General features: G+C 35.2%; 1 pseudogene across 1 annotated transcript; it reads right to left on the bottom strand.

The window, feature by feature from the left end:
• Positions 1-64,995: 64,995 nt before the first annotated feature.
• LOC308355906 (ceramide synthase 5-like) lies at positions 64,996-65,548 on the bottom strand (annotated as a pseudogene). The gene has a single exon. The product of its transcript is annotated as a ceramide synthase 5-like (transcript).
• Positions 65,549-72,089: the final 6,541 nt, after the last annotated feature.

The raw sequence follows: 72,089 nt of genomic DNA, 5'->3' as shown, positions 1-72,089 counted from the left end.
TATCATAAAAGAATATCCACAGAAATCTGATAGGGCAACTAAAAATTCTTCTTTTTTCAAATCATATAATCTATGGGAGACAAGTTTTTTTTTTTATATAGTTAAACCCAAAAGCATATTGCAATAGATTTAATGCAGAAGCTAATATAAGAATATATCTTGTATATGCCTTGTATTCAGACAAATTTTTAAAGTGATTCCCAACAATGTAATGCCAATATTTTCATTCTTTTTATGTTTTGTAAAATTTAGTTGCTTTCAATAAAAAATCTTTTAGTTTTGTTATCTGTAATAAATTTATTACTTTTAAGTTAGTAAATAACATCACATTTCTTGGTTTTAACATCTACCCCTAGATATGCACTATGCAAACAAAAGCTCTTTGAAGGACTCTAAAGTTTTAACAATTCAACAAAACACTGAGACACTAGCTAGACTGATATTTTAAGATATCAACCCCTCCACTGGATTCCCATTGCACTTAATAATATGTAAATACTTTTCCCCAATTTACGGTCTCATATAATCTGACTGCTGAAAAATTTCAATGAAAGTTTCCCCTTACTGATCACAGTTCAGCCCCTCTGGTCTTCCTTTCTGCCTGGAATGTTCTCCATTATCTCTATATGGTTAGTTCCTCCTTAAGATAAAAAAAATTTTTTTTTAAAGATTTATTTATTTATTTTTGACAGAGACAGAGAGAGAGAAGCAACAGAGGGAGAGGAAGGAGCAGACTCCCTGCTGAGTAAGGAGCACAATGCTGTGCTTAATCCCAGGACCCTGGGATCATGACCTGAGCCAAAGGCAGCCGCTTAACTGACTGAGCCACCAGGTGCTCCTCCTTAAGATTAAAATACTAATTCACCATTATAGGAAATCTTCCCTGACTCCTCAATATAATGTAATTGTTCTACATGTATCCATCACTCAGTTACTCTGTACCTACTTACCCCAGTTTAAATATGTGCATAGCCCTTAATAATCTGTGATATTTTTATTTGTTTTATTTTAAAATTGTCTATTATCTGTCTCTATAGAATATAAGCTATATAAGAGCAGGGATTTTGCCTATCTCACTTATCACTTAGTCCTTAGGTTCTAGAATAGCTCTTAGTGATGGTAGATATTCAATGTATTTTTGATAAAAGAGTAAATGACAACTTGCAAAATTAGCTGCTACAATTAGAGAACATTTCAGAAAAAATTTCCTTTTTCAAGGGAAAGTTTAGAGAAACTCATAGGATAAAGAAAACTTGGTGTTGTGTTGAGGTGTGTTTAAGAGAGATCATAAAGATGAGAACATGAGAATAAGGGCAAGACAGACAGCAACAAGAAGAAGGAGAATCAAAAAGAGAACTTTTGAGACATAGTTCTCTCATTCCCATCTTGGAATCTAAACCCGAGGTACTAGGTGTCTGGAAGGATTTAAATTGGTTTGAGGGAATCTAAAAATAATACTTTGTGAGTAATCTTTTCTTTTACCTTCCTCCTTCCTTTCTTCTTTCTTTCTTTCTTTTTTTTTTTTTAAGATTTTTTTTTTTTATTTGTTTGACAGACAGAATTCACAAGTAGGCAGAGAGGCAGGCAGAGAGAGAGGAAGGGAAGCAGGCTCCCTGCTGAGCAGAGAGCCCGATGCGGGGCTTGATCCCAGGACCCTGAGAGCATGACCTGAGCCGAAGGCAGAGGCTTTAACCCACTGAGCCACCCAGGCGCCCCTCTTTCTTTCTTTCTTTCATTTTTTTGCAGCTTCTCAGAAAATTCTCATGTTTGGCATAGTACTGAGTTCAGATGGCAAGGGATTAGTAGGGCAGCAATTGCTAAGGAAGATGATTGGTCCCAAGGACAACTTCACAGAATCCTGTACCCCATTAGATGGTACAGAGAAATCAGCTGAGAATTCCTCATATGATACTCAGAAGTACCAAGATAATGGAATGGAAATATCTGAAGTTGGGACAAGGGAGCTGTAGATGTGAGATTTCAGGACCAGGGACAGTGAGAAGACCTGTGGCTAACACTGGAATGTGTCAAGATTACAAAAAAAAAATCCACCACTGACAAAGAGTAACTGAGTAGATAGTAGCAGAGGTTACTCAATAAGCAGGTGGATCCTTTCATACTAAAATTCCTTAAGGTGAAAGCTACTTTAGCATATTGGTCAACTATCTGTGTTCCTGTCTTTACACAGTTTTTGTCTCCAGTAATCTGTTTTTTGTGTTTTTTTTTTCTTTTAGACTGCAAATTTGATAAGAATTTAAAATTTTATTCTGCTTTTTAGTATTTCTCCTGTTTTCATTTTGGGATGATGGGTCCAGTACACAGTCACCATAGTGATAGGAATGGAAGAGAACAACCTTCTCATGATATTTGATTCTGAAGGAAGGCCATGTCATAGTTGCTGAAGGGGATATTTTATGGGTGAATGTCAGGCATCAAGGAATGAAGAGACACATATATAGTAATAAGAGAAGAACTGAACACACTCAAGAGTAAAAATGCTTCATCTAGTGGCACTGTTTATGAATGAAGACTTTTAGAGCTTTTGGGGGAAAAAAATTCCTGCTGATCTTTGTGATGTCTGAGAAGGAGATGAAATGATTAGAACAGTGATACAAAGTGTGATAATGGTGGCATATACAGTAGGAGAGGGAGATCATCCAAACTGCAGCTTCTGAAATTATTCAAAATTGGTTTAGAGAATTTTTACAAAACTTCTGCCATGCAGGTTGTCAAGGATGTCAGAGATCAAGATTTACTAAGCACAATGGTCTATCACAAGGGGACAGAAAATCAGACTATTTGTTGAACTTTCAGGAAATAAAAAGAACTATGAAGGAAGTTTAGAATAATTGTTCTCATTTTTATAAAAAGAACCTGTTATTGGTCAAGGAAGTCATTTGTTTTTCATACTATTATGCAAAAATAGGCCTTTCCAAAACCAAACTGCTGAAAAAAAAAAAGAAAAATATATTATCCTTAAAATTCTATTCACAGGTTTAGAGAGGGGAATGAAGAAAGAGCTTAAAATAATGAGAAGGATGACATGGCTGCCAACATAATCCCTTACAGCATTGAGGGCCAAAAGTTCCTCCTCACAAAGACATATCTTTTTGTATATATGGTATTAGTGTAAGATAAGAACAGGTCAGCAGTAAATTTCAGACACATTTGAGTAGTTCAGACATATATGTATGTGTCAGAGAACCTGGACAGAGAGCTAAAGAGAAGAATGCTTAAATAGGAGAAACATTAAAATTCAAGAACATTGAGGGAGTAAGCATAGTGTTTTGAGTCACAAAAACTTTACACACATTTTGGCAAAGAAGAATTTATTTTTAAAAGTGGGAAACAAATGCTGAAAGATGAATATGCAAAGGTTGGGTTGGGAAGTTTTCACCAGAAACCTAGATAAGATATCATATATTTACTGTTACTAATTTTATTTTGCAACAGTTGAAGAGCAGTTTCCAGAGAAAGCATTGATAATTTAGCAACAAATCCCACTTAATTAGCCTACAGATTAAAAAAAAAAAAGACAAAAAACAGTGAATGTGAGGTAACTCATATTGCTTATAAAAAGAAGTAACTATAGATTACTGACAAAGAGTCTCTCCTGACCCAAACTTTAGTTAAGCTATTCTGAACGCTTTTTGACTAGGCCTCATCCTTGGGCCTTGTCTTTAGTCTGCTATTCCAGTTCTAGCAAGAATCCTGTTAAGTCAGTTTAATGAGAATCATCCCTACCCTTGAGATCTGATCACCCTTGATATCTGATCAAATTCTTCATCCTCTACCTTTGATATGTGGGTTCTCTGGCTGGCCTTTAGCAGGAATTCTGTTAAACTGGTTTAGCAAGAACCCTCCTACTCTTCATGTCCCTTTGTAATTTTCCATCCATTGATTCCCCTCATTCTGATCATTAGGTATAAATCCCCACTTTCAGAGTTTAGCCCTATCTTTCTTCTCAATAGCAACAGGATTGAGGTTCATGACAATAGTCCTAATAAGGTCTTCCTTGTCATCTTAACAAGTGTCAGAAGAATTTTTTCTTTAACATTATATACAACTCTATTATCACATAATACTTATTCCTCAAAATGAAGAAGACAAATGATGAGCTAAGTTGGTAAGTTGATGGAAAGGGAACTTTCAAGTTTCAATGCTCCAATGAAGAAACAATAGGGAAGGGAGTATTCTGCTGAAGAGAGATTTTCTATAATATACAGGGACGACCTATGAAAAAGACATTTCAGATTGGAGGATAAAGTTCAAAAGCCTGGGAAGGATAACCTAGAAATAATATTAGACAAATGTCAGCATTCCATTGAAATAAATGAAGTGAGGATGAACCAATGGATGAGATTACAAAAAAGGAAGAACGACGACATTTCAGGCCTGTAGCAGAATGCTTTCTCTGGAAAATACCTAAATCTCATTTATACATGAAGATCTAAACTAATGACATTTCAAGAAATGAACAAATGAATGAATACATAAATACATAAATAAATAAAAACAAACTAGCAGCATTTCACCCATGAGGAATAGAGTAAGGCCATACATATTTCAAAACGCATAGATACAACCTCCATAGTTTGATTCAGTATCTGAATTTGAGTTTATCATTTATAACATGGTATGACAGTAGCTTCCAAAAGAATTCAAAGACCACTTTCACTTAGAAGAAATTTACTAAATTGTTTGAGAATTTTTCTCTATTAATTATATCTCAACTTGACCTTTGAAACTGAAAATTACGTATTTTAAGTATCATCTCTGTTTCCAGTATTCTCTTCTTGCTTATGAAAATTCAATACTTTAACTCCAATTCATGTGAACATGTTACATTGATGGGTAACTTTATGATATGCATTGTGATCCACCCTATATTTTGAACTCCTACATAATATATTTTCATGAACTTTAAACTTTTAAAATATTACGATGACAGTGTGAATTTGTGATCTCTGTTTTTCCATATAACTCCAAGGAAGCACATATTCTGAGTAATGGATCATTTATGAAAGAACAAAAATAAATTTACATTTAAAAAGAAAACAATAACAACAATAGGGGAAAAGCCTCAAAATAAACTTGAAATTCCTTAGCTTTATGTCCCAAGTCCTTTGTGACTTACTTTCCCTACTTTCCATCTCACTTTCTCCCTTCAGAAATAACTTCCTTACACTGCTCTCATATCAAATGCTATAGTTCTTCATAAGCCATCCCCTCTTTATGCTTGTGCTCTTAAAGCTGCTGTCCTCTGCCTAGAGCATACTTACCACTGTCTTCAACTACATACTAAATGTGCACATACAAAAGGCCGGCCCCAACGAAGACTAAATATATGATTTTCTTCTCTTTAATGAGAGGAGCTGTCAACTAAATCACAGAATAAACAGTTACAGAAAATCACCTTACAATTATGGAAGGTCACTTTTTAGGAGAATTGTGCCCCTTGTTATTATAGAAGACAGATTCTCTGACTACAGGGGAAGGGGTGCCCATTGTTTTAGGAGACTGATCAGTTTAATTTAAGACAGAGTTATTAGTTTTGTAAAGAGCCGACAACATAACTAACCATGACTTAGCACTAGTGAGGCACTCTTCTCTTTCACATAGTGGTTTCATACATGAATAATTAACTGAAATAGAAATTGTGCTCAAGACAAAGAGATGTTGTCTTTATATTGAGTTAGATGCCTCTAAATTATTGTTTCTTTAGGAATCCTGCACAATGTTCTTATTAAGCAAGTGTGGTTTCAGCGGAGGATCCAGTCACCACCCCTTATTATGGGCAGAATTGCATCCCTCTAAATTCATATGTAGAAGTCCTAATTCCCAGCACCTGAGAATGTGTTATTTGGAGACAGGGTTTTAAAATGGGTATTTAAGGTTAAATGAAGTCATGTGGGTGGGCCCCAATCCAGCAGACTGGTCTCTTTATAAGAAAAGATCAGATATAGACATGCACAGAGGAAAGATCAAGTAAAGACAGAATAGAGAAGAAAGTCATCCACAAGTCAAAGAGAGAAGTCTCACAAGAACCTGATCTCACTAACACCTTGATCTTGGACTTCTAGTCTCCAAACTGTGAGACAATGAATTTCCCTTTTGTAAGCCCACCCAGTGTGCAGTACCTTGTCGTTGTAGCCCTAGCAAACTAATATACTCCTGTATCACAAACCTAACATTTTTGTAAGGTTTCATTGGAGTAGGCAGCGGTTGCCTGCCCTAGGGAGATGCCATTCCCCCATTCCTGAAGTACCTCATTTAAGAAATAGGTGTTTTGGCACTCAATGCCCCTGATAACATACAACCTGAATCATTTCAACCACATGCCCATGAAGCAACAGAGATCTGAAAGATCTTTAACTCAAACAGCCTAATTAGATGTGAATCCTTCCATAAGGGTTACTCTGAGGAATTGAACACTTTCTCCTGTGATTCCCTAACATAGAGGGGTAATCTGCTTTAGCACATGTGGACTTTGTAGGACCCAGAAACATTGCCAGGTTCTTTTCATGCAGATCATCCCTCAGCATATAGTTTCCTTTTTCTTGTAGTGAACTCACCTATATAGACATGATCTGGACAAGACTTCCTTCCTTCCAGAGACTTGAAAACCTAAGAAGACATAAAAAACACAAAATGGAGCAAATTATTGCTACTGGTCTACTGGACTTCTTACAATAACTAGCATATGTAAGCCTAACACACTCCCAGAATGTATTGTCCCTGAACTATTTCATCCACAAACTATTTAGAAAGACGGTCTAGTAACAGAGTGTAGTCCTAGCTGTCTCGTTAGCACAAGCTCCATGAGGCAAGGAACTGTGTCTTTCATCCCAAGACTTGTTCCCAAAGTCTGGCATAATATAGCCTGACACATAGTATATATTAAATACATATTTTTTAAAGGTAATAATCTAAATGTAGAACAAAATATTATAGTTTTTTGTTTTAGGTAGAATGCAATGCTTTATACTCACAATTTTGAAAAAAAAATAGTATGAACTCAGGGTTATAATAGTTAATACTTACAGAAATGCTGAGAACATTTTAAAGAAGATAAAAGAAATTATAGCTTTGAACTGATAAGAAATCAATTTGTGTTTGTTGGAAAACAACTGTACCTATGAGATTGAAGAAAGAAATGGGGACAGGCTTTGGAAAGCAAAATGGAATTCACCTTTCAGTAGAGGTCACTGACTTTTGGTGGGTGCTGCAGACCTTTACTGGGACCCTTTAAGACCTTTCCACTGCTAAGCCTCAGGCTTGCTTCTCAGTTCCCACTTAACTTCTGTTCTACATTTTTGTCTTACGTTAGCATATACAGTCCAGAGTCTCATGCTAGTCTATGTCCTATTAAAATGATCTCCAAAGATGAGATGAAATCCTCCCTTTTCCCTATTGTTATATAAATAAGCCAAAGATGGCCTCTGTGTATTAGCACCTATGTTGTTTATTTCTGGAAGATTCAGGCTGCCATTGCCAAATTCAAATTTTTACATATACAGTTATTTAAAAATAGCCAAAACAAACAGATTTGTAGTCATTTAGAGCCTGCCTGCTTTGCATACCCTGCAAAACCTCATCTCCCTCACCGGCTAGCAATAGATAAGACATTCCCAGGCCACAGAGACCCCAAGTTGCTCCTACTACCCTCCTGGGGCTGTCTGATCCAGAGTCTTCCCACCATGCTGCTGAGTGACATCACTTAGATTTACGGACCTCTTCTCTGATCTCTCTTTCCCATGGGAGTCCCCTTATCCTCCTGTACCTCTAGATGGTCCCTCACTTTGTGTCTAGACAGTTTCACACCATGAGAAACTCCGCCTCTCATGCAACCTTGTCCAAGCACCACCCAGTAAAACTTGCTGTCTCTTGTGTTCATGTTTTTCCTTATCTGCCCTCAAATCCTTCAAAACCCCACCTATTCCATTTTAACTTTTTTTTTTTGCAATCCTTATTAAGTTTCAAAAGCAAAATAGATGAAATTTTTTGCCTTTCTAATAAGACATGCATTGCTGTTAGATTGGTGTAGCACATGTGATTTTGGGAAGCTATGAACCTTGGCATAAAATTAAATGGTGTTTAACAAACTTTTATTAAATAGGCTAGCCAAGTTTCCAGGGCTCTAGTCTTCATCTCTCTACATACATGACCAGTTTGAGATTCATCAGATGCAGTCCAGGCCAATGGCTGCTGGCAAACTGTTCCACATGGGCTCATCTGAGACTTGCATATTCTGCAAGAAGGTGGCCCAAGTAACCAACCCATTGAGTGAGGTTCTGAGATATTCATCAGGGCTAAGACCAGGGTGGAATTTTCCATTGATCAAATTAAATAAAAATTCTTCACCAATAGAACATTTTTTGATGGGCAGTAGTGGGAGCATAAGGGAAGGGTGACAGGAGAGTGGGAGCTGAATATCACAGATGGCTCTTGCTATCATGTACACCTTGTTTAATTCTTTTTTAAAAAGACTTTTCTATTTTAAAACACATTTTTAAAAAGATATACATGCAAAAGATACAACATTCTAGTGTTTTTGTAACTCTTCCAATCTTGATTCCTGACCTAAAATTCCTGATCTATTTCTATGGTATTAATCAGAGATTAGACATCTATGGATACTATCATTCTAAAGTATGTCTCCCACAGTTCTCCAATAAAACCTCATCTTTTGTGAAACATATTCTGATCTTTTTCTTCATGACTAACTTTTTAAAGCAAGAGGTCTGTAGATCTCAGAGCTTCTTTTAGGAGGAAATTTATTTAATTATTTTATTTTATGATTTCATTTATTTATTTGACAGAGAGAGATACAGTGAGAGAGCGAACACAAGCAGGGGAGTGGGAGAAGGAGAAGCAGGCTCCTCTGCTGAGCAGGGAGTCTGATGCAGGGGTCAATCCCAGGACCCTGGGATCATGACCTGAGACAAAGGCAGATGCTTAAGGACTGAGCCACCCAAGTTTCCCTAGGAAGACATTTGGATTGAGAAGCACTCATTTCTTCAACCATAGCCCATATCCAACCAATGCATGTGTTTCTCCCTAAAAACGCTGACTAAAAAATGGCATGGGGGGGGAAGCTATGATGTGATATGATATGGAAAAATTACATATATGTGTGTAAACTTACACAGACGTGTATGTTTATTAAAAAACAGAAATTGTTCTTAATAATGATGTACTTTACTATGAGACTTCTCTGACTACAGTCAGGGAAAAGCTTCATAGGGTTTACGTGAGTAGAATTTCAAAAGATCTTTCCAAGAGACAGAAGGAACTATTAAGAGAAAGGAATCAGACATAGACAAATAAAACCAAAATGATGTTTAGGAAAAGGATGAGTAGCTCAGGTCACCTGGAGCAAGTAGCAGGTGCATGAAAGTAGTTGGAAATGGGTATGGAAACATAGTTTTAGGCTGATAAGATTATTGAGCTCAATCTTACAACTTTAAAATACAAAGAAATATAAATGGCAGATACTGATTACAAAAACAAAGTAAAATTTGAATTTTATGCATTTCGGTTGTATATATGAATTCAGAAGTTATCTTTTTCACAAAATTTATTTTGATGATCTTTTCCAGTGCCCGGTGTAGTGCACAGCTTAATGAATATTTATTGCATAACTGAAATGTTTCCTGCAGCACTTCCAAACTTAGGATTCATATGTATTAATTTTCCACTCATTTTGGATCCTATATTTTACTAAATATTCCCTGTGTGGAATATATGTGAAGCTATCCACATATGGAGACATAACCTGCTTCGTCTTGTGACTCTAAAAGGCAGAAAGTTAACCAACAGTGAATTTGAAAAGTACGGATTTTGCATAGAACTTTCTGATGAATAAAGCTGATTGTAATACAATTACGAGCAGTGCTACAATAATAAGACTTTCACAATTAGTTTTCACATAAAGGCTAAAAGATCCTCTCGCTTAGAAATTTCGGGAAGTAGATTAGGTAGTTTCCTAGGCTTTTCCTAAACCAAAATGAAAATCCAAAAAGAAATATGAAATATGACTTCTTTTTAGTCTTTCGACTGTTCTAAATTCAGAATGCTTAGAAACAGGACTTAATTCCATTGGTTCCTGTTTTGCAGTCTCCCCATTATACCATGTTAAATTCAAAATCTGTTCTTTGAGGCTGAGGAGGAAATTGTTCCTTGCGATGAGTGTTAATTGCCAGAGACAAGAAGTAATCACCAAATTTCTCAACATATGCATTATTCTTCATTGTAATTTTGGAGATTAAAGAGCAAAAAAATCATATCCTAAACAAATTTATTTTCCATGCTGTGCACTTTCTTTTTCAAGAACGATCTTACTATATTTAGACTAAAGCACATCTATTTCTTTGGGTAAATTTATCAATTTGAAGAAAAAAGTCCTAAAAAGTCATGTCATTAAGTTTGGCTACCTGCTACGATGTTTGCAAAGGTGCTGTTAGATGATCTGGAAAGCAGGAAGGCACTTTAAGAAGTAAGGATTGTGACAGGGCAGGAGATACATTAGGCAGAAGGGGGAACTGAAACAGAGATGACAAAGTCACCACTGCTGCTTGAGTCTTGACTTGCAAGTGGCTCTACAAATTGTTGTTTATTTATTGGGCTTGCCAAGAAGCCTGGGCTCTAGTTTAGACCTCAGGGGTTACTTCTCTCCTCACATTCGCCCAGAGAAAAACAAGAAGGCAGAATCAGAAAGACTAACAGTAGAACTTTCTAGTTGTCTGGGAGGTCTGAACAGTTTGAGCAAAAAATACTGAAGTACTTGTACAAGCAGTAGCCATCCTTTTCACATTTGCAACTTTCGTAAGAGGAATTCAAGATAAGGACATGATTCTGCACTCCTTTTTATTGTGCTCATTTCCTGAATGCCAGTTATTTAAGTTGTTTTATGTTTGATTAGTTTGGAATTACATGCCTTTTATATGTTGGTCAATTTATCTTTAGGAAACTGATGTTTCCCCAAGGTCACAGCAAATATATGCTGTTTTGTTTGCAAGTATGTGTTGCTAAGAGGAAAATGTTAACATCAGCCAGAGATCACCCCATCAGGGTTTATTCCTAAAGGTCTGGATCTCCATGCTAGCTGCACTAATGGCAATAGCAATATGTTATTTTCTTATATAACAACAATAAAATGCTACTTAGACAACATTATACAAGCCTACTTAGTTTCTAGTCTTTTCTGTAATATCCCCCATAGCACTGTATATTTCCAAGCCTAAGTTCTGGTCTATTGCAAATATTAATGGAAAATAATTACACACAACTCTGCCAGATAGACCATTACTTTCAATTCCCTTTGAATCATTTAAACAGAATAGAATGGATTTTTCTTGATTGTTTAATTATTGAGCATAATTACTTAAAAGTTTGTAACTGGACTTCTTGTTTTCACTTAAGAACAGATCATAAATCAGAAAATTATATCTTTAACATTGGGTATTTTCTAAGATTAAAATAAAGACCAGAAGGAAAAAAACAAACAAACAGATCTTGTTATCAGCATATTGTTTGCAAAACCCTTTGCAAAAATTCACTAGACATAGAGGCAGGAACTCTGCTTTATTAACTGCTTCATCTATGGTACCTGAAAGACTGTATGACACTTAATAGGGACTCAATAAATATCTGTGGAATGAATAAATGAAATTGAATTTAACCAAAAGCTTAAACCTGCATTTAATACTGTTCAGGTTTTTTAATGTGAAACACAGAAATGGGAATAGTGTGGCATTTGTTTACTGCTTTTGTTTTTGATTTAGGAACAAAATGATAGAGTAAGTCATGTATCCAGCAGGACATTTTCTGAAATATTTTTATTATTTGTGTTATGTGTTCAAAGGGCTTAGAAGAGCCAAGCTAATGTGGTCTGCTCAGGATGCTTATTATATGATCCCACCAACAAGGAGGCACTGTATATGCCTACTGTGCATTCTTTCTGGAGAGAGAAAACAAAGAAGCATAAGCTGATCTCTACCCTCGAGGAGGCAGCAGTTGGAGAGAAGTGACCCACACACAAGGGACCACCAGACATTACAAAACAATGGAATGTGAAAAGCTAAGCTATTTAGTGAATTAAAATCCCTACTTAAAAATTACAACACAAAATGTTTCTCTTGTTATCAAGGAGAGTAGCAAGGACTTTTATAAACCAGAGGTGGCAAATTAGCTGCCTGCAGGCAGGACTGCAGACTTGTTTTGTTTTGCCTGCACAGTGTTATAAAAGAATACATCAATATTTAAATATTGAAGATTTTAGATTACAAATACTTTCACTGCTTCTTTCGGAAAATAATTTCAGAGAATATGGCATCATTGGATCAGCCACTTTATTTGGAGATCACCAATGCTGTTGCTTTTAGAGGTACTGATACTTTCACACCAAATGAAACTCCTTAATTCATTTTTGTTACTTTCCTTGAAAGCATCTGAGCTTGCTACACTAGTGCCTACTTACAAAAATGTCTCTGGACTCTTTAATGCTTCTTTTGATCTTTTTGAGACAAGGTACAAGGATCTCCTAGGGTTTCCTATTTCAGGACAACTGAAACGAGATTTTTAGGAAGGTAAATTCTTAAAAATAGAGTAGGCATTGCAGAATTGTGCTTTCTAATTATCCACAAGAAAAGAACCAGAACTAGAACCATTTTTAATCTAATGTTTTGCACCCTGTGACTTTTGTTGTTACTCTAGTTTTAGAAGTTTATCATTTCATTAACTGACAAAACATTTACCATCGAAGGGATAAGAATTATTCCTTTAGATTGGATTTTGAAGAATAATTCTTTATCTGGTCATATCAGCTATCTCTCCAAGGTCATGTGGACTTCACCAGCATTCTGAATTTCATCATCCATTATTTATATTTGTCTATTCTGGTAATTTTCTGTTTTAGTTGTAGAAAACCTTGTTGAAATAGAGTCATTCGTAAAAGCTAAATTTTTAAAATGAATGGTAGGAAAGGAATGTGATGGATTTCTGTTTGTCTTTTGCCAGCCCATCATCATTTTTCTACTACTGTTGGCCCTTGGACAAGGGTTTGAACTGTAGATTCACTTACATGTATATTTTTTATAGTACTGTACAATAAAGTATTTTCTTTTTTTCATGATTTTCTTTATAACATTTTCTTTTCTCACACTTACTCTACTGTAAAAATGCAGTACATGGGGCACCTGGGTAGCTCAGTGAGCTAAGCATCTGCCTTTGGCTCAGGTCCTGGAGTCCCGGGACAGAGTCCCATGTCAGGTTCCCTGGTCAACAGGGAGTCTGCTTCTTCCTTTGCTCCTCCTCCCCGCTCATGTTTTTTTTCTCGCTCTCTCAAATAAATAGATAAAAGAATACAGTATATTATATATTTTATATATATATATATATATATATTTGTGTGTATGTGTGTGTGTGTGTGTGTATGACATTCAAAATATGTGCTAGTCAACTGTTTATGTTACTGTATGACTTCCAGTCAAAGCAAGCTATTAGTAAAGTTTTGGAGGAGTCAAAAGTTATATGTCAATTTTTTGACTGCACAAGAGGTCTGTGCATTCTTTCTGAGAGAGAAAACAAAGAAGCATGAGCTTATCTCTACCCTCAAGGAAGCAGCAGTTGGAGAGAAGTGACCCATGAACAAGGAACCACCAGATATTACAAAATAATACAATGTGAAAAACTAAGCTAATTAGTGAATTAAAATCCCTACTTAAAAATTACAACACAAAATGTTTCTCTTGTTATTAAGGAGAAAAGCAAGGACATTCATAAACCAGAGATGGTAAATGTGCAACCCACACATTGATCAAGGGTCAACTGCATATACAACCAATAGATTTCCTTTTGGAGACTTAACTTGCCTTGTTTCCAGTCACGTAACAGATGGAGAAAGAGAAACCTGGAATATAGTTATTTATAGGAGGGAGATGTGCTACAATTCAGGTCATTGCTATTTCAGATCTCAAAGAAACCTCAAGGATAAATAGTATATTTTGACTTTGTCACTGATATTTTACTGTTTGGTGAATTCTGGCATACAGAGGAAGTCATTCAAGTTTAGTCAATTGATATAAAATTTCTCCTTCTCTCTCTCTCTAGTTGTGATGTCACTGAAAGTAGTGTGTTTCCAAACATTCTGGTGGCTGTCAGTTATTCAACAAACATAGTCTTACATTAACTTACAATTACTGTCCTAGTTTTGAGGCCATAGAATTAAGACTTTACTCCTGAGGAACTCACTATTCAGGGAATATACAGACAACTGAACAGGGAGTTTAACATTTAGTACTGTCAATAGAGGAATAGATATTAAGGGAATGCACAGGAAACACACATACTTGATCTTGAAGTAGATTAAAAAAAACCACTTGCTCAAATTGAATCTACTGAAGAATGTGTTCACTATAACTGGAGTATTTAGGAAATCATCAAATACTGCTACAGATGCATCATGCATTTGATAACAAGAGATTTTCAAGTGTGTTATGATATTTGAAATTTATTTGTAAGGAAAAATCCTCTATCAATCTTGATGGCTTGCTGAATTAAAATGAGATAGGGAAGAGTCTAGGATGACATGTTGGGGTTTTTTTTTGTTTTGTTTTTTGTTTTTTGTTTTTTGGATGACATGTTTTTTGAGTGGGTTTTGATAAAACTGCGGAGGATCTTCTGGAAAAACAGGTGATGAGAGCGACAAAGATGATAAATTTAGTCTGAAATGAGGTATGTGTGGATAATCAGGTGGAGAGGTCCACCAAAACTTTGAAAATACAATCTCAGCTCATGAGAGAGGTCACAGTTTAAGATATAGATTCTAATGTAATTACTATAGAGATAGGATGCATAGGGTCACTTAAAGATGGATTCACAGAAGAAGAAAGGAAAAATGAGAATGGTCTTGGCATCCCTAAGAGCTAAACAAAATAACTAAAGAATATGTCCTAATAGCTAACAAAGATTAAACAAACCAATAAGGCTGGAGAAGGGAACCATTTAAACAGTTCTGAACACGATGTAATAAATTTTAAACTAGGAGTCATTCATGACCTTCAAGGAGGCAATTTCAGTGGAGTGGTGAATAAGAGTAACAGGTTAGATTGCTCTCGTTTGAAGAGTTGGCATGAAACAAGAGAGTAGGAACAGCAAATGCATACTTCTTTGAAGGAAGTTGGGTCTGAAGAGTGGAAGAAATAGGGAAGTAGAAGGAAGGACAATTTAGACTAAACAGAAGCCTCAAAGGATCTGTAGGCAGTGTTTTTGGCGAATGGGAAACCTGACTATCTCGACTTGCGCTGATCTCCCTAGAGCTACGTAGGGATTTGCTAGGTCTGCCATAACAAATCACTACAGACTGAGTGGCTTAATAACAAATTTATTATCTCACGGTTCTGGAAGCTACACATCTGAGATCATGATATTGTCAGGATTGGTTCCTTTTGAGGGTTGTGAGGAAAAGTCTGTTCCAGGCCTCTCCCCTAGCTTCTGGCTGTTTGCTGGTAATCTTTGTGTTTTCTTGTTGTGGAGAAGGATCTCAGATTTCTGCCTTCATTTCCACATTGCACTCTCTCTGTGTGTGCTTTTGACACAATTTCCCCTTTTTATAAGGACATCTGTCATAACAGATTAAGGGCCCACTGTACTTTAATTTACCTCGTCTTAACTAACTGTATCTGCAATGACGTTATTTCCAAATAAAGCCACATTCTGAGGTATTGTGGGTTAGGATTTCATCATGTGAATTTTGGGGGAAAATAATTCAACCAATAGTGGAAAGGTTGTACCATGGTTAACCTTTAGGATTAATAGTGAAGTCTGGAGTTTAAGAAATGAAGTTTAAGAATAATAAATGGTAAACCCATTAAAAATTCCTCTTGATTCTATCAGATGTATTGGAACTTCTTGCCCTACTTCTTACGCCTCTCTACAGAAGTAAAGTGAGTTATTTGACTAATGACACAAACGTCCTTGATGTGAGGTATTTAGTTCTCTTTCTTCTTTCTCTTTTATCTGGACATAGATACTATAGGGAATTATTAGATCCACTTTGACTCCTGCTCCAAGCGGTGTCTCCTAACCTAGCTTTATCAGTAACCAACTACTGATTGCAGTTTTCATCTCTCAGGTTGGTCTAAAATTTCTGAAGCATATGGAATAGAGCAGAGCAGAGATACAATGTAGTTTTCTTAATGCCATAATCCTTGTCTCTCTTCCCTTTCCTTCTCCTTAGCATTCTACTAACAAATCTTGTTATTTCTTCTTCTTATTTTGTATTTTATTCACATATAATGAATTATTTGTCTCAGGGGCACAAGTCTAAGATTCATCAGTCTTATACAATTCACAGTGCTCACCTTAGCACATATCCTCCCCAATGTCCATCACCCAGCCACCCCATCCTTCCCCCACCCCTCATTCCAGCAACCCTCAGTTTGTTTCCTGAGATTAAGTCTCTTATGATCTGTCTCCCTCTCTGGTTTCAACCCGTTTCATTTTTTTCCTCTCTTTCCCCATGATCCTCTTGTTATTTTTTAAACTTCACAGTAAGATGTTCATTGTGAATATCTTCCTATTAAAAAATAAAGTTAACTATTCATGACAGAGTCCTTACATCTCTACATTGCAGTATAAATCTACGTCCATTTGAAGTGCATTTTTTATGCAAGGTGACAGTGTGCACTCATTTATTCCTCTGTTCATTTCAGCAGCTATTTTGGGACCCCTTTATAATAGATGTTTGCCATTCTTTTGGCTGTGTACTTCTGCCAAAGTCTTTGACTTATGTGTTTAAGAGGAAAGCCATGCTGAAGCATATGCACATGACCCAAAGGTGGCTGATTTGATGTGTCTCCTGAGATTTTGAAACCAAAGAAGTGGATTCAAAGGAATAGAGAGAATTTCTTTTGGAAATACCTGGAGAGACCGCCATGTCCATTTCCATGTATGACAGCACCCATAGTGACAGGGGAAGAATCCTGGGGCTGGTGTCAATAGTGCCAGTGACACCATCTTAAGGTGCCAGAGTGCACAATGATGGCAGCAGGAAATGGTGCCAATCCTGGACGGACACTTTTTGACATGATGTTGGCTCTTGTTCTGACTGCATTGCTTGCCTCTCTTGGTGCCCTAAATTTCCATTTCTCCTAGACAGTGTCCAAATGACTTAAAACATAATCAATACTTTTCATTTTTGTTTAAATCAGCTAGGGTTTGTAATTCAGTACTGTGACTACTACGTGGTAATATGGGACAATTACAGATCGCGTGTGCCAAACATTGTGTTAGCTGCTAGAGGAATACAAAAAATTAAGACTCATGATCATAAAGAATTAAGAATATTTAAAAGTCCTCCATGGAATGCCTGGGTGGATCAGCCAGTTAAACATCTGCCTTTGACTCAGTTCATGATCCTGGGGTCCTAGGATTGAGTCCCACATCGGACTCCCTCCAGTCATCTCTTTTGCTTTATCTGTCTCTCTCAAACAAATAAATAAAATCTTTTTTAAAAAATCTATTAAAAAGAAAAAAGCTCCCCTCAAAATAAGTTTGTCTGTCAGAGTTTCATTATTCTCAGTCAGGATAAAGAAATTCTAAAATTTGTTAAGTACATGTTTATAAGGTCTAGAGAGACAAAACATTTCTGCTTAACTAGATCAAGAGACTTTAACATTATCTTGGGGATAACAGTATTCTGAAGGGCCAGAGAGGAATTTCTACATATCATTAAACAACCTGCAGCACCACAGATGCTTAGAGTGGAAGTGAATCCCTCAAGGCCAACCGGTCCAGACTCCTACTTGATCATGGAACTTAAGAAAACGGTTGTTATACACTGCTAATTAGGAGGGTTGAGGCCTATCACTGTTTTGTTTTTGTTTTCGTTATTATTGTGGTGGTTGTTTTTTTTTTTTTTAAGATTTTATTTATTTATTTCACAGAGAGAAATCACAAGTAGGCAGAGAGAGAGAGAGGAGGAAGCAGGCTCCCTGTGGAGCAGAGAGCCCGATGCGGGACTCGATCCCAGGACCGTGAGATCATGACCTGAGCCGAAGGCAGAGGCTTAACCCACTGAGCCACCCAGGCGTCCCTATGTGGTTGTTGTTTTTAAATCAGCACAGACTTTCCTTAAAATACTACAATTATAGAAACATTACAGGCTAGTCTGTCAGCTACCTGAGCCTGGCAGTGAGGAAGACCTTCCCTGGACAAACCTCTGAGTATGGAACAGAGTGACTTCAACAGCTTACAAGCACCATTACGCTTCACTGCTGCTTGTCTGTGGTTTTGATCACTATAAGATTAATGCAGATTTATTGAAATCATAATAGAAGGGAGCTCAGCTTAACCACTTCCCTTCACCTCACAGCTGACACAATAAACTGGATCAAGATCCTCTTGAATAGTCACAGCATTTAGATTAGTCAAAGGTTGGAGGATGAAGACAGATTCAATTACATCGACAGGTGAGAATGAATCTCTTAATCTTCACATTTTCTACACTACCTTTGGGCCATTACAGCAAAAATACATCTGGTTTTGATCCATAAACTGGTTTTCTAACAGTTATGGGAAAATTCTAACTATATCAAGTCTTATACACACACTTTTGGAGCAAAGAGTGAATTCATCAGTGGTTATATTTTGTTTCATTTGCAAGAAGAAACTTGTTGAACAAGAAAGTTATCCTCAGGTGATAACTACACACCTGGGTAGTTCTTGTCTCCCTTGGAATGCTCAGTGCTTTAGCTCTTCTAGACCATTAGTTTCAGAATAGTCTTTCACAATTTAATGAACACTGTAGGAATAACCTCAGTGGCTGTGTTTTCAAACTAATAAAGCTACAATTGCTTGAGCGGGAGCTTATTATTGTGCCAGGTTCTCTTCTAGGCATTTTACACACACACACACACACACACACACACACACACACACACACACATCCCTGTTACCTTTAATGATTCTTAGCTGGTTCAAGTACTTATTTTTCAAAACAGTCATCTTCAGTCAAACTCAAATTCTATTCCTTCATCATTTCCCCTAGTTTTCTCATTCTATTCTGCCCATTGCTTTTATCATTGGAAATTTAAATATAAATTGTGAGCAAGAATGAAAGTTACTCTTTTGAAATTTCATGGAATAAAATCAACCTGTCACTCATGTATCTGGCACCCAAGCATGTGGTTTTTAATTTCTAGAACAGTATTACCCTACCATGGATAGAACAACAGAATAGTGCAGGACAGCACAATATTAATGTGCGTGGTGCAAACATGATACACCTGCATCTGAGTCCCAGTTTGCCTGAGATTACCAACTGAACAAATCACTTTAACTCTCTATTTGGAGAGGTTTCCCTGAAAAATAGTAGTAATCAAGTAAATGTCTAATGTCCCTTCTACCTCTAACATCTATAATACTATGAACTCTCAAAGATTTACATCTGGCTCTAATCTTTTTTTTCCTTTTCTTTCTTTTTTTCTTTTTTCTTTTTTCTTTTCTTTTCTTTCTTTCCTTTTTTTTTTTTTTTTTTTTGGTATCCCAGTTGAATTTATGCAAGTGCCCATTTGGTGTCTTCACTTGAGATACTTACAGGCATCTCAAGTTGTGGCATGATCTAAACTAAACGGAGCCTCTTTCCTTCAAGATTCGACCCACAATTCTTAAATTGATCCTTGATGTAACCACTTGCCCTATAAAACAAGTAAGAATTGGAAATATCCTGGGGCTTCTTCTCCTGTATTTGGAGCATCCCTTACCAAACCCACTCACATCACTTCCATAATCTCTCTCAAATCTACCACACTCACTTCTTCTATTCTCAACTTCTCTGCTTCACTTCAGGGAGTTTTTCCCTCTCTGCCCATCAGGTTTACCATCATATCCTCCTGGTCTATCTAGTTTTCCCTATGCCATTCTTTTCCACCTGCTTCCACAATGTCACAAAGAGCAGATCCCTCCTCTAGCATTTGTACAATCTTTATTAATCTCTCATCAATACCTCGGCATACCTGCTATGGTATGGAATACTGATCGTTTGATTTCACTGAAAATTTCACCAGCAACCTTACACCAGTTTTTTGTTGTTGTTGTTGTTGTTGTTGTTTTGTTTTGTTTTGTTTTGTAGGTTCTACGCCTAGGACTTCTTCCCTAACACTCACTTCTTCACCTGGGTAATTCTTATACATCCTTCAAGATTCAGTTCAGAAATATCCTCTTCTAGGAAGAGTTAGCAGGCTATGTTAAGGGCTCTTCCTCTCAATTCTCATAGAATCCTATACATGTCTCTATTGTTCTTCTTATCATACTTAATTTTTTTTTTATTAACTAAACTGTCTTTATTCTTGATTTTTGAAGTTCTTAAGATCTGGGATTGCATCTTTCATCCCTGTCTTCCTGGTGCTTATGGTAATTTCTCACATGGTAATTTCTCAATAAAAACACACTGCTTTAAAATGAAAAGTGCAGTGATTATCTCCAAGATCTTAAAAGAGGTGGGAATAAAAGCACTATATTGTTGAGTTATTTAGTATCCAGAAATCACAAACAAAAGCAAGTGGACTATGGAGGAGAGTAAAATATATATATATATATATATTTTTTTTTTTTTCTTTTTCTTAAGGTCATGCATGTTCCTTAAGTAGATACCAGTCAGAAAGCCACACCCTGCCAGAGGTAAAATGCTGACGGAAATCACATCATCTTTTGAGCAAAAGAAACCAGGAAAGGGAATCCCTGTAAGTTGGACAATGAAGAGAGTACATAGAAGGAGAGAACAAAAGAAGGAGACCCCTTAATTTTGTGTATGAACCCTGACAAGTTCCAGAGTAAGCTCTGGTCTACACATGCATGGGTCAGACTCAAACAAACCAATGTAGCAAAGGCTTGGAGAATGGCACTGAGATTACAACCAACTCACACAGAAAGTAGAGTGTAAGAATAGAAGGTTGAATGACTCCTGAAACAAAAACTGTAGTATTTTGCAGTTATTTTACAACATAACCCAGAGTATACGTAATATATTTATACAAAATGAAAATGAAAATTATCCAACATCAAAAGAATCAGAAAAATGTGTTTTATTCTAAAAAAAAAAGCAATAAAAAATGTCAGCTGCAAGATAACCCAGATGTTGAAATTATCAGATAAAGACTTTAAAGCAGATCTGAAAATTATACACCATGAGGTAAACGAAAAGTCATTTGAAGTAAATGAAAAGATAGAAAATATTAGACTATAAAGGGTTATTTGTTTTCTCTTAAGTCCCATAAGTTCCTAAATTTATTAGTGTATATTTGTTCACTATGTTCTTTTATTAAGCTATTAATCTTCTGTTGTATTTGCAATTATTTCTCTTTTACATTCAGAATTGTATTTGCATGTTCTCATTTATTTTATCCCTCTTCACAGAGATTTGGCTAAATTATTATTCTTTCTTAAAACACAGTTGTTGCTGTTTTTTAATTTTGTTAATCTTCCTTATTGATTTTTTTTCTGGTTGTTATTATTTATATTACTGACCTCTACTTTTACAGTAATTATTTTCCTTCTGTCTCCCTTGGTTTGCTCTCCTAATCTTTCACCAACTTTTATATTTGGTTATTTTGATAATTTTTTTAGAATTTGTCTTGTTTGCTTAAATATACATAAACTTATTTATTTCCTTTTTAGTTCTACTTTATCAGCTACACTCTATACTTTTGAAATGTAGTGTTTTCATTTTCCTTTAGTTCTAAGTATTTTTAACTAATCTTTATGATTTTATTATAAATACATATTTAATAATAGTATATGCACATACACAAATATATTTACATTTTATCTTTACATAATTTTGTATGATTTAAATGTACACTCATTAAATTAATAATCTAAATTTTTATTTCATTGTCATTAGCAAACATTAATTCTAAGTTGTTGATTCTGTCAAATTTGTTGAGATTTCCTTTTTGGATATTATGTGCACAACTCCATTTTCCAAATATGCTAAAAATGAATATGTATTTTTTTGAGATGTAGAGTATATGTCTGTACACCTGCATATTATTTCAAGGTTAATATTGGTATTCTTCAAATTTTCTATAACTTCCGTTATTTTGTCTGCTAGTTTAATACATTTTTCAATAAATATAAGAGTATCTTGAAGTACGTTGAGGTATTTTTCGTATAATTCTTCCAGTTGTTTATATATTACATTCCTTTGTATATTATATCTACTTTATCAATTGATGCCATCTCTTTTAGTTTGTTTTGCACATTGAATTCCCTTCTATCTGAAGCTTTCTTATATTTTTATTTCTTATTTTTAACTTTTTCAAAGTTTTTTAAAGATTTTATTTATTTGACAGAGAGAGAAAGAGAGAGCACAAGCAGGATGAGTGGCAGAAGCGGGTTCCCCACTGAGCAGGAGTGAGCCCCTTGTGCGACTTGACCCCAGGATCCTGGGATCATGACCTGAGCCCAAGGCAGATACTTAACAGACTGAGCCACCCGGGTGCCCCACAGTCTTTTAATTTATCTCTTCCAGGGCAAAACACTGCTGGTTTGCCTTTTATAATGTGATAAGAGTCTGTGTTTTAAATTTATGAGTTAAACTCAACTATTTTGAAAATACTGTTAAATTAGGACTTATTTTTGTAATTTCTATGTTGTATTTATCACAGTTCTTGCTTTTCTTGATCCCCCCTGGCTTCCTGGCTTTTTCTTGGCTTCCATTAGATGGATCAACATTTAATGCTATTTTAAAAGTTACACGTTACATTTATATACATACATTTTCATCCCTTTTCTGTTTTAATTTGTTAAACTCATACATACCAGTGTCTTTTCTCTGAATAAAGTGTACACATTTCCTTACATCTTATTTTCTTCTTTCTTTACCCAGCTATGTTGATATTATTTGCAATTTAGTTCTGATTATAATAGATGTATGTTTTGTTACTTTTTGTTTTACTTTTCTAAATGACAACAAACTACACTAAACTCTTAATATACCTACACTTGTGTTATATCTCATAGAATCCCCCTTGAGAGTAGTTCCTTGAAGAATAAATCTAAAGATGGTCTTTTTGTAGAATGCAAATACCTAGGACTGCTCTTTCGCATATAGTAATCAATATCCACATATGATTACTGAGCAAAAATTTCTATAGGCAGCGAAACCCTGGAGAACATCCCATTTCACCCTTCCATTTAAGTGATAATTTGGCCAAGTATAAAATGCTAGCTCTGGACCTTGCCATTAACACTTCCAAAACTTTCAAGTGTTGGAGTTCAGGGTCAATTTCATTCTAGTTTTCTTTGTAGAATATATAATCTTCCTTAGGAAGCGTTAGAATTGTCTTTTTATATTTAATTATTAAAAATTTTTGTTAAAAAAATTAAGTTGGTCTTGATGGGGCGCCTGGGTGGCTGAGTGGGTTAAAGCCTCTGCCTTCAGCTCAGGTCATGATCCCAGGGTCCTGGGATCGAGTCCCGCATCAGGCTCTCTGCTCAGCGGGGAGCCTGCTTCCTCCTCTCTCTCTGCCTACTTGTGATCTTTGTCAAATAAAAAAAAACAAAAATTAAAAAAAAATTAAGTTGGTCTTGAGATTATGTTATTGTTGGGCCATGTTCTTAGAATTATCTATTCAATCTTTTCTCCCGTCTACTTTTCTTTCAGAACTTCAGGTATGAGGATGTTGATATGCCTATCACTGGACTCCACATATCTTATTTTCATTTTGCATTGCCAAGTAATTTTATTCATTTATTTTCCTTTGAGGAGTTTCTTTTTTTTTTTTCCTTTGAGGAGTTTCTTAAGATAATTTTCTGCTGTATATATCCTTCTCTATGTCCAAGCTACTAATTTTTTTTTAATTTAAATATTGCTAAAAGTCTGGTTTTAGATTCTGTCCTTGGAATTTGAAGAAAGAGGTTAGAAAATACACTCCAGGGCAAAGAGACTGCTACCAATTGAACACGTTGCCTAACTTTGCAGGCGACTTTGCCCTTCAAGACATTCTCCAGGCTTCATGCTTGGGTATTGCTTTCTTCCAGAAGTTTCTAATTCCCAAATTATGATCTTCTAGACCAATTTATGAGACAATGGGGTGAGAAAAGTTTTTGTCTTGTCTTTCTAGGAATATTTTATTAGTTCTCATTCTAGACAACTTAGTCTCCAATCCCAGCCAGATCTGGGTTTCCTCTGTTGCTATTCTGACTCTAGGGGCCATTTTACAGGAAATAATCTAGATTTTGGAAGTGAAAGAAAAACATATTAAATTCTTCCTCAGCCTAAACTCAGCACAAAGAACCAGATTCTCCTCAACTCTTAACTGTCCATGGACCCACTTCCCTTCTACCAATCTTCACCTCAGATCACAACTCTTCTGTTTCCTTATGGGTCTCTGATTTTTACATTAGTTTCAGAGATCCACAATATTATCTGATTGTCATAATAGAGAGAAGTCATCCACACATTTAGTCTTTTAAAGAATCATCAGCAAGTCACAAAAACAGATCTTATATGGAAGATGTTTATACATTTTGAAAACAACATTTTCATGAAGGCCAAATGTTGCTTGATAAAAAGTTTTAGCAAAGGATTTATTAAGCATATAACTGAGAAGAATGAGATTGCTCAATATATACAATGAAATTTGTGGCTAAATAAATAAAATACTTAAGGTCTGCATTTATATGATTATTTAATTTATCTTTTTCTTATGTTTGCCTCCAAGGCAAATAGCATAATTTATGTAAAATCATGATTTTGGTACAAAGCAAACTGTGAGAGATTTTTTGTAAACTTTTCAACTCAGTGGCTCAATGACAATAGTGACAGCTTTTGCTATTAGTTTAGCTCTTTGTTTCTTGAGGCAACTATAAAATCTACAGCCACGTATTCACTGTCCAATGAAATTGGTACACATCATAAAAATTGTATTTGAGTTTATTGGTACATTGGCTGACAGATTCAGCAAAGAGGCCAAGCCCTGAGCCATCCAGTTATTGCTTAAACTGCTCTGTTGTAACTATGCTGGCTAGGATCATTGAGAAGGCTCTGCTTCCCCAAGGCTTATATGAAGCACAAATTGAGGACTCTGGTATCTAGGGATGTCAGTCTGACATTTTTCATGAGCATCAAACACTCACAAATTACAAAAAAATAAAAAGACATGCTTTACATGAAGATACTTTATAAATACCAAGTGACAACGTTATCTTGCCCAGAAATACATACCAAGGAAACTTTCTGGTAACTAGATAAATAAAAAGTAAAGGATGATATAAAATCTATCTATTTTTTAGTTAAAAAAATCTCTTTATGAAATTGATTATAATGTAATATTTTTAAGTCCAAAAAATTAGGCTTTTTCTCATTTGACCATAAAGAGTTTCCTGTCCACTCAGTGGAAATAAACTTTGAACTCATTATTAAAAGTTGCCGATTTTGAATACTCTCGTAAACAAGGATTCCTGGTATATATACTTAGAATGTGTTTTTTAAAGGACAATAAATGCCTTAGGATAATTATTTTTAAGTCTGGATACTCCCCTCTGTTTGGGGGAGCATGAATACAGTGAACAGGGACTCCTTTACTCATTTCAGTCATCTACAGAAAATGAAAAAGAATATTTCTCAAAGCGTACTTAGGACATTAAACATTAAAAATAATTTAGATTAAATAGATTATTCTAAGTAAACCTGAACGCTCAAACTTTTCAAACAGATAGTTCCAAGAAACAATATATTTTTCAATTTCAGGGCATTGACTACAGGATACCTATATGGTCATATGTATGTTAAATTTTTCAAAAACAAGATACTTTTACTGAATTCAATCAGGGCCAGTATGTATTTCTACTCTGATGTCTTCTCTGTCATGCTTCCCTTCATGTCGGGTGACACTGGAGTGTCTCCAGCATTTGTGAAATCTGGTTAAGGAGAAGTTGAGTTAGAAACACATTTAAATTCACTGTTATTTCCTTTCTGATCTAAATAAATACCTACACTTAGTCCTAATTTTATTATTTTTTTAAGATTTTATTATTTGTCAGAGAGAGTGAGCACAGGCAAACAGAGTGGCAGGCAGAGGCAGAGGGAGAAGCAGGCTCCCTGCTGAACAAAGAGCCCGATGTGGGACTCGATCCCACTGGGATCCCACTCGATCCCCACTGGGATCATGACCTGAGCCGAAGGCAGCCGCTTAACCAACTGAGCCACCCAGGCATCCCTAATTTTATTTTTATAATGTAATTTTCTATTAAAGACAACTCCCAAGTTGTCAGTGTTTTGGATCTTCAAATCCTGGATCCCCCAAATCTGTTCCTGGTAGAAGACCTAATGGTAACCTTGAGGACAATGTAATCCTGTAGGCTTCTTGTAGTTTTCATTGTGACCTGGTTTTATTTCCAGTTCCAATGAACCATATTAATCTTCTGCCACTAGTGAACTGTATTTCACCTGGGCCTCAAAAGTCTCCCTACACCGAATATTGACCCATTCAAATAAATTTTCTGCACTGACATAAGAGGCACACTTTCTAGAAAGGAAAATCCTGTCACATCAGTTATGAATATCTATTTTTCATACTTCTTGCATAAAGTCCAAAGACCTTATTATAAATTGTAAGGTAATGGATATTTTATCTTTTCCTCCTCCATCCCAACCACCATACTCTATGTCCCAGTCCAGAGAAGGGTAATCCTCGTTTAGCGATTATATCTTAAAGAAATAAGCTCTCAAGTCTGCCCACAATCTCCAAACTATATTGTCTTTCTAATCCATTTATAGTAAGGTTAGATATTGGGGATACACATCTGATCCCATGGGAATTTTCACTTGCCGTAACCTGGATTGGGGGGAGAGGTCCTTTTGTCAGGTTCTGGTGGGTCTCTGAAATGAGCAGTGGTATAGATGTGAGATTAGGAGAGCAATGTTTCCACTATATATAAAAAGAAGAAAAAAGAGGACATCTGAAACAGAGATACTGAATGAAGCAGACAAAAAACACCACATGGTCCCAAAGAAACAAAAATCACCAGCTAATGATGGCTTGCCTATGAGAGATTCCAGTTGCTGACAGGGCCTGTAGATGCCCCTGAATACTTATCAGATGTCCCTCTTATTTCCTGGCTAGACTTAAGCAGGTTTCTTTTGCTCGTAATAAAATAATCCCCTTAAAATCAAAATGCATGAAGTTTTCAATACACTTTATGTTCTCTTGCCTCCACATTTCTGCACATCTCTCTATTTGTAACCGCTGTGATCCTCTCCTCTTCAGTTGCCATCTCCACATCTTCTAACATCTTCCCAATCATATAACTGAACTCATCTTTGTGAATATCTATCCTAGGAAATCTTTCCTAAACACTCTAGACTGAATTAAATATCAGCACCACCATCCCCTTATTTCTCCTTGCTTATTATTCCAAATAGTAATAAATTTGAGGATATGAACTTATTTTGTACACAGTCCTACTTGTAAACACCCACACAGTGCTCAGTCCACAGAGCATGGACCATCATTAATATTTGTTAAGAAAGGAAAGAAAAGAGAAGATATGAAAGAAGAGAGGAAAGAAAGAATGAAGACCAAAAAAAAAAAAAAAAGATAAAAATAAGTGAAGCAGTTCATTAACTTGCAATGGTCATATCAATAAATGGACAAATTGAGGTTTGAACTCAGCTTAATCTGACCTTCCAAACAAGTTCTTTCTTACACACTAACATACTCCACTCTACATCATAAGGAAAACACACAGAAGGTAATGTATAAATGGTAGCTGACCTTAATTTATGCTATTTGCCTTTTCATGATAAATATGGTAACTCAGTGTAAGAATCATCTAATTTTATTTGTAATTCATTCACTTTTTATAAATGTACTTTGTGCTAGATACTAAAGAGGTGTAAGATGATTAGAAATACATGGTCTATTAATGTGAAGATAATAATAGTTGCACAGTAAGAATAGCATGTACCCCCTTAACTCATTTTTATAATCAGATTTTTACTTTATTATTAAAAGAAAAATGTGAATTACTTCTTGAGAAGAATTCTTGGCCCTACAATATACAAATTATGTTATATACACTTCCTACATTACTAAAAAGACTATCAATTAAGGCATTACCAATGGTGTCACCTACATAGATTATCAATGCAGAAAAATAAGTTCTAATGAATGTGAAGTTGTCTATACATTGCCTAATATAGTAGCAACATATATGCAAAAATACTTATTCATTTCCATAGATAATTCTTAATAAAGCAATCACACAGTATGTGAGATCTACAAGTGTTAATCAATAATAAGAAAATAAATAAATCCTCAAAACCTACTTTTTCAACCCTCTTCTTGCTTTGTTATATAGCTGATCTCTAGTTGTTCAAACACACCTTTAAGGTATTTAGCGGGATTCCCTGGAAACAGACTCTGAGATGAAGATTCAAGTGCAAGAGGTTTATTGGGGAGAGGTCTAAGAAAAATTCCCTATAGAGGCGTGATGGACCAAGATTCAGAAGAGGGAGAGGTTGAAGGGTGACTTATTTTAATAGAAGCATCAGTTAATCTCACAAAAAGCTTTGAACCCAGGACGATCCTGTAAATCAGTATTAGGTACCATAGGAGATATGTGGGATATTGATTGAGAGAATAACAAAAACCAGACTTCTGTATATCCTGCATCAGTGGATGCAAGTTGCCTCAATGAATGCGCATAGCATAGGGAGAGGCAACAGATGTCCACAGAGGTCAGTTCTTCTATCAGTTTGGAAGAGAATTCTCAGCCCAAAAGGCAAACCAAGCACCATCCACTATATGAGGTCATTTGGTAGTCAAGTTATATGATTATAGCAAATTGCAGAGTCAATCTAAAGAATCATGTGTTTGTGCTTTCACCGTTAGGAATGAACAGACTCTACAGAGACATGTTTTCTAACACAAAGGGAAATGAAGAACTGACAATTAGAGCAAAATCTTTATATTTTTCCTCTACTGGAGATATTTAAATAATTTGAAATGCAATTATCTGGATAATTGTATTAATTTTTTATCTCAGGATATGTGACTCATTGAAGTATTATCAAATGCCATTTTAAAATGTGCAGATATCTGTATGTATATTTTTGGAATACTGTAAAATGTTTTCCACATGTTAGAGTTTCAGAGAGAGGCAACTTTAACTTATTATAGCCACCTTCCCTCCCTCCTTTTTTTCTTTTTTGCTATCAGGGCTTGCTTCTCACCTCTAACCAATAACCCCCAATCTTATTGAAGGAATCAATACAAAACTTGTTATTCTAATTTTAAATATGGATTTTTGATCCATTCTAATTAGATAAATTTGCCTAATAATTTCATTTTTAACTTGCTAGTAATGATTGTGTAACAACAGTATTTAAGTCAATCCAAATGAAAGGGTATCTTTTTCTGCAAAAGTTCTTCTGACTGTGTTATTCTCAATTAGCTGTCTCTTTCTACAGAATTCAGGAGGCACCAGTAGTAATATAAGAAAGTAAATCTCAGTGTGAGAATAATTTATCAGATCACTTTCTTCTCAAATTGCTTTCAATAATTACATTTGCCTGTAAACCCTCAAAATATACATTTTAAGTTAAATTATAAAAAGAGAAGATGAAGGTTGTGAATTATAAATATATATACATAGTAATGAGTGAACACTACTTTTGGTAATTCAAAATTTTGATAACTGCATCATTCTTCCTAATTGCATGGTTTATGTCTTGCCCATAAAAACATAAAAGTTACTAATTTTCCATTATACACAAATATGTAAAGCATACTGCACAGATGGATTTTACATTCCTGTTTGCCAGAGGATCTTCATTAAGCATCAAACACAAAGGAAATTGCACAGTTAAACATGAATCCATTCTTCATTTTTGCATCTTGGCAAAAATTAAGAACTAATATTTTATTTTGGGGAAAAGTCACCTTAATTAACATTTGTTGGTCCTAAAATTTTTCTCAGGCTTTATAATGTAATGATTCTTAAGGTCAAGCTCATGTTTAGAAATATGTACTTGGGGAAAAATATGGCACTTTTGTCATCCTTATATTTGCAGAACCTAGTGGGGTGCCTGGCTTTCAGTAGATGTTTATTGAAGGTGAAAGAAATTAGCTAAGTGATAACAGAGGCCAACTAATTGAGTGTCTGTATACCAAGTTAATTATAGTGTTTGTAGCTATGAACACTATAATGTTATACTCACCCTTGAAAAATCATACATAGAAGTAACTTATTTTATTAAGTATGTGTATATAAAATAATACTTGTTTATATAATTTCTTATCAAGTGTGGACATTTAATTGCATAAATAACATTATATATAGGGGACATGCATATTATTAAAATGTCCTAGAGGAAATAAATTACCTTATAAACTCAAGTTTCTAGCTATACTACTTGGCATATGTTTCTGGCATCTTTAAACATACTGATAACTAGCATGGCTGCTTGAATCTTGGAACAAAGCTCTAAAAATAGTTGACATTTTGCTGTTTCTATGGTAACAAAGAAAATGGCTTCATACTCTAGCACTGCTCCCACAGAGCTTAATGTTCTCTCTAGATTGCCTATACACTATACTGCTATATTATTGTACTAAAAACCACCATTACTCTTTTCTTCCTGTCTTTGATGTGTCTGACAGCAATCTGATCACTAGTGTAACAATCAGAGTGTTGACCTGCTATGAGTTAAAACAAACATTCCGGTTATTTTTCAAGAAACTGAATTTTATCTCAAAAAGTGCTAAAATCAGTCCAGGATTTTACAGGATATGGTTTGAACTATATTAAAAGGCTCCAGATAACTTCTCCATTGCCTCAATGTTTAATATTTACCAATGGGAAATAGTTCTTTTAGGTGAAATAATTTCCCACCTCTTTTAATGAACTGACCACTGCTGACAATTTGGGGACCTCTAATAAATCCTATAATTTTAGGTGTATCTCTTTGTAATATTCACACCAATTGCAGTATACATGTTCCCCCAGTGAATTATAGATTTCATCAAAGTGGGTGGTTTGCCTGTATCCAAGGGGATCCTCAGTGTTATAGGTAGAGTAAGTACCTAATGAATGTTTTATTGAAGGTATGGTTGGATGAATAAAAATGTGTTTAATCTGAGAGTGGAAAAATTAATTTTCAACATGTCATTTATACTTTCTAATTTCTAAAATACATCTCTCCATCCCTGACAACTCATAGTATACCAGTTGGTGATGGTGGTAGGTATAACAATAACTCCTCCAAGATGTTCAAGTCTCTATCCCAGAAACCTGTGGATATGATAGGTTACATGACAATGAGGAATTAGGTTATAGATGGAATTAAGAGTGTTACTCAGCTGACCTTAACTTTGGGTAATTATCTTGGATTATTACTGTTAGGCCCTGCTGTGGACTGAATGTTTGTATTCCTCCCTCCTAATTTGTATATTGAATCCTAATGCTCAATGTGATAGTGTTCAAGATGGGGCCCTAGGGAGGTAATCAAGGCATGAGGGTAAAGTCCTCATGATTGGGATTGGTGCCTTTATATAAGAGGTCCAAGAGAGTTCCCTGTTCCTTCTGCCATATGAAGTTACAGTGAAAAGGTTGCAAATCTGCCAGTGCCTTGATACTGGACTTCCCAGTCTCCAGAACTATGAGAAGTAAATTACTTTTGTTTATAAGATACTCACTCTGTGATATTTTGTTGCAGCTGCCCAAACAGACTAAGATAGGCTCGATATAATCACAAGGGTCCTTAAAAATAAAAGAGGAAAACACAAAGAGAACTGGTAGGTGGCCACATGAGAAATTCTTGGCTGGACAATGCTGGCTTTGAAGATAGAAAAAGATGGCCCTGAGCCAAGGGAAGCAGGTGTCCTCTGAGCTGGAAAAGGCAAGGAAACAAACTTCTGTAGTTTCCAGAAGTAACACAGCCTTGCTGACACTTTGTTTTTAGCCCAGTAAGACCATTTCAAACTTCTGAGCTACAGAATGATAAGATTAAGGAGGGTACTTATTGTGATAAGCACTAGGTGTTGTATGAAAGTGATGAATCACTATACTCTACACCTGACACTAATGCTACAGTATGTTAACTGGAATTTAAATAAAAATTTGAAAAAAAAATTATGAGCTACTGTTACATTCAAAAAAAGAAAAAGAAAATTTCTGTTATTCTAAGCCATTAAGTTTGCAGTAAAATGCTACAGTAGCAAATGGACACTACTTCAGTGGGGAACAAAAATAATTTTCAATAATAGGGAGTTGGCCTAGTAATAGAGAGCTAAATAACTATTATTGAGATACTTTGATCAAGGTATAATGTGATAAGAGAAAATGCATTGCTTCTAGGGGGAGTCAATCTCTAAAACAAAATGTAACAAAATGAAAGTAAAATTTTCATTGTTGTGTATTTAAGATATTTTTATTTTTTGCCTCTTTTCATTGGAAAAAAATCCAAGTAGGGTGATTTTTAATACTAGATTTGAGTGAGAAATACATTAATGAGGAAACAAACAAGAAACCAAATCATCATTTATTTTAATATTATTCATTTATTCATTGTATTTATTTATTTATATTTATTAATTATACATATTTATGTATTTATTATAAATTATTCACTTGTTATTAGCATATAATTCAGGGTATTATTGCCCTGCTGATACACCTTTATTTGATGGATTGCATGTGTATGATAATGTACCACAATTCACCAACTTTACTCCACATATTTAAAAACATATGACTTTATCACTGACGTAGAAAAAATATTTTATATATAGATGAATGACACATAAAGGATTTTTTAAATTGAAGTATGGTTGACATACATCGTTATTAATTTCAGATGTACAACATAGTGATTCAACACTTACATATTTTACAAAATGCTCATCACTCTGTAGTTCTCATCTGCCACCATACAAAGTTATTCCAGTATTATTGACTATATTCTCTACATTTTACTTTATATCCCCATGACTTATTTATTTTACAATTGAAAGTTTATACCTCTTAATTCCTTTCATCAATTTTACCCATCTGATCCCCACTCTCCTCACCTCTGGGAACCATAGTTTGTTTTCTGTATTTATGTGTCTGTTTCTGCTTTTTTGTTTTTGTTTTTTAGATTCCACATATAAGGGAAATCATATACTATTTGTCTCTCACTGACCTATTTCACTTAGTATAATACATACTAGGTCCATCCACGTTTTCCAAATGGCAAGATTTCAATCTTTCTATGGTTAAGTATTATTCTATTCCACATCTTCTATAAGGGACTTTCAGTGGTTTTTAATTTGATTGTATTAGAATTCTCATCTTCCTATTAAGATATTAAAAATAGAGTATTAAGACTAATCACTCCATTTATAAGAATGTGTTTAATCTTTTGAACATGTATTTTGAACATGTATTAAATGTCTTGTTTTAAGTAAAGAAAAGGCATGTTTTTTCTTACATCTAAAAGCCATGACTCTCACTGGTATGTGGAGAAGGGTTTATGAGGGAAACCAGGAGCCCAGGAACAACATAAAAAGATAAGACCATGTAAGATCTTATGGTTGTAATTCAGGTGAATGAGATGGGTGATTTGATTTAGGATAATTGTAGAATATATAGAAAGAACTGAATATATTCAAGGGATGTGAATGTTATTTAGAGTTAAATCTGTCATGGAATACAAATGGATATGATAAGACACACCAGACCAGAAACATGATCTAAGTTTTTGATATAAGCTACTTGAATGGATGTCGCCTGAAAAGAGATAGACAGGTTTAAGAGCAGATTTGTTTGTGGAAGGTAGTTCAATACTTCAATAATTCTGTTTTGAACATATTAAGCTTGAAGTGACTACTGGGTATCAAAATGAAAATTTTAAGTAAAAATTTGGGTATACAAATCTGAAATTTCAAGAAGAGATCCAAGGAGAGATCTATACACAAACATAGATTTGTTATATAGAGATGTTTAGATGGTAATGAAAAGCATGGACCCAATAAGATTCCTGAGAGTGTGAGGGGGCAAAGGACAGCACTTGGGCTACTCCAACATTTGGGATTTGAGTGGAAACAGAAGAACCAGGAAACAAGCCAGAAAAGAGTCTGTGAAGTAGAGGAAAACAAGTAAGAAGCAATGTAATAGAAGCCAAAATGTGTGAACACTGGCTTTGACATTGACAAGAACATACCCTGTTGAGGGCAAACAAAATAAATAAACCAAAATATTATTTCTATTAATTTGTATATTACCTTAATTTTTTCAACACTAAAGTGAATAAGTAATTTATCACATTGAACTACAAAAATATGTTATTTTTAGAATAGTTTTTTCCATTTGGGAAGTTTGGCCAGCTTTTCATAATGTGTCACTTTGATCTAATAGATATTTACTTACTTGACCAAGTTCATGTAATTATTTCAGATATTTGAAATCTTAAATTATCATTATCCAAAATCCTATTTCAGTGAAATAAATCTATTAAAATTATTGAACAAATACTTCATTGTCTCCTTATAAATATAAATCAATTGCTTTTTCATCTATATTTTATTTCAATTCAATGAACAATTACTGAGAACATACTGTTCTAGCTATCGTTCTTGTTCTTGAAAATTAAGAAAATAATAAGAGCTTACACTTTGTGAGAAGAATAGCAATCAGTACTGAATTTGGTCAGAGTGACCAAAACAATAGCTGCTTAAATTAGATAGCCATTTATTTCTCCTATGTGGAAAAAAGAAATACCAAGGTAATCTAAGGTTGATAAAGATAATAATCATTCAGGACAGTTCATGTCAGCTTCCTGTACACATGGCTTCCTTCTTATGACATAATTTGATTATATTCTGAATATTCTCATGTTAGTAGGCAGAAAAGAAGTGTGTTCCTCCCTTTAAGGGCACTTCTTGGAAGTCTTATATAGTATTTCTTATATCCCTTAGGTGAGAACTTAATCAAATGGCACTACCACCCATGATGTAAGCTGGAAAATGTAGTCTTTCTTATGGAAAGTCTTAACAGGCATCAAAAAATTGGGATTTCCATTACAAATTAAGAAGAAGAGAACAAGTATCAGTGGCAATTTTGTGGTATAGACACTCACATAAATAGATTTTCTAATAGATAATAATTTTCCAAAAAATAATGTGCAGAGTACCAAAGAACACACACACACAAAATGGAACCTCAGCCAACCTGGGTAGACTAAGAAAGGTTTAATTTTCCTTAATCTGAATCTTGAATTATTAAGAGTTACATACATAATTAGGAGTGAAGGAAGGGAAAAGGCTTCTAAAATAGAAATTACAATGAGCAATAGCATCCGAAAGAGAAATATGAGTCACTTTAATAGGGATATGCAATTAGGTAAGTTTTTTTCTAATAGAATAATAAGTAATTTGCGGTGTGCACACAACTAGAGAACTAGGCAGATGAAGCTCTCACAGAGCCTTGTACATTATGCTAAGGAACCTAGATTTGCTTTGTAGAATTCAGAACATTGTTAAAGGACTTCAAGCAGAGGACTGACATTGCCCACACTGCATTTTAGCTAGATTATTCTGATAGGAATTATTGCAGATAATGGATGTGAAGCAGAACTATGTGGGAAGCAGGAACATAACTTACATGGTAACACAAATCTTTGGAAAGATGATGAGAATCTGAAATAAGGATAGTTAATAGGGAGTGTTGGTTGGCCTTTATCCCTGGTTCCTAGAAGGAATCTTCCACATCTTTGAAATGTCATGAGTGACAGGAGTTATCTTTATTATGCATGGTAGTCACCTCTGACCATACCTCAATTTATGCTAATGAGGTGACTCAGGATCAGGGTTGGCTACACCAGGAAGATCATCTGTGTCACTAGAGGGTTGGGACTTTGAGCCAATTGATATCTGACTGACTTCTAGGGAGGAGAGGGAACCAAAAGTCTGAGTTCAACTGCCAGACCAACGATTCAATCAATCATGTTTGTGTAATAAAATCTCAATAAAAACTCCAGACATGGAGACTTGGGTGAGCTTCCCTGGCTAACATCCTTTGTGTATTGTTATGTATCAGTGTGACAGGAGAGCGGTGTATCTTGACTCAGGGAGGAACATAGCACTTAGGATCCTCCCAGATCTCACCCTAGGCATCTCTTCTGTGGCTGGTCCTGTTTTGTATCCTTCTCTGTTACATAAAAAAGCAAACAAACAAACAAACAAGCAAACCTGAAATTATAAGTATAGCACATTCCTGAATTCTGTGTTTTTTGTTTGTTTGTTTTTGTTTTTTTGTTTTTTTTCCAGTAAATTATTGAAACTGAGAGGGTAGTGGAAATCCCCCAAGTTTGTTGCCAGTTTGTCCTGGGAACTCCTGGGCTCAAGGCTGGTTATCTGAAGTGAGTTTTAGGGAGGAATGTGCCCTTATCTTGTAAAGTTTGACCTGATTCTGGGTAGTTAATGTCAGAATCGCATTGTAGGGCACAAAAGAGGAGAGGGAAAGAGACTTTTGGCATTTCAGGTCAAAGAAAGCTAGATTTGATAACTGATAAAGGTTACGTAGATGAAATTACAATAGCACTCTAGGTTAAACATAAGTTGAATTTTATGTGAATTGGAGTTAGATGCTCACCTCAAAATATTTCATCATGTTTACTATCATGAATGTCTGGTGAAACTTTTTGAAGTTCTATAGGCTGTGAGCCATTTCTTGTTTCATAGGACTACCCTACAGAAAGCAGGACATCCAGCATAATTGGTCCCTGCCCACTAAACACGCTCCTAATCATGATAACAAATAATGCCCCAGAAAATTTCCAAAGTATACCAAGTGTATTGGGAATGACTAACTGAATGACATAGAGTAAGAAAAACACATGTAGTCACAGGTAAAATGTGAGGGAAAACAAATTAAGCAGAGAAAAATCAGGCAATGCAGGTACCTGATAATAAACAAAAATTAGCATACAAGAAAAAAGAGTATGATACAATGGAAGCTGAGGGAATTTGTTTAATTAACAGCAAACAAATTAAAAATTCGGAGTGTCTTTTGAAAGAGAGAAGTAAAGGATTATAGGTGACATTTATATAGTAAGGCAGTTTTTACTAACAAGAAGAAAAAATTCTGACTTTATAGATTATTTTGTTATCTGTTTTTCAGAATTAATAAATTTCAACTAATGTCTAAATACTGGAGGAAAGAAAGGAATTCTACCTAGAAAGTTACAAATCTATATCTAAAATTAAAAGTTTCGGGCACCTGGTTGGCTCTGTCATTAAGTGTCTGCCTTTGGCTCAGGTCATGATCCCAAGGTCTTGGGACAAAGCCCCACTTGGGGCTCCCTGCTCTGCGGGAAGCCTGCTTCTCCTCTTCCCACCTCTCCTGCTTGTGTTCCCTCTCTTGCTGTGCCCCATCTGTCAAATAAATACATAAAATGTTTAAAAATTTAAAAAATGTTTGATGCAACTCGTATAAAACACTAGAATGATTTTATGTCTACTTTAAAAAAAAATCTGAATTTCAGCATAGTATAATTTATGTAACTAGAATAAGTGGATGGCCATACTATTTTTTACTCTTCATCCAGATGTTTTGTCTACATTTATACAAATCATAAAGGTACATTTTCTTTTTTTGTAAGATATTATTTATTTATTTGAGAGAGAGAGAGAATGAGAGAGAGACAGCATGAGAGGAGAGAGGTCAGCAGGAGAAGCGAACTCCCTGCTGAGCAGGGAGCCTGATGTGGGACTGGATCCTGGGACTCCAGGATCATGACCTGAGCCGAAGGCAGTTGCTTAACCGACTGAGCCACCCAGGCACACGCATAAAGGTAAATTTTCAAATAAAAGATGAGAATTCTACTTATCCAGCTAAATATGTAAGAAATAGGTAATATTAACTTAATTTTTAAAATTTAATTTTGTTAGACATTTAGGAATGTCTATGCATCTTTCGCTGCTACTGATATAAAATGATATCTCAGCAATTATTTGTTGCTTTGATTTACCTACTAATTTTATTCTGGTTTTAACTAGGCAAAAAACAAAAGGCAACTTTAAGCTACCTTTGCTTTAATTGAAATTGAAGACAGAGTGGCTTAAACATCAGTCTGAGGAGCTTTTGGAAAGTGAGTTATATATTCTTTGCTAGGCAATGTTTATTTAGCAAACTAGGTTAAAATGACAAAATTTATGTAATGGCTTGTATTCTCAAAGAATGATACTAAATAATATTGTTGTATGTGTGCACGCGTGGCAGAAGAATAATCCTTGTAATAATTATTGGCTACCAGTTCCCTCATTTTATTTGGTTTTGTCATATATTATTTGGAGGAGATTGCATTTTGCTGTTGTGATTGTACTGGATTATCAGATCAATCTTTTAAATAAAAATTAATTAACTAATTAAGTTTATAAAATTAACAGATATTTTAGTTAAATTGCCTAATTAGAACATTTTATTTAAAATTAGTAAATTATAAATAGATCGATTTATTTTTTATTGCGGACTTAGTAATGAATTACATGATATTCATCTATTGTCTATCAGTCTTCTGCATGGTTGGTTCCAATGCAACTTTAATAATTTTTTACTCTACTAATTCCAATGGTTCCAATGCAAATTTAATAATTTTTTACTCTACTAATATTTTTTCCATTTTAAGTTATCACACAATAATATAGTATTATCCTATACCCATAACTTACTCTTCAAAGAAAAACACATACTTTATCATAGAGAAATTTTGTTTGCTTTTGTGAATATAGTTTTTCATCTATAAATGAGTTTAAATTTTATAATATATGTTATTACCTTAATATAATGGAATAAGTTTTATGCATCATAAAGATTGTTTTATTATTTGTCTCCCTTACTTGTTCTCTACCTGATACTACTTTAAGGATTCTAGCAGGAAACACACACACACATTTAATGAACTGCAATGTTAGTGTAATTTATTTGTGGATTCTCTTAAGAAAATCTACCTCCAGATAATAGACCACATTTGCCTTCTGAACAGACCGACCTATCTTTTTATTTAAGTTAATAGAGTTTGCTTTATCTTCTCACCCAACCCTCTATACAACAAATAAATATATTCATACATAGATACGAACTCAGCAAGAGGGAGAAAGAGACAGCCAGTGGTTATGGAAACACAGGAAACTCCTGTGTTCTTACCATAAATCCCTTGTGTAATTACCACTCAGGTCTTGTCAAATCTTTATTTACATCAGGGTGCCTGGGTGGCTCAGTGGGTTAAGCCTCTGCCTTCAGCTCAGGTCATGATCCCAGGGTCCTGGGATCGAGCCCCACATCGGGCTCTCTGCTCAGTAGGGAGCCTGCTTCCTCCTCTCTCTCTGCCTGCCTCTCTGTCTGCTTGTCAAATAAATAAATAAAATCTTTAAAAAAAATATTTATTTACAGAATTACATGGCATAATTTTATTTTCCCTGAAAGGTAAATATTTCTTCTGACCCTTGATAAATTTATTTTTCCGTGATAAAGAAATACTGGGTCTCAAAGAATGAAGTATTAAAGTCTACTCCATTGAAATCAGAATTCTGCTTTCAGGAAAGGTCTTTCGAAGATCAGTGTGGACTTCCTACCAGAGTGAACCCGCCCATGAAAGGCCTGCCCCAAATATTCCATCTGTGCATCTTTCTCCCATATATCAGTATACCAATTACTTTTTCTTAATTCACTCACAGGCATATTTACAATTTATGATGCACTGGGGACATAAAAGTGAAGCAAAAGTAGGCCCTGTTCTTTTAGCTATTGTTTCTGATCATGTCCAGCACTTCCTATGCCTGGCCAGATTAAGCAATAAATTTATTTCTTATCTCTTAGCTTTTAAAACCAGATTTGAATGACTATATCTGCCAGTAGGGTAGAATAAAATCCTCATAGTCAGTCTATTGGGTTCCTCAAGAGTAGATACTGACTATATTGATTCAACTTTTAAGTTATTTTAAGAGACAGAAAAGTTATATCTACAATTCCACTTGACTTTGTTACAACCGACAGTTTTCTCCCATTGTCTGCTTTTCAGAATAAGAATTCAGTCACTTCCAAGATAATTTTCAGTGTCTCAGAGAGGCTAGGGAAAGCATACTTCAAGTTTATTGCTTCCCAATGGTATGGGTGAGAATTTGACATTATTGTGAGTTAAATGCCATGATTTCAAGTAGCCCATGTAGACATCTTCCTCATAATAGTCACCAGTTTTAGTGACAACATAGACTGCAACTCTGCTGTCTTCAAAAGCTGCCCACTATATTTCTGACATTATTTTTTCAAACGAAACTTAAAACCACAGATCACCTGTATTCTCTCTTCCCAAAACTCGTCCTTACAGAAATAAATTATATGAAAGAATTTGTAAGTTATCTTATCATACACTTCTGATTTGAATGAAAAATTATAACATATTGAAAAGAAAGCATGTAGTTCAGAAAAAGTGACTCAGGAGTTGCCCTATTTCTACTACAATAAAATATTATATTCTTCCAGGAAAATTTCTTGATTAGGTTAAAATATATATATATATATGTGTATATATACATACATACATATATATATATAATTAATTAAGAGTAAATCATTTGAAATAAGCTGACATTTTTCTCATAGAAGGTATTTAATAAAGTTTCCTAAACCTGTAGATTGTTACCAAAAAAAAAATTTGTAGAGAACAAGATATTTTTAGAAATTACACAAAATTTTAATGGATATGTAGGTTTGGGAAAATATAGGATAACCCTTTAAACATAGAGTTAAATTACAATTTGGTTTCTCTTACAGGAATTAGATAACCAGAAGCTTATTCACAAATAAGTGTGATACATATTAATTTGTCATGTATGTGGTGGCATTAAGAATATGGATTGTCCTATGAATATATCATTGGAGAATTTAACTTTAATTTTAATCTTAACAGCTAAATCCAGGATTTATCATTAGGACAATGTTTTTGTTTCTCAGTGGAATAAGCATTTTGCTAAATATTTCAATTAAATCAATTTCATGGTAGCTTTATCTCTGTTTCATTTGAATTATCCTGACCTTGAGGGTTTTTTTTTCCCAGCTGTTATCACACCAAAGCTAATAAACAAATAAAATCTTAAAAAAAAAATAAAATAAAATTATAGGCTCCTTAAGTGTATAGTCTTTATTTCAAGTTATTCAAGTTATTTCAAGAATTTTTATTAAATTATTTCCCACAAAACAATATGGCTCACTAATCTTCTTGCTTGTTGTTGTTGTTGTTTTTCAATTTCTTTAACTCCTCTTGTCTAACCAGTAAGCCAATAGCACACAATCACTTATTTTTGTTGAAAAGCAAAATTACCATTCTGAGTAGGAACTTTCATATAAATAAGGTCAAGCCACTGTTCTAACAAACAACTCCAAAATTGCAGTAGGTTAACCTGAAAAATGCTCATTTTTCATTTATATAACAGTGAATGTTTGTTTTATTGGATAACCCACGTGGAAGGACTGTCTCTGGATCTCACAGATTCAGGTGCCTTCAAATGTTGTCTCTGTTACCCTCAAGGCCTCAGTATACATTGCCTCCAGCTTAGCTAATAAGAAAAGAGAGAAAAGAGTAGAAAATCTGCTGCTGTTTTTAGTGATCCAGGCCTATAGGTAAGGCCCATAGCCTCTACCTACATTTTTCCGGGTTAAGAGACAAAGAGAAGAGTTAAATGTAATGCCAAAGTTCTTGCCTTGAACAACTGGGCAAGTCCTGGCACCATTTAATGAAAAGGAAACACTGGCTGAGAGGACTGAATACTTCACATATTAAGTGAGAGGTCCATAAAAGACATTCAAGTGGAGCTATTAATTAGATAGTTGGACGTACAATTCCAGATTTTAGGGGTAATGTCAGTGTTGGTGACATAAATTTAGGAGACATCAAAAAATAGAAGGTGTAAAGTTACCACCCAGGCATTGCACATAGCTAGAGAAGAGAAAAGGGCCAAAGACAGAACTCTAAGGCATTCCAACATTTAGAAAGATGTCAGAAGAAACTGGCAAAACAATCTAAGAAGAAGTTATCAGTGAGGTAGAAAGAAAACTTGACTGTTAAGTCCTGAATTTAAAAAAAAAAAAAAAAAAGTTTCAAGAAAGGAAAAAAAAAAAAATCAAAGCTCTCCCAGGTCAGGTAGGATGAGGTTAAATGAAGGACATTGGTAACCTCAACAGGAGCAGAGACTTTGGAATGGAAAGGAATGGAATGGAATGGAATGGGAAGAAGGTGGATCCAACTTGGTTTAAGAGAAAAAAGAACAAAAAATTAGGGCATTTACTTGAGGAAAAGGAGGAGATGAGCTATATTAAGGAGTGAAATATGATAGCATATTTGTAAACAATCTAGTAGAAAGAGGAAAATCAAAGAGACAAGAGAAAAAAGAAAAATTATAGAATATGTGATTGAGGAGCGAAGGAATGGAATTTTTGTACATACAAGGAGAGCTGGTCTTAGAAAGAATCCATCCTTTTTGAAGAAAAAAAAAATGGGTTTGTGGATTAGTAGAAAAAAATAAAGCTGTTCTTTCCTGATTCTTTCATTTTGTTTCTAAGAAAAAGGAAGAAGTAGGATAACCAATTTAGGGTGAGGAGTGGGCATTTGAGATGAGAGGAAAAGGAAAAAATACTTTTCTCAGAAAAGTTTATACCCTTCTCAGTAGTGACCCTGAGAATTGTTGTTTTAGCAGAAGCTTGAAGGTCGATGGGGCAAACCTTGGCTGTGGTGTTGGATGTACCTTTAGCATGTTGCTTACCACAAAGGGTGGGAGGTACTTGGCCTGGGGTGCTAGCCTAAGCAAAAGCATAGTTTTTGTCAGGTTTGGACAGCTTCAGAGTGCAAGTTGCTGCAGCTCTATCTTGAACTTTACAGGCACAGTGGAGCAAAGAGCTGCTTTTTAACTTCAAGGCAGCTGATTCCCACATATCCTACAGAGCACTGCTTCTCAAACTAGCTTTGGTGAAAGAATATTTTTCACTTCTGTTATTTTTTCAAACTTGAAATTCATCTTGGACCAACACTTTGGTAAAATATAATGCCAATTAACTATTTCAAAAATTGAATGAAAATTCATACAAAAATATAAATCTGTTTTTGTCATTCTATTCAACAGATAAAAATATATTCTCCAATAAATATAATCAGAACAAATATAAAACAGTGAAAAATAAAGAATTACAAATTTAAGGACATTATTTATTGAAATTTTTAATATACTTGATTAATATAGAGAATCCCCCCTGTGGTTATAACTTGTTCCTCAACTGTGACTCAACAAAACTCACATGTGAAGTAGTGATTCCTTATGTTACGCACCTAAAGTCACTCTTAGAACAAATCTATGTACATCGATATTTAGAAGTTTTACAGTGACAAATGAACTTTTTTCTTTTTGCTTGTTAACTTATCTAGTATAGGCTGGATGAATGCTACTTACAGGGGATAATGATATCTAAACCGAATCAATGTTTTTTGTTTGTTTGTTTTTTTATTCTCCTTGCTTTTGACTCTTAATGCAGAGATCAGTTCAACATAAGTAGGTTAACAGGAACAAAAGAAAAAAAATTAAAACCGTTTTAGCAAGCTTAGATACTCATTTTAAATTTTTTTCAGAAAGAAGCAAGAAATGTTATACTTTAAAATTCATGCCCAATACTTTACTGATAAGAGGGCCAAAAATTCATTCTATAAAGTTATTGTTAAATTATCTCCTAGTAGAAGAAACAGATTCTAGATTCATTAATTTCCTATTCACATATCTTCATTTGACTGAAAATAAAATTCAAAATACGCTACCAAATTTTTGAGATGTTTGATGACAGCTTTCCACAGATTTGCAAACTCAAAATTATCACCTACTTTATGGATAATTGTTATTTATCAAGTATGGCTTTAATAATCAGTAGAAACTCTGTTCTTTCAGGCTTTCTACTTGCATTTACCCTTCATTGGTGGGTCATTGTGGTGCCTCATGCAAATCTCTTTTGTCAGATTCCCTTGTTGCTGAGAGTGATATTATAGCTCCCAGTTGTACTCTGTGCCATTACTCTCCAGAACTGTCCATTGGGTCAAGCTAAGTCTAAACTTCAGTTAAACCCACAATTTTGTCTAGCTTCCTCTCTTGATTTATTCTGCTTTCCTTATTCCCCAGTAGGTTTTACCAGAAAGCATACCCTCAAAAAATCCTTGGAGCAGAAACCCACAGGTTCTGATTATAGGGAAACTAACCTAAGACCTAATGACACAGACTGCTGTTATTCCATATTTTTTAACTTTGTAACGAGTCAACAACACTCAATCACTTAGAAAGAAGACACTAGACATTATGCAAAATTAGATTTGCCTCCCAGAATTGGTTATTGCATATTGGCAAAATTAAAATTCTGCTAGGGTATTTCTCCCTGTTGAATTTATATTCACAAGTATTAAAGTCTGAAAACATCCTGGAGAGGATTGAACTGATACTTTATTCTTCCAAGACTCTTTCCCTCAGAAACTATTGAGTTTCTGCCATTGTTTTTGGTAACACTAAGTACCGATTATAGGCATATAATTTTGCCTGAGGAACTGCTTTTGGGAAAAGGGTTGGCTCGCTTTTAAATTTGGTGAGCGTGGGACTAATTCTACATTAATTTTGCATATGTTGTCATCTTTAAGTGTTATTTAAAAGTGAGGTACATTGGAAACTTGACATGAAATTAATTCCATTTGTGAAGTCATAAAAATTTCATAATAAATCTTATTCCAGTGAGAGATAGCCTAAAAAGTGTACACAAGCATTGAGTCTTCTGATTAAGATTGAACAAAGTATGAAATTGAAGAGGCTATTTTTGGCTTTAATTTCTTTGGATATTTAACTCACAGAGGAAAGAGATTTTGATTTTACTAATTATTTTAGACTCCAACTTGTAAAGAGATTTGATTTGTGGATTTTCCCTTCTCCACCTCCAGGACAGAGTAAGGGCTAGGAATAGAGATAATGGAACTTGATGATGAGAATATGCTTATATGTAAATTCTGACTACCTCTATCAAGGTGATATTTTATTACTAGAATATTTTAATCTTGTCATTTGATTTCACTGAAGAATGTATGCTAGATTATATTGGACTACATGGAATGTCAAAATGTGAGATAAGTAATAAAATAAGGTGGCTTGGAGTTTTGTCTTTTTTTTCTTTTAAAGTTCTATTCTGACTTATTTCAGAGACTTTTGGCAGTAAATGTGATTTGTCCATCAGTAGTCCTAGGAGAATCCCCCAAGAAAAAGTGATTGGCATTGAGGAGCTAGTAGTCATAATATTGGTATAGGACTCTGCAGTGAAACTGTTTATCTCTTTCTCCAGATGATGGGAGTGTAGACCACAGCTCTAGAAGGATAGATATATTGGGTTAAAAGAACCAAAACCTGTCTCCCATGATCTGTGGTCATACTAATTAACTGTTTTACTTTACAAAGTTTTGGGGTAATATTCTTATATAGCATTAGATAACTAGAAAGCTCCATGTCAGGAGTTTCTCTGAAGATGTGATGGCCAATCTGTATAAATCTGAGATTCAGGGAGAACACCTATTTAGAATTATAAATCATATGCTATAACCCAGACTTTTTCCATTTAAAGGTTTATTTTATGTCCCATCTGAAAAGTATTCTCTCTTTTCTCAACTGGATCAGAACTTGGGCAGGGAACAGGGATGCTATTTATTGGGGGGTACCTTAAAGTTTTCAAAAATGTAATTCAATTAAAGAAAAAAGCATGAAACTATAAATTTAGCCAAGTAGGAAGTACAGATAAAACCCTGTTTTTATTTTTATGCCTAGAAATTATACAGTCAATCCTAAAGCAGTTAAATTATTCAATATCATGCACGTACTTTATGAAAAGCCGCTTTTCAAAATTATGCATTGCAAAACCACTGAGCCCCATAGTGATATAGCTGAATGCTTAGGTTCTAAAATGTTAAAATGTCTTAGGTTTAAATTTCCATTGTGACGGTAAATGGGAAAAGTGATATATCATCATATGATTAAAATATATGCAATTTTTGATTACCAAAAATAAAAAATAAAGTGTCTTTCCTCTCAAAAAACTATCATTAAATTTATACTGAAGTAATTGAGAGATTTGTTCTACAGAATTAGCAGAAGTTTGCAATAAATTACTCTTTGCATTTTAATGCATAGTTTTATATGGATCCATTACAAGAAGCAAGTCTTGTATAATAGCTCCAGAGTTGGATGGGCCTAATTCACTTTCTGTAAAATACAGCAAAGCTAAAAAATTTATTTTCTTGAAGTGGGGGGCTGGATGACCTTCAAATATATGACTATTTGTAAAAGGAGATAAAATTAATAGGAATTCACAGGGCAAACAAGATAGGAAACTGTATCAGATTAGTAGAACCTGATGCTGAACCTAATAAAGGAAACATGTAGAAAGTTAGTAAATAAGAGAAACTAATATAGAGAAATGGAAAATCTCTGAAGAGGTAGTTGAAAATGCATGGAAAATTATTATCCTACAGTAGAAAAAGAATGGATTTCCTAGATGGATGATAAAGAGCAGGGCCAACTTCAGTTATATAGGGTTCCATGCTAGGAAGGTCCTGTACTTTATTTAATGGTCGACTTTTGCTTTCTTGAAATCATACATTTTTGAACAAGTGTCCCTCATTTCATCTAGCCCTGAGTTGTGAGCATCCTTGGTGGAGGTGGAAAGGGCAGTTTCCATCTATGCTATCCATCACTATCTTTTAATATGCAGTTACTATAATGGAACATAGGGCATTTGGGGTTTAAATTCTAGCTTTGCTACCTACTGTATGATAATTTTAGACAAATTATTTTACTTCTCTGATTCTTAGTTTCCTTATCTGTCAAACAGGAATAAGTTGCTAATGTACCACACTGAATACTTAACATGTACATATATGTAATTATATATTGCATAACTATACATATAAACCTTAATATAAGATCTCTTCAGAAGGTGTTTTCTAAAGTGGTTTGATAGTTTCATACGCTCCTTGGGTTTGGCATCTGTGATCTTCAAAGGCATGGGTTGAATAGAATAATGTAATAAAAAGATAGCTATATCATGGTAGTAAAGAATAATGAAAAACTGAAGAATAAAGGAGATAAAGGAGATAATTTGTACGGGAGATATGTTGGAAAAAGTAAAAAGGGGAACCAATGGTCAAGCCACAAAATAGAAGATTGGCTTTTATGGAGAACTGTAGGCACTGAGAAATTTCCAGTTTTGGCATGGGTCACAGACTTTCAGGAATTAGAGTACCTATTATCTAGGAGGATTATAAGACTCTGATGAAAGATCAATTCATTACTATAACATTTCACTACACTTGTCATACACATAAATCCCAGCTGCAAATGTTTCTTAGGAAAATCAGAGTTAAATGAGTTCTACAAGAGGATGGCATGTATTTAAGATCAGAAAGAATATACAGGACAAAAATGAAATCAAGAATAAGGTGGATAAAATAATGTAGAATACCACTGAACATTAAGCATATAAGACCTCATGAATTTTGGAAAACTGTAAAGAAATCTGCACAACGTGAGTTAAATATCTTTTCCCAACTTTTGTTAGAATCTTAAAGTACAAAAGAAACATACTCAACTGTATGACTAATTTATACTGTTTCAAATTAATCACAAACATTGTAATGCCTACTACTTTTCTTTTTCAAGGGCAGGAGCTTTGTGCTTTTATTTTTTTGTTGTTGTTGTTTTTTTCCCAACCCACCACCCCCCGCCTCCAAAAACCCTCAGTTTGTTTCTCAGAGTCTACAGTCTCTCATAGTTGGTTGTGCCATAGTCTCATATATATGAGAAACTTTGAAAGTTAATGTAGGTGTTAATTAAAAAATTGCTACATGTTGTATACTTAATATGATAAAAAAGAATGAGTTTTACTTGGGGATAATAACATTAAATTGGAGAAAATAAGTATTTCCAGGGCTTTAGATGTCTGAGATGCTGTAATTTTCTTCCTTAAAATGTCATTCTTAATTTATTACTTAAATACAAAGGAATTACTTGAGTTTAATGTTCAGGAAATCAAATAGGTGCCTACTTATATAGGCACTAGATTTTTGAAGAAATTCAAAGTGGATGAATTCTAGTCTTGTTGGTAGGCTAACTTAAAAAAATTATCTATATAAGGACAATGATTTTTCTACTGTATAAAATAACCTCTATTAAATATAAATTAAATATCTAACTTTTACCTATATTTTATGTTACAGAGTTTAAGAAATGGAAAATCACATGATTAAATGAATTCATTTAATCATGAATCATGGCTTGTTAAAATACAGATTGCTAAGCTTCAACTACAGAGTTTCTGATTTATTAAGCCTAGGGTGGGATATAAATTTTGCATTTCCAGCAAGTTTCCTAATGGTGCTGATACTGCTTGTCCAGAAACCACATTTTTAGAAGCTCTGCTTCTCATCATTGGTCATCGGAAAAGCAAATTCAAACCATAATGAAAAACTGTATTCTCTGACTAGAATGGCTAAAATTAAGGAGCTTGATAGCAGCTAATGCTGGAGATGACATGGAGCAACTGGGACACTTCACCATCATTGGAGCATGAAGTGGTAAATCCCTTTGGAAAACTGTTTGGAAATTTCTTATTTAGTTTAACACTCACCTATCCATGCCCAGCAATTTTGCTCTTTTTCATTTTACTCAAGAGAGTTTTAAACACACCTCCCAAAAATGACTTTTTGAAGAACGTTTATAACAGTTTTATCTATAATAGCTGAAAATTATAAACTAATTAAAGGCCCATCAATAAGAGAATGGATGAATAAATTGTGGTACAGTCACACAATGGAACACAACCCAGTAACAGAAAGGGTGAACTATTGATACATACACAAGGATGATTTTTAAAACCATGAAGTTGAGTGAAAGAAGCCAGACAACATAGAGCATGCATGTACTGTGTGGTTATTGTATGTAGTCTCAAAGAAAAAGCAAAACTAATTTATGGGGATAGAAATAAATGAGTTGCCCTTGGAGAATGCTGATATAAGGTGATCAAATCTGAGATTATGGAAATGTGCTATATATTGTTTGGGTTGGCGATTATTGGTGTATACATTTATCAGATCTCTTTGATGTACTTATGGAATTAAGATCTGTGTCTCTCACATATACATTTTTTAATTAGAATGTATTTTTTAATTCTGTTCAGTTAGCCATCGCATATATATATATATGTGCATATATATATATATTTACATATATATATGTAAATTTGATTTCATTAATAAACACCAAACTTAGTTTGTGTAACATTAGAGTATAGGTATAGCTGAAATACTAGGAAAAACTCAATGATTCCATAAAGAACTCAAAAGCCACAACCACTGGTCAACACTGGTCAATAGTTCCCTAAGAGGACTACAAGTTTGATGATGTACATCCTCCCACATGTAGGCCAAATTGGAAGAACATGAAACAGGGGTTTGGCAGCCAGGGAAGAGAAATAAAGGATTATAATTTTAGGGACCCTGTAAAGGAAAAAAATCTTCTGTATTTTTCCTCCACTCTCAGTACTTCATTTCTGACACCTCTGTAACTGAATGTGTATGGGTTTTCCCCTATGACCAAGCAATTTTCCAGCTCTCTGGTCACCAACTGGGTATCTTATAATTCAGTATTGATACTACCTGCCTAGAAATGGTGTCAGATCCTACATGTTAAAGACTCAGTCCCACAAGCCTCTCCACTCCCACTACTGCTTCAGATATTAATTAAAAGTACCAGTTATGTACATCAACCAACTGGCTATAAATCAGAGACTCCCTATGACCCTCCTCCTCATATATGATTAATTTGCTAGAGCGGCTCACAGGACTCAGGAAAACAGTTACTTATTAGACTACTGGCTTATTATAACAGGATATAACTCAGAAATAGCCAGATGAAAGACACGCACAGGACAAGATATGGGGGCAGGGGTGCAGAGCTTCCATTCTCTCTCTAGGCACACCATCTTCCCAGCACCTCTACATGTTCACTGTTAAAAGAAAATTTTCTATATACTTTCTTTATAGACAATTTACTGATCTTGTAAACTTTTATTCAGCAATTCAGGAATCAAGTAGCATCCAATTTAGCAGAGAAAGGAATTTGAAAGAGCTATGCACAAAGCGAGAGTTTTATAGATTAAAGTGGGTAGGAACAAGGAAGTTATACTGGGCATTTACTGATTTGTTAAAGCAAGGTTAGTTTCTTTATATGGAGCAAAGGGAAGTCTTGGGGCTAAGTCAGGTAACTTGTCCTGAGTATGCAACCACTGAAGTACTGATTGTGGACTTCTTTTTCTTGGAGAGGTAAACACAGAAACTCAGGTAAGTTTTGGTGTACTGATATGAGCTTAGTGTGAGTGACTCCATCTTGGACCTAAATCTGGTTACTTTCACATTACCAACCCCAAAGTTCTCCAAATCCCCTCCTTTTGGGTTTTATGGAGGCTTCATTACATAGACATGGTTGACTAAATCACTGGCCACTGATGACTGATTCACTCTCCAGCCCCTCTCCCCTTCCTGGAGATCTGGTGAAGGTGAAATAGGGCTGAAGATCTAGCCCTCTATTCATAAATTTGTACCCCAGCAACCAGTCTCCATCTTTAGGGGGTTTCCAAAAGTTAACAATTAACTCTGGTAAGGTTGAAAGGGGCTTGTTGTGAATAACAAAAGACAACTTTATTTCATTCATCCCTTGGGAAATTCCAAGTGTTTTAGGATCTCTGTCCCTGAAATAAAGATGGAGACCAAATATACACTTTTTAATAAAAATAACAATACACACACACACACACACACACACAAATTTACAATACACAGACTCTAACAAGTTGGACTGCCAGGAAAGATCTTAAATATCTCAGTAAGGATCCATTAGTGTCTTTTTATGTAAAAAGTCATAACCAATCTGCATAAAGTTTTGGCTAAATTTTCAGTTTTCTTGTTAATGTATCATTTTCTGGACAAGTGCTTTTTTAATTTATTTTTTTTAACGGACAAGTGCTTCTTAATTCTGGCTGCAATTTAAAATCACCCAAGGATCTTTAAAAACATACCAAAATCCAAGACTGCCCTAGAACAATTAATCAATGTACACAATGGTTAAGTTTGAGAACTGGTATCTTTCGAAGGACCACACTATCCTGCCAAATGTACTAAATTGAAGACATGTTTTAGCATTATGGCTTTGAATGTTGATCTGGTATCATATCCATTTTCCTTTATCCTCTGTATACAAATTTGTTCTAAGCTCTGATTTCTGCCATTCTGCTTGTTTGTTGATAATTACTACTTAGGTTATAGCTGTTGCAATCCAGGGCAATTGTAGCCTATTTCTGACTAATTACTGAGTCTTCATACCTGCGGGTCTTATTCTGCCTACAACCAGCTAACTGGAATACTGAGGCTATACTGTTGGTGGTTTCCTGGTTTGAAACTTGCTGATTCTATGGAAAACAAGCTCTTTGGATGTAAAGCTGTCTGGAAAATCACTGTCAAATATTTTATCTGGTCCTATTTCTGATTATACTTACTCTATGTTCCTTGAATATCAGAAATAACATGGAGAAAAAGTACCATCATCATTATGCAGAAAATATATTTGGGAAATTAAAGGGAGAAATATTTTTCTGTTTCTTACTTACGATACACATCCCAATCAGCTTTAAAATCACCTGCCAAGGAGCACCTGGGTGGCTCAGTGGGTTAAAGCCTCTGTTTTCAGCTCAGGTCATGATCCCAGGGTCCTGGGATCGAGCCCCACATCAGGCTCTATGCTTAGCAGGGAGCCTGCTTCCTCCTCTCTCTCTCTGCCTACTTGTGATCTCTGTCAAATAAATAAATAAAATCTTTAAAAAAAAATCACCTGCCAATGTTCATTAAGCCAAAAAATATTTGAAAGAGTTGGCTGAAGGAAATGTGGGTTGAAATACCAAGTCTATTCTTTTTTAATACTATTTAGGCTATTTACATAGTAACTGCTTTTAGGAGGTTTTTTGTTTGTTTGTTTGAGTTTTGTTTTGTTTTGTTTTGTTTTGTTGGTTTTAATAAAAGCATTGGTTCTAAGAGTTTACCAAAACTTCCTCTTACATCTTAACTTTTTAAATAGGTATTTAGCATCCTAGCATTGCATTATGTACACAATTTGGATATGACCACTGAATTAAATGAGAATAGCTTTCTTTGGTGGTACTATAAGTGAGGAGGAGGAATTCTAGATTATGGTACAGAGTCACATTTATCACCTGGAAGTGGAAAAGACCTAAAAGTTCAGAAAGAGGGTTTCTGTTGAACACCGATATAACTGTGCCAAAGTTCAGACAGTTTTCCTTTTACTCATGGTAATGTCCGCATAAACACCTTAAATTAATTATGTGAATTGACAAGTACTCACTCTTAATTCAATGTAAACAGTTGATAAGATTAAATTAATAGTGAGATACAATCTGTTTGGATGATTTCCCACCTGCTTAGGAATCAAAAAGCCATAAGGAATGGAATGAAACAAGAAGGTTGCTTGGCATCTCCATGTGTCCTTCTCTTCATTGTCAATGGCACCTAAAACAAATCTGATTTATTCAGGTTTAAATCTGCATTCCTAGCGCTATTTACATAGGGAAAATATAATTTGCATGTCACCATCTGTGGAGAAAGATTATTAAACAATAAAGGATTAAGAGATAAACAGCAAAGCCTTGTAGCAATACGTTGAGTCCAAAATTTAAATGCTGAGACTCTAAAAGATTTGTTTAAGGGCTTTTGGATTGTTTTAGGGTGCTGACTCTGTTCTTGGAATTGAAAGGAGTATAAAAATATGCAAAAATGCTTTGTTGTTAGATTATCAACTCTAGGAGTTTATTTTTTTTATTAATTTGGTTATATTTTAAGTTTTAATTTATGCTATGCCAACTTGGTTTCCTCATTCACTTGAATAAATAAGTATTATGCAATTCAATATGCTTTATATGAGACAATTTATAACCTCTATAACATTTAAAAATAAACTGCATGTCCAATTAACATTTATCCTCAAAGCCAATCATTTCTCTCTGGATTAATATTTAAAGTTGAAACAATACACACCATGGTCATTAATTTTGTTTCTTTTTAAATTTCTGTTTTCAAAATTAATAATTTGTTTTTCCTATACATCACTTTTCACTTTGAGGAAAACCAGGTATAAGAGAAAAAAGAGGGGCGCCTGGGTGGCTTAGTCAGTTAAGTGTCTGCCTTTGGCTCAGGTCATGATCCTGGAGTCCCGGGACAGAGCCCTGTGTCCTGGTCCCTGCTCAGCGGGGAGTCTGCTTCTCCCTCTGTCCCTCACCCCACTCGTGCTCTCTCTCTGTCTCTCTTTCAAGTAAATAAATAAAATCTTAAAAAGAAAAAGAAAAAAATGTTTTTATGTTTCAGGAATGTATGGGGATTTCATAGGCAATCATATTATTGGTATCCTATTACTCACTTCCAAGATAACCTACGTTAAGTAAACTTTCCAAAGACAGTATTTCTAGGCAAAGCAGAGGGAAGCCTTTTAGATGTAAAAAGACTTAATTTGCCACCATAATCTGTGAATAGAGAGCTATTGGCTCCAAACAAGATACAATTCCAGATTTTGTAAGCTCAGTAAAAGTCATTCTCTGTAATGAAAATTGATGAAAAATCAACATAAAATGAGTAAGATAAAGATGACAACAAAAATCAACTTGGTAAATGTTACATTTATGCAGAGAAAGTCTCTGCCAGTTCTGCAAACATGAGTCAAAACATAACTGATAGGAGTTAACTGGTGATTGCAAAATGTCAAAATCATATTGAGGTAAGGCTGAAGTTACGCTGGAGTCTAGAAAAAAGGAAAACAAAACAATGAGAAACTATTCATAGGCGTTCTTTACTCTTACTGGGGTGTGACTGCTTTTTCTAATCATTACTCCACAATGTAGGAATATCCTTGAAATAGAAAAGGACAATTCATCAAGCTAATATTCCTTTATAGCTTATATGGTATAACATCATCAACTTCATTTATTCTGATACAATACATTTTCTGGGTTGATTTTTCTCTCCTAATTTTGTAATTACTAAACAAGAGGGGATGTCCAGTATTTCTGACAGATGTTCTTTCTTTTCTTTCCCTCTCCTTCCTTCCCTGCTTCCTCCTTCCTTCTTCCTGCCTCCCTCCCTCCCTTTCCTCTTTCTTTCTTTTCTCCTTCCTTCCTTCCTTTCCTTTCCTTTCCTTTCTTCTTCTCTTCTTCTCTTCTTTTTTCTTTCTGTCTGTCTTTCTATTAACCAGGTCTCTCATTGTATAGCTTGTTAATAAATTTTCCTATTGCAAGTTTGGTTAGTGTAAATTGATCACCTATGAATACAATTGAAACATTCTCTATTTGCATGCTAGAGGATTACAAATAAAATAAAAATATTGTTTTCTGTTCCTGATGAGTGTATTAACTTCAATGTCATCTCCCAATCTTTACTCACAAATATTTATATAGATATTAAGAGTTATAAATATGTGCTTGCAGAATGATAATCATATCAGTAAGTTGGCTAATAGGTAGTTAAACATTAATAATAGATGTCTCATAACACAAAGTCATAATACATAGCTGGGGAAAAGAGTCACAAAGAGTGAGGAAGATGGAAAAGAAAATATTAAAGAATATAAAGCAGGAGTTGACAAGGGTAATGATAGTGATATGCTAAGTTGGATAGCCTTTCTTAAGGTATTCTCTTTTTTAAAAAGATTTATTTATGTATTTTAGAGAGTGAGAGGGGAAGGAAGAGAGAGAAAGAGAGAATCTCAAGCAGACTCTGCGCCTGGCACAGGGCTTGATCTTATGATCCTGAGATCATGAGCTGAGCCAAAACTAAGAGTTCAGTGCTTAACTGACTGAGACACGTAGGCACCCCATTTCTTAAGGTATTCTTGACAAGGTCTTCTAGGACTAAGGATCAAGTTGTTTTAACAATAGGAAAGAACAAAATTGAGAGTTGTATCTAATTTTCATAAAGGATGTTCATCAAGATATTCAAGCTAAGAGCCATCATAATTTAAAGTACATGGTCAGAGAAGGGAGTGATCAATATGGACTTCTTCTAGAAGATTACAGTTCTTACCAGATAGGCAGGGAAAAAGATTCTAAATAGATTATCATTAAAAGAACTTTTCTTTAAAACATAGTATGAGTCTAACAGGTTAGCCTATGAAAAATCTTGGCATCCATGGAGAAAACAAAGGTAAGCTGCAATGTTGGTCCTTTATGTGACTATACTTCACAGCTAGTTTTACAAATACTGCTTCTTGTGTCATCTTTCCCAGGGAGAAAATCTGAAAGTACTAGGGTGACATCTTACTCTGAGTTATAAATTAATTTACTTTGAGGAGGTTTTTGAAATATTATCCTAATAATAAGACAATCTCAATACTTTTTACAATACATTTTCTTAAACATTGTAGATAAAGTCAAGTGGTTTCATTAAAAATTAAGGGTTAGCTTTACTTTCTATACTAATAATATTGTGCTAAAAACAAAACACTCCACTCTCTTATGTTTACATTATTGCAAAAGACTCCACTTTTTTATGTTTACATTACTACAAAAAACACTTTTATGTCCGTAGTGCTTATAGTATTTTCAGTGGAAATACACATCTTAATATCTGCCCAGTCACCTTTGTGGATATGGACACTAAATGTTGCATCATGTATAGGTAATCATTCTCAGGATGTTGTAGGAATTATACCTAAGTGAAATGATTAACTAATGGAACGATAAGACAGCAACAAAAGCAAACTATGTTTGTTGTACATGATGGATACACTGGATTGCTACAGATGTTTTTAGGTATTAGAAAAGGATGTAAAGGATAAGGTTAAAGATACACGAATACATATTATATTGCCTTTAAGAAATGTAACATTGAGATATATGTTTGACTTAGGGTGGAATATTTGGCACATTAGTGTATGTTGGCTGACTTGAGAACCGATTTTTCAACTGAAAACATCAGCACTAAAGCTGAGTTTATCTCCTGGCTGGAGAGAAGCTATATATCAATGTCATACCATTTCCCTAAAAGAATCATTAACTATCACCTCAAGTGAAGTCAGAAAGACATTTTTAAACAAAAATCTAGGCCTACTGATGATTAACAATATTATGCTATCAAATACATTTCTGTGATAGTCAAGATGTTACTATATAATATAAACATACAGATCTTTAAATGTATTTACTATTACAGGCCAAGTTAAGTCACATACTGGGTTTGTTAAATTAGAGTAGTCTTGAAATGCTAATCAACAAGCCAATTCTTCAAACAAAATCTTTTATGGAAATATAGGATCTAAAACAAGAAAATGTGAAAGTGATCTGCTTGAAGTATTACATAGACTGAGAACACCAATCACTGACCATCTTTCTCTGAAACCCACTCCTGTTATTTTAGGGGAACTCCCACTCTTCTAGCTATCTGTTGTCTGTAGTTTTAAAATTATTATTACAGTACAGAGTAATATTAGTTTCAGGTATAAAATCTAACTGATTCATCACTTAAATACAACAATCCCTTCTTATCACAAATGTACTCCTTAATTCTCATCACCTATTTAACTCTTCCCCTGACCTCCCTTCTGGTAAATCTCAGTTTGTTCTCTATAGGTAAGAGTATGTTACTTGTTTTGCCTCTCTTGTTTTCCCCCTCATGTTTGTTTGTTTGTTTTAATTCCACATGAGTGAAATCACATGGTATTTGTATTTTTCTTGTGGACTTATTTTGCTTAGCATAATACTTTCTAAGTCCAACCATGTCATTGCAGATGGCAAGAGTTCATTCTTTTTTATGGCTGAGTAATATACCATTGTATATAAATATACCATCTCTTCTTTATCTATTCATTAGTTAATAGATACTTGGGTTCCTTCCACAATATGGTCATTGTTGATAATGCTGTTATAAACATCAGGGTGCGTGTATCCCATCAAATTATTATTTTTGTATCCTTTGTGCAAATACTTAGTAGTACAGTTGCTGGATTACAGGGTAGTTCTATTTTTAACTTTTTGAGGCATCTCCATAGTTTTTTCCAGAGTGGCCACACCAGTTTGTATTCCTACCAGCAGTGTAAATGGGTTTACCTTTCTCCACATCCTTGCCAACACTTGTTGTCTCTTGCGTTATTGATTTTAGCCATTCTGACTTATGTGAGGTGATTATCTCATTGTAGTTTTGATTTGTATTTCCCTGATGATGGGTGATGTTGCAAATCTTTTCATGGGTCTGTTAGCTATCTATATGTCTCTTTGGAAAAATTTTTATTCCTGTCTTCTGCCCATTTTTTTAACTAGATTATTTGGGGGGGGGATGTTGAGGTGTAGAAGTTGTTTATATACTTTGCATATTACCCCTTTATCAGATATGTCATTTGCAAGTATCTTCTCCTGTTCCATAGGTTGCTTTTTAGTTTTGCTGATTGTTTCCTTCGTGGTGTAGAAGCTTTTTTATTTTGATGAAATCCTAATAGTTTATTTTAGCTTTGTTTCCCTTGCATCTAGAGACATGCCTAGTAAGAAACTGAGACTGCCAATGTCAAAGAGGTTATTGCCTATATTCTCCTCTAGGATTTTAATGTTTTTTTCTGTATCACATTTAGGTTTTTAATCTATTTTGAATTCATTTCTTTGTATAGTATAAGAACATGGTCCAGTTTCATTCTTCTGCATGTTACTATCCAGTTTTCCAAACACCAATTTTTAAAAAGACTCTTTTTCATTGGATATTCTTTCCTGCTTTGGCAAAGATTAATGGATCATATACTTGTGGGTTCATTTCTGGATTTTCTATTCCATTCTATTGATCTATGTGTCTGTTTTTATACCAGCACCATACTGTCTTGTTCACTAGGTTTTATAATATAACTTTGTAATATAATTTTATAATATAGCTTTATAATATAACTTCATAATATAACTTGAAGTCTGGAACTGTGATGCATCCATCTTTGCTTTCCTTTTTCAAGATTGCTTTGGATATTTGGGGTCTTCTGTGGTTCCATACAAATTTTAAGATTGCTTGTTCTAGCTCAGTGAAAAATGCTGTTGGTAGTTTGATAAGGATTGCATTAAATGTGTAGGTCACTTTGGGTAATATAGACATTTTGACAATACTTGTTCTTCTAGTCCATGAACATGGCATGTCTTTCCATTTCTTTGTGTCATCTTCAATGTGTTTTATCAGTATTTGATAGCTCAGAGTAGAGGTTTTTCACCTCTTTGGTTAGGTTTATTCCTAGATATCTTTTGGTTTTTGGTGTAATTATAAGTGGGACTGACTCTTTCATTTCTATTTCTGCTGATTCATTATTGGTGTATAGAAATGCAATAGATTTCTGTACATTGATTTTGAATTCTATAACTTTCCTGAATTCATTATTAGTTCTAGCAGTTTTTTAGAGTGGTATCTTTTGAGTTTTCTATATAGAGTACTATGTCATCTACAAATAATGAAAGTTTGACTTCTTCCTTGACAATTTGGATGCCTTTTTTTTTTTTTTTTTTTTCCTTTGTGTTGTCTGATGGCTGTGGCTGGGACTTTTGGTTCTATTCCGGTCTAATAACAGTGGTGAGGGTGGAAATCCCTGTTTGTTCCTGACCGAAGAGAAAAGCATCTCCCCATTGTTCTCCCCATTGAGGATGACATTAACTGTGGGTTTTTCATAAATAGCCTTTATTATGTTGATGTACATTCTCTCTTAAACTACATTTTTGAGGGTTTTTATCATGAATAGATGTACTTTGTTAAATGCTTTTTCTGCATCTATTGAAAGGATCATATGGAGAGCTATATGATTCTTTCATTAATGTGGTATGTCATGTTGATTGATTTGTAAGTATTGTAAATATTGAACTACTCTTGCAGCTCAGGAAATAATCCCACTTGATTGTGGTGAGTGATTATTTTAATGTACTGTTGGATTTGATTTGCTAGTATTTTATTGAGAATTTTTGCATCCATGTTCATCAAGGATATTGACCTATATTTCTCTTTTTTAGTGAAGTTTTTATCTGGCTTTGGAATCAGGGTAATGCTGGCCTTAAAGAATGAATTTAGAAGTTTTCATCCCATTTTTATATTTGGAATAGTTTGAGAAGATTAAGTATTAATTCTTCTTTAAATGTTTGGTAGAATAGTGCTGCCTGGGTGGTTCAGTCAGTTAAGTGTCCAACTTTTGGTTTCAGCTCAGGTCATGATCTCAGGGTTGTGGGATGGAACCCCCATCCTCCAATCCCTGGGCTCTGCACTCATCAAAAAGTCTGCTGGATAGTCTCTCCTTCTCCTTCTGCCCCTCTCCCACTCATTCTATCTCATAAACAAACAAACAAATGAAATCTTTAAATATTTGATAGAATTCACCTGTGAGGCCTCTGGCTCTGGACATTTGTTTTTTGGGAGGTTTTTGATACTGATTCAACTTCTTTGCTGATAATTGGCCCATTCAAGTTTTCTATTTCTTCCTCTTTCAGTTTTGGTAGTTTATATGTTTCTAGGAATTTATCCATTTCTTTTGGGTTGTTATTTTTTTGGCATGTAGTTTTTCATAATATTCTCTTATAATTGTTTATATTTCTGTGGTGTTTGTTATTACATCTCCTCTCTCATTTGTGATTTTATTGATTTTCTTTTTGATAAGTCTGGCTAGAGGTTTATCAATTTTGTTAACTTTTTTCAAAGAACCAGCTCTTGGTTTCACTGATTTGTTCTACTTGTTTTTCTTGTTTTGCTTTTTAGTTTCTTTAACCTTTATTTCTGCTCTAATCTTTATCATTTCTCTCCTTCTGCTAACTGTAGGCTTTGTTTGTTGTTCTTGTTATTTGAGCTTTTTCTTGCCTCTTGAGGTAGGCTTGTATTGCTACATACTTCCCTCTTTGGACTGCTTTGCTGCATCCCAAAGGTTTTGGAATGCTGTTTTCATTTTGATTTGTTTCCATGTATTTTTTATTTTTGCTTTTATTTTCTGGTTGACCCAGTCACTGTTTAGTAGCATGTCTAACCTGCATGTATTTTTGGTCTTTCCATTTTTTTTTTTTTTCTTGTGGTTAACTTCAAGTTTTATAATATTGTGGTCTGAAAATATGCATGGTATGATCTTAATCTTTTTGTTCTTATTGAGGCCTGATTTGTGACCTAATATGTGATCTATTCTGCAGAACATCCTGTGTGCACTTGAAAAGAATGTCCATTCTTCTGCTTTAAGAAATAATGTTCTGAATATATCTGTTAAGTCCATTTGGCCCAGTGTGTCATTGAAAGCCACTATTTCCTTATTGATTTTTTGCATACATGATCTGTCCATTTATGCAAGTAGGGGGTTAAAGTCCCCTACTATTATTGTATTATTATCAGTTAGTTTCTTTCTGTTTGTTACTGTTTTATATATTTGACTGCTCCCATGTTGGGAGCATAAATATTTACAATTATTAGATTTTCCTGTTGGATAGGTCTTTTATTATGACATAGTGCCCTTTTTCATCACTTCTTATAGTCTTTGGCTTAAAATCTAATCTGCTGTAAGTTTTGCTACTACAGCTTTCTTTTGACGTCCATTCAAATGGTAAATGTTTCTCTATTCCATCACTTTCAGTCTGCAGGTGTCTTCAGGTCTAAAATGAGTTTCTTGTAGACAACATATAGATGGGTCTTGTTTCTTTATCTAGTCTGACACCCTATGACTTTTGATTGGAGCATTTAGTCCATTTACGTTCAGAGTAGTTACTAATAGATATGTATTTATGACCATTTTATTACTTGTTTTGTCATTGTTTCTGGAGAAATTCTCTGTTCTTTCTTGTCTTTGTCACTTTTCATTTTTTCTTTTCACTCATAGATTCCTCTTTAATATTTCCTGAGGGCTGTTTTAGTGGTCATGAACACCTTTAGGTTTTGTTTATCTGGGAATCTATCTCTCCTTCTATTCTGAATGATAGTCTTGCTGGATAGAATACTATTGACTGCAGAATTTTCCCATTCAGCATATTGAATATACCAGGCCACTCTCTTCTGGCTTGCCAAGTTTCTGTAGTGAGATCCGCAGCTAGCCTCAAATGTCTTCCCTTATAAGTTAGGGACTTCTCTTGTCTTGCTGCTTTTAGGATTTTTTCTTTATCACTACATTTTGCAGATTAAATTCAATAGGTCTTGGTGTTGACCTGCTTTTATTGATTTTGATGAGAATTCTCTGTGCTTCCTGCATCTGTATGTCTGTTTCTTCCCTAGGTTAGGGAAATTTTCAACTATGATTTCCTCATAAATTTTCTGCCCTGCTTTTTTTTTTTTTTTTTTAAGATTTTATTTATTTGACAGACAGATCATAAGTAGGCAGAGAGGCAGGCATAGAGAGAGGAGGAAGCAGGATCCCCGCTGAGCAGAGAGCCCGATGTGGGGCTCGATCCTAGGACCCTGAGATCATGACCTGAGCCAAAGGCAGAGGCATAACCCACTGAGCCACTCAGGCGCCCCCTCTTTTATCCCTCTTCTCACCTGGGACTCCTATAATATGAATGTTACTATGTTTGATGGACTCACTGAATTCCCTAAGTCTATTCTCATGTTCTATAATTTTTTCTTCTTTTGTTCAGCTTCATTATTTTCCATTATTTTATCTTCTTTATTACTTATCCATTCCTCTGCTTCTTCCATCCTTTTGTTCACTGCATACAGTCTGTTTCAAGTCTCAGTTACTGCATTTTTCATTTTTGTTTTTTAACTCTTTTATCTCTGTGGCAAGGGCCTCCCTGAAGTCTTTTCTCAAGCTCAGTGAGTATTCTTTTTTTTTTTTTTTAAGATTTTATTTATTTACTTGAAAAAGAGAAAGTGAGAACATACAGAAGGAGAAGAAGAAGCAGACCTCAGCTGAGCAGGGAGCCCAACATGGGGCTTGAGTCCCAGGAGCCTAGGATCATGACCTGAGCTAAAGGCAGATGTTTAACCAAATGAGCCATTGAGGCAGCCCTCCAGCAAGTATTCTTGTAATTATTGTTTTAAATTCTCCATCAGGGGGCACCTGGGTGGCTCAGTTGTTTAAGTGTCTGCCTTTGGCTTGGGTCATGATCCCAGGTTCCAGGGACTGAACCCAGTGTCAAGCTGCCTGCTCAGCGGGGATTCTGCTTTTCCTTCTCCCTTTGCTCCTACCCCTGCTCGTGTGCTCACTCTCTCTCTCTCAATTAAATAAATAAAATCTTTAGAAAATAAACAATAAAATAAAATTTCCATCAGGCATAATACTTCTTTCTGTTTTGCTTAGATCTCCGGCCATGCCCTTATCTTGTTTCATTTGGGATGAATTTCTCAGTCTTGGCATTTTGTCTAGGTGTCTGTCTTCTTCTCTGTGTTAGAAAACCCTGTTGTGTTTCCTGCTTCTGAGAGTAATGGCTTTTTGAAGAAGAGGTCACATATGTCCAGGGCCTAGTGCTTCAGGGAGTGTCCCTGGTGTGTGTTGTGTGCACTCTGCTGCTGTGCTTTGTTTATTCGATCCTTCAGATGTTCTCCTTGCCTGCAGTGGGGAGTGTTTGATCTTTGGCCAGAACGTGGAAAGTTTTAACTAGATGTGCAATGGCCTGTTTTTTAAATAGAACCTGATATTCCTTCCACTAGAAATGAAGCCTTGCAGAACTCTCTGGTCAGTAGACATGGTGTAGGCAGGGGTTTCTTTTGGTCTTCTGGGGCAAGGAACCCACTGTGCTGTAACTGAAACAAAATTGACTAAGAAGAGCCATACTGGTATAAGCAGGTTAAGCAGCCAGTGTTGGCACTATGCTGTCTACAGAAGGTGGTTCTGAGTTTATGTGGAGTTGTGGAGGAGGGAAATGACACCAACCAACTCCTTTGTCACCAGACAGGGATCTCCATACTTGCTGCTCTCATGTAAGCACTTCAAGAAGAGCAAATCATCTGCTCTGTGTGTTTTAGGTGTTTTTCAGATAGCTGTTTTCATGCTCTCTGCCTCTGGGTTTTTTGCCTGCATTCTCTCCAGGCAGTGCAATGCCCTCTGGGCTCTATCCCAGCCAAGCCTGATGACTTTTAAAACTCCAGAATTTAGGAACATAGTATGGGTAGGGGCCTGCACTGGTCTTTTGGGGGAAGGATCTTGCCACACTGAAACTGATGCAGGTTTGACCATCTGCACCAGAGTGCAAGGGCATGGGACCCAGAGCAAGCATGGTAGGCAGTGTCTGGATTAGCTGCCCTTAGCAAGTGGATCTCCATTTTTGTTGAGAGGTTGGGTAGGGAAATGGAGACTTCAGGCCCCTTTGTCCCCTGAGTGACATCTCTGTGAACACTACCTCTTATGGCCTCACTCTAGTATGAGCAAATAATCTTGTCACTCTGTGTCCAGGGATATAACTCAGAAACAGTCAGATATCAGATGTATAAGGCAAGGTATGGGGAAAGGGTATAGAGCTTCCAGGCCCTCTCTAGGCCCTACTCCTCAGGAATCTCCAAGTATTCACCAACCTAGAGGCTCTAGATTCACCAACCTAGAGGCTCTCTGAACTCCAACCTTTTGGGTTTTTTTATGGAGTTTTGTTACATAGGCATGACTGATTAAATCATTGGCCATTGGCAATTAATTCAACTTCCAGCACTTCTCCCCTCTCAGAGATTAGGGGGGAGGTACCGAAAGTTCCAATCCTTTAATCACATGGTTGGGTACCCTGGCAACAACCCCCCACCCCTGGGTTACTTAGGTGCTTTCTAAAAGACACCTCATTAATATAATAAAAGACAACTTTTTGCCTCTCATCTTTTATGAAAATCCAGTGGTTTTAGAAGCTCTGTGCCAAAAAAACAAGGACAAAAACCAAGTATATACTTCTTACTATAAATCACAGTATTGCAGGTATACAATGTAATGACTTGATATATGTATAGATTGCAAAATGTTTGCCACAATAAGGTTAGTTAACGCACTGTCACCTCACATAATTATCATTTTATTGCTGTTATGGTGAGAACATTAAAACTCTACTCTCATAGCAACTTTCAAGTAGACGGTGTTAAGTATAGTTTTTTTTGTTTGTTTGTTTGTTTGTTTTTTTGAGGGTTGAAGCACTTTTAATCACAGAAGAGTAAACAATAGTATAAACCGTTAACGGCTCACCCAGTGGCTGTTGCCCTCCACCAGCCCTCAGCACACCCTCTGCCAAACCCTTCTCCCTGCGTACCATTCAGCAAAGAGCAGGGCTTCAGTAGCTGTCCCTGTAATTACCAGGTGGTAGGAAGAGCATCTAGCTAGAGGCCACGAAAAATCTCGGTCATCTCATCCACAGTTGTGTTTCTGTACAACTTCATGTGAAATATTCCAGCTCCAGGGAGGAACAGTGCAGAAACCTGGAGCTGAACTTAACCATTCCTTTCAGATGGCCAGAGCTTCGAGACCCATGAACAACAAGGGAGGGGACAGCCCAGAGCCAGCATTATTTGATGCAGCCAAATCTGGGATTGAGGTGGGTTCAAAGGGGGGCACAAGGCCTAGTGGCCCTAGTCTCGAATTGTGACTAGGAAATTGTGACCAGGAAATGAAACTCCTGCACAGGCACAAATGCATATGCACACATACATACACATGCACAGGTGCACACGCTTGTACACACACACACACACACACACACAGAGCAAATAACATTGCTGAAGGAACCTGGCTATTAAATACAAAATGGCAGAGTTTTTTTAAAAAAGTGAAAAATATTTGCTTCTTTGATTCTCCTCAGTGCCTTGCAGACCCCCTCATCACAAGCGTGTAGACATGGGGACGCCTGAGAGGAGTAGGCTGCCGGTGGCCCTATGAGTCCATGTGTGCTGTGGTCCCCACACCTGCCACCTTACTCTTCAGCCCAGTAGCTGCTTCCCATAAGACCATTCACCCAATTGGCGCCATTGCGGGAGCTGCTGCCACAGGGGCTTCTTGTGTTGGTGGTCACGTCGTCTTCCTCCGAGCTGCTTTCCACGTCACTGCGGTCATCCTTGGACACCTTTCCTCGGATCAAAGCTTTGAAAGCAATTCGCGCAATTAGGTAGGACCAGATGATATGCAGAACCTGCAGGATCAGGAGAAGGCCATTGAAGAGCCACCAGGAGGGATAAGGCCCGATCATCTCCCAACTCTCAAAGAAGGTCATGTTCAGAATCCAGAATGGGTTGATTCCTAGACGAGTGACCACAAAAACAGCACTGAAGATCACAAAAAGGGTGTCACAGAGACGCTGATTATTTGGCATAATTGGCCAGTTTGGCTGCCTTCAGCAAGAAGTCTGAGGCATCATGCAAACACATGCTCAGAGTCCCCACCCGAACCATGTTGTTGATGTAGGAAAAGGTGATGAGCCCAATGGTGGCCAAGTGTTCATGCTGAACATATCCCCAGAACTTATTCATCTTACAAACAAAAGTTCGTACATTTGAACAACATCTCCCCATTTCTCCCATCCTTCAGCTCCTGACAACCACCATTCTACTCTCTACTTCTATGATTTTAATTTTTTTTAGATTCCATTTATAAGTGAGATTATACAGTTTTTGGTTTCCTCTGTTTCTTTCACTTGGCATAATGTCCTCAAGCTCCAACTATGTTGACGAAAATGACAGGATTTTTTCTTTTTTGTGGCTGAATAATATTCCTCTGTGTGTGTGTGTGTGTGTGTGTGTGTGTGTGTGTGTGTGTCTGTGAATGTCACATTTTCTTTAACCATTTATCTATTCATGTATACTTCTACTGTTACCATATCTTGGCTATTGTGAATAATGCTGCGATGAACATGGGAATGCAGATACCTCTTCAAGACAGTGATTTCATATTCTTCAGATATATAACCCAAAGTAGGATTGCTGGATCATAAGGTAGTTCTATTTTTAATTTTTGAGGACCCCCCATACTGTATTCCATAGTGGCTCTACCAATTTATATTCCCACCAACAAGGGATTAGGGCTCCCTTTCACCATATTCTACTCAGTATTTGCTATCTCTTTTTGATAACACCCATTCTAACATTTTTGTCTTGTCTTTTTGATAATACCCCTTCTAACATGTATGAGATGAAATCTCATTACAGCTTTTATTTGCAATTTCCTAATGATTCAAGTCCTCTGCCCATTTTTAAATCTTATTTTTCCTATTGAGTTTTAGGAGTTCCTTATGTATTTTGGATTTTAACCACTTATTGTATATATTTTGGATATATTAGATGTTTGAATATATTTTCTCCCATTCATTAGGTTGTCTTTTTATTTTGTTGACTGTTTCTTTTGTTTTGCAGAGGGTTTTAGTGTGATGTAGTCCCTACTTGTTGATTTTCTTGTTGCTGTTATTTGTGCTTTTGGTGTCATATACAAAAAATTATTGTTGAGACCTATATCAAAGAGATTTTTCCTTTATTTTCTTCAAAAAGTGTTTCAGTTGCAAGTCTTACATTTAAGTCCTTAATCCATTTTTGGTTAGTTTTGTGAGTGATGTAAGTTAGGTTCCAATTTTATTCTTTGGCATGTGAATTTCTAGTTTTCCTAACATCACTTATTGAAGACATTATCTTTCCCCATTGAGTACTGTTGGCTACCTTTTTAAATATTTGTTGGCCATGCATATGTGGGCTTATTTCTGGACTTTTGATTCTGTTCCATTAGTCTATATGTCAGATTTTATGCATGTACTTTGCTGTTTTGATTACTATAGCTTTGTAATATAATTTGGATACTGGAAATGTGATGCATCCAATTTTGTTCTTAGGATTGCTCAAGCTAATTGGCATCTTTGGTGGTTCCACATGAATGTTAGGATTATTTTCTATTTGTGTTAAAAATGCTATTGGAATTTTTATTATTGTTATTATTAATTATTTTTATTAACCTATAATGTATTATTTGCCCCAGGGTTACAGGTTTGTGAATTGTCAGGCTTACACACTTCACAGCACTCACCATATCACATATCCTCCCCAATGTCCATAAACCAATCACCTTTTCCACAACCCCCTCCCCCCAGCAACGCTCAGTCTGTTTCGTGAGATTAAGAGTCCCTTACGGTTTGTCTCCCTCCTCCCAATCCCATCTTGTTTCATTTTTTCCTTCCCTACCCTCCAAATACACCACTCTGCTTCTCAAATTCCTCATATGATGTGGATGGAACTAGAGGGTATTGTGCTGTGCCATTGGAATTTTGATAAAGATTACACTGAATCTATAAATGGCTTTGGGTAGGGGTATTTTAAAACTATTAATCCTTCTGATCTATGAACAGGGGACATCTTCCATTTATTTGTGTCTTCTTAATGTCTTTAATCAACATCTTTTATTATTCCCTATATAGATTGTTCACTTCTTGGTTAAATTTATTACTAAGTATGTTACTATTTTTATGCTTTTTTAAGTGGATTGTTTTCTTTATTTCTTTTTCAGAAAGTTTATTGTTAATATATAGACACACAACCAAGTTTTGTATGTTGCATATGTATCCTGAAATTCTACTGAATTTTTTTTAATTTTAATTTTTAATTTTAATTTTTTAAATTTTTTTAATTTTAAAAATTCTACTGAATTTTTTTTAATTTTTTTAATTTTTTTTTTAATTTTTTTTAATGCAACCTGAAACTTTATGTATCCTAAAACTTTTCTGAATTTGTTTTTAGGTTTAACAGCTTTTTGGTATAGTGTTTAGGATTCTGTATTTACAGATTTACCACCAACAACCAGAGACATTTTTACCTCTTCCTTTCCAGTTTAGTTGCTTTTTATTTCTCTGTTTAGCCAAATCCCTCTATCTAGGACTTCCAGTATATGTCAAATAAGAGTGGTAAGAATGGACAACCTTGTCCTGTTCCTGATCTTAAAGGAAAAGGTTTCAACTTTTCACCACTGAGTATGATGTTTGGCTGTTAGTTTGTCATTTATGGTCTTTATTATGTTGAAGCATGTTCTTTCTATACCCAATTTGTAGAGAGTTTTTATCATGACAGGATGTTGTATTTTGTCAAATGCTTTTCCTGAATCTTTTAAGATGACCATATGATTTTTCTTTTTCATTCTGTTAATGTGGTCTATCACATCTATTGATTTGCCTGTGTTGAATCAACCATACATCCCAGTGATAAATCCCATGTAGTCCTGGTGAATGATCCTTTTAATGTGTTGCCAAATTCAGTTTGCTAGAACTTTATGAAGAATTTTTGCATCTATATATCAGGGATACTGATTTATAATTTTCTTATCTTATAATCTCCTTATCTAGCTTTGGTATCAGGAAAATGCTGGCCTCATAAAGTGAGACTATCCTCTTCAATTTTCTGGAAGAATTTGAGAAGAATTGATATTAATTCTTTTTTAAATGTTTGGTAGTATTCACCTATGAAACCATCTGGTCCTGAACTTTTCTTTTTTGGGAACTTTTTGATTACTGATACAATATCTGACAGATTTTGAAGATTTTCTCTTTCTTCATTATTCAGTCTTGATGTGTTTTTAAGAATTTATCCACTTTTTCTAGGTTGGCCAATTTGTTGGTGTATAATTGTTCATAGTATCCTTTTAATGATTCTTTGTCTTTCTGTGGTACCAGTTACAAACGTTCTCTCTCTCTTTTTTTTTTTATTTAAATTTTATTTGAGTCCTCTCTTTCTAAACATTTTTTTTTAAGATTTTATTTATTTATTTGACAGACAGAGATCACAAATAGGCAGAGAGGCAGGCAGAGAGAGAGAGGAGGAAGCAGGCTCCTGCTGAGCAGAGAGCCCAATGCGGGGCTCGATCCCAGGACCCTGGGATCACGACCTGAGCTGAAGGCAGAGGCTTTAACTCACTGAGCCACCTAGGCACCACTGAGTCCTCTCTCTTTCTTTTCGTCAAGTCTAGGTAAAGGTTTATCAATTTTGTTTATCTCAAGAAGCAAATTCTTAGTTTTGTCGATCTATTCTATTATTATTTCTGGTCTCTATTTTATTTATTTTTGCCCTGTTCTTAGCCATTTCCTTCCCTCTGCTAATTTTGAGCTTAGTTTACTCTTGTTTTTCTCATTCCTCAAGTTGTAAAATTAGGTTGCTTATTTGAAATATTTTTTTTTTTCTAATTCATCACTATTAACATCCCTCATAGTACTGCTTTTGTTAAATCTCAGTAGTTTGAAATGTGCTTCCATTTTTGTTTGTTTCAATATATTTTTTGAGACCTAAAGCCACATTTCCACTTCAATTTCACCTCTGACCTTTTGATTGTTCAGGAGTGTGGGTTTAATCTTCACAAATTTGTGAATTTTCTACATTTCTTCCTGTTACTGATTTCTAGTTTCTTACTTCTAAAGTTAGAAAGGATAGTTGTATAATTTCAATCTTTTAAAACTTTGTTGAGACTTGTTTTATGACCTAACGAATGTTTTTTCTGGAGAAAATTCCATGTGTGCTTAAGAAGAATGTGCATTCTGCTGCTGTTGGATGAAATGTTCTGTAAATGTCTGTTAGTTCCATTTCTTCTAAAGTACTATTCAAATCCAATGTTTCCTTATTGATTTTTTTTGTCATCATATTTGGGATTATTTTATTAACATTTTAGCAGCTAAATGAAATGGTTAAACATGGCCGGAAAAAGCTCATTCTACTTTCTATTTCCATAAATATTTCTTTTTCTAGTTTTTATTTCTGCAAATTATTTCTTTTTTTAAATTAAATTAATTTTTTTTCACTGTTTCCAAATTCGTTGTTTATGCACCACACCCAGTGCTCCATGCAATATGTGCCCTCCATAATACCAACCACTAGGCTCACCCAAACCCCCACTTCCCTCCCCTCCAAAACCCTCAGTTTGTTTCTCAGAGTCCAGTCTCTCATGGTTTGTCTCCCCTCCGATTTCCCCCAACTCACTTCTCCTCTCCATCTCCAAATGTCCTCTGTATTATTCCTTATGCTCCACAAGTAAGTGAAACCATATGACAATCGACTCTCTCTGCTTGACTTATTTCACTCAGCATAAACTTTTTCAGTCTGGTCCATGTTGATACAAAAGTTTGGTATTCATCCTTTCGGATGGAGGCATAATATTCCATTGTATATATGGACCATATCTTCTCTATCCATTCATCCGTTGAAGGGCATCTTGGTTCTTCTCACAGTTTGGAGACTGTGGCCATTGCTGCTATAAACATTGGGGTACAGATGGCCCGTCTTTTCACTACATCTGTATCTTTGGAGTAAATACCCAGTAGTGCAATTGTAGGGTCTATTTTTAAGAGACCTGCAGCTCTATTTTTAATTTCTTAAGGAAACGCCACACTCTTTTCCAAAATGGCTTCACCAACTTGCATTCCCACCAACAGTGTAACGGGTTTCCCCCTTCTCCACATCCTCTCCAACACTTGTTGTTTCCTGTCTTGTTAATTTTGGCCATTCTAACTGGTATAAGGTGGTATCTCAATATGGTTTTGATTTGAATCTCCCTGATGACTAACGATGATGAACGTTTTTTTCATGTTAGTCTGTTAGCCATTTGTGTATCTCCTTTGGAGAAGTGTCTGTTCATGTCTTCTGCCCATTTTTTTGATGTGATTATCTGTTTTTTGGGTGTTGAGTTGAGTTCTTTATAGATCTTGGATATCAGCCCTTTGTCTATAGTGTCATTTGCGAATATCTTCTCCCATTCCATGGGTTGCCTCTTTGTTTTGTTGACTATTTCCTTTGCTGTGCAGAGCTTTTGGTCTTGATGAAGTTCCAAAAGTTCATTTTTGTTTTTGTTTCCTTTGCCTTTGGAGACATGTCTTGAAAGAAGTTGCTGTGACCAATGTCAAAGAGGTTACTGCCTATGTTCTCCTGTAGGATTCTGATAGATTCCTGCCTCACATTGAGGTCTTTTATCCATTTTGAGTTTATCTTTGTGTGTGGTCTAAGAGAATGGTTGAGTTTCATTGTTCTATACACAGCTGTGAAATTTTCCCAGCACCATGTGTTGAAGAAACTGTCTTTTTTCCACTGGATATTTTTTCGTGCTTTGTCAAAGATTAGTTGACCACAGAGTTGAGAGTCCATATACGAGCTCTCTACTCTGTTCCTCTGGTCTATGTGTCTGTTTTTGTGTCAGTACCATGCTGTCTTGGTAATCACAGCTTTGTAGTAAAGCTTGAAATCAGGCAATGTGATGCCTCCAGTTATGGTTTTCTTTTTCAACATTTCCTTAACAATGTGGAGTTTCTTTTGGTTCCATACAAATTTTAGGATTGTTTGTTCCAGCTCTTTGAAAAATGCTGGTGGAATTTTGATTGGGATGGCACTGAAAGTATAGTTTGCTCTAGGCAGTACAGACATTTTAAGAATGTTTATTCTTTTGATCCTTGAGCATGGAATGCACTTCCATCTTTTTGTGTCTTCAATTTCTTTCATGAGTGTTCTGCAGTTCCTCGAGTACAGATCCTTTACCTCTTTGGTTAGGTTTATTCCCAGGTATCTTAAGTTCTTGGTGCTACAGTAAATAGAATCGATTCTTTAATTTCCCTTTTCTATATTTTCATTGTTAGTGAATAAGAAAGCAACTCATTTCTGTACATTGATTTTGTATCCCGCCACATTACTGAATTGCTGTATGAGTTCTAGTAGTTTGGGAAACAAGAGCATTGAATGACACATTGGACCAGAGGGACCTCATAGATATATACAGGACATTCCACCCTAAAACAATACTCATTCTTCTTGAGCGCACATGGAACTTTCTCCAAAACAGACCACATACTAGATCATGAATCAGGGCTCAACAGATACCAAAAGATTGGGATTATTCCCTGCATATTCTCAGACCACAATGCTTTGAAAGTGGAACTCAACCACAAGAAAAAAGTTTGGAAGAAATTCAAAACACCTGGAAGCTAAAGACCATCCTGTTCAAGAATGTTTGGTTCAACCAGGAAATAAAAGAAGAACTTAAACAATTCATGGAAACCAATGAGAACAAAAA

Source organism: Martes martes, assembly GCF_963455335.1.
Source record: "Martes martes genome assembly, chromosome: 15".
Classification (NCBI taxonomy): Eukaryota; Metazoa; Chordata; class Mammalia; order Carnivora; family Mustelidae; genus Martes; species Martes martes.
The sequence above is the reverse complement of the archived record's forward strand: the minus strand, read 5'-3'. Positions and strand labels throughout refer to the sequence as shown.